The sequence below is a fragment of the Polypterus senegalus genome, chromosome 3, assembly GCF_016835505.1.
Source record: "Polypterus senegalus isolate Bchr_013 chromosome 3, ASM1683550v1, whole genome shotgun sequence".
Lineage (NCBI taxonomy): Eukaryota > Metazoa > Chordata > Cladistia > Polypteriformes > Polypteridae > Polypterus > Polypterus senegalus.
In genome coordinates this window covers 25,785,486-25,857,574 of record NC_053156.1, presented here as the reverse complement: position 1 = coordinate 25,857,574, position 72,089 = coordinate 25,785,486, and the positions used below count along the sequence as shown (strand labels likewise).

Sequence of the window (72,089 nt, the reverse complement as noted above, 5' to 3'; positions counted from 1 at the left end):
AGAGTACTATGATCCAGGAGGAAGTTCAAGACTTTGAGAAGGAAAGAGGAAGAGCTAAATCCATCAAGCTTGGACCTCAAGGTGCCTGGATAACATGGGGAACCGACACATCAAGTGAACTGAGGAAGCTGGAGCTTCTTCACATTTCCCTTTTATTCAGAGTAGTACGACACTCTCTCAACTCCTGTCAACTTATACAGGACCCTCTCTGCAAGCTCTGTGATGGTGGAGAAACCATGTCACCCATCCTCTCCATGTACAAAACAGCATTGACCTAAAGGAGATATAATGCAGGTGGCATCATGACAAGGTGTTGACAACACATGCAGATATCTTAGAGTGGGAAAGGAAGAAGAAGCATCACCACCTTTGGAAAGGAGGGTCAGAGGTCAGTTGTCCAGGGTTAACCCAGGCAAATCAACCCAGAAATATGAAATGAAGGTTGACCAGGAGAGAAAACCCCAGTTTTCTGGAGGTGGTATTGTCCACAATTCTGAGACCAGATGTTGTCACGTGGTTTCTTGAGGGAAAGAAAATCATCTTAGTGGAATTAACAGTCCAATGGTAGGAGGGCTCTGAAGGAGCAGCAGTAAAGAAAGTAAAACAAGTACCAACAACTTGTCCAGGACTGTCGGGACAAAGGATGGACAATAGGGCTGTTTACAGTCGAAGTGGGATGTCAAGAATTTCCAACCCAATCTCTGCAAAACCTGCTGACACACTTTGATATGAGAGGCCATGAGAGGAAAACAGCTGGCCGAAGGCTGAGAGAAGTGGGAAAAAGGGCATCCTGTTGCCTCTGGCATAAGGGGGAGGATGCTAGGTGGACACTTGGAGGAGAGGGGCAGTGATTTGGCAAAGATAGCTGACCCGCCAGCTGGAGAGGGTTAAGGGTTGAAACACTCTAAGAGGGTTCATCACCACCCGATGACACAGCTACATCCATACTAATGGTTGTAAGAAGGCATCTATTGATGCAATGAACCAGCCAGAGCATGATGGTGTCAGTGTTTTCAGAAATCCACATTTTTGCCCTTCCACATTAGTAGCAGAGTGTTGCACCGTGTTAACCATTATGGGTGCAATGAGAAATTTATTGGCTAACTGAACCGATTACAATACGCAAGCTTTTGAGACAACTGAGGCCCCTTATTCAGGCAGGTAAAGTTAGCGCATCCACATTGAAATGCCACGCTGGCATTTCCTTAAAGTATCTGGCTCTGGAGAGCATGCTCAGAAGTATTGGTTTCTATCATTTGAAAACACCAGTGAAGTGTGAATGAAAGAAAAAAATGAGACAGAACACAAAACCATAGTAGTGTGGAAGAAGCCATAGCCTTAGTCTCAGGCAATTGCTAGGTGGGCACCCTATAGTGTCACGGAAGAGCATTGTAGGTTTCCCCTCCCAGCGGCTTCTCTCTGTTGATGTTTGTGCCCAGCACTCAATGCAGATGCAGGGCTGAGTGACCACTTGAACCCTAATATATTGGAGGAGCTCACAGGTCCTGTCCTGGAGACCGATTGAGATACTAACTCTTGCCCTGTGCCAAGCTGATGGTGCCCTGTCTCTTTGCAATGGCACACAAGAGATTAGAACAGAAGAACTGGAGAGGTAAAACAATAAACTTGTAGTGCTACATGGTGAGAGAACGAAAGAGTTAAGAAGCAAAGATTTCAGTGCGATAGAAAAAGAGAGTTCAGGAAGTAAGAATAGGAAACATGGTACCACAAATCACAGAAAATGACAAGGGTAGAAAGAATAGGATATTCCAGTGCATCCCAGCCTCTGAATTACAGACCATAGAAACGGAGATTCCAGCACCGCATAATCATGGAATTAAAAAGGTAAGAATTGGAGGCACAATCATGGATTTAAGAATGGGAGACGCGGAGTTAAAAGGGTGAAATTAGAGAGAGCCCTCTGTATGACCCATGAATGGGTCATTTGAAAACGTTTATGGGTGTCTATTATAATTTAACATTATAACTTGTTTTTTATAAACTTAAATATACAAAATTAAGCATAATAAAAGCTATTTTTCTCCCAAATTCTTGGAAGCATCTCAGTTCATAGATTTTCAGTGTTGTTAACTGCTAGTGGTCAGCCATAAACCTTCAACTCCTGATTCAGAAGTATTTTACTTACAGTGTGAGCTAATAGGAGTACTCTTGGTCTCATCTATGCAGAGACTACTTCTGAATATTGCAAATGGAGCACATCCTGGTGACGTCAGCTGAGCTCTCTCTTACTCAGACCCCACCTTTTGAGCAGCACCACCACTACACTCTAACTGACCATTGTGCAAATCCTGCCGACTATGCCAAAGTGCAAATCCTCTTTCGGCCCACACCTTTTCTGCCACTCCATATGCTTACCTGTGTTCTTCTCCACAGCTGTGTAATGCATGCAATCTGTCACATAACACTAAAATGAATTCTATTTATGATGCGTCTCGTTTGCATTACCATGGAGGGGCACTTCTGTTTTCCCTCCAGATACTCTTATGGCATGTCTCCAAGACATAAAGTCATGGATGACTCTCAGTTTTTTCCAACTAAACAGCAATAACAATCCACACTTGCTAAGGTTAACCATTCTTCTATTTTAATTAACAATATTAACACAAACATCTCTTCCCAGTTGAAGAGCCTGGGTGTCATTCTTGACAGTACCTTCTCTTTTTCTTCCAATATAAGTAATGTTTCTCGGGCTGCCTTCTTCTTCCATCTCCGAAACATTTCTAGACTTGTTCCTGTTCTTACGCAACACAGCACTGAAGTATTGGTTAATGCCTGAGTCACCTTTATGTATAGATTACTGTAATGCTATTCTATCTGGCATCCCACAAAAACGTATCCATCACTTACAATTTATTCAAAATTCTGATGCCAGGATAATAACTTGTTCTGAGTCCACTGAACATATTACACCTATTCTCTCTCAACTTCACTGGCTCCCTGTTAACCACCGAATACAATATTCAGTACCGCTCTGAACATTTAAAGCTCTCCACAACCTCACTGATCTCCTACAGACTTTCACTCCTCTCACTCACTCAAATCCTCATCTGCAGCTCAACGTTCTGTACCTCACATGGAGCTCGAGCGTCTTTCATTGTGCTCCTCAACTCGGGAATTCTCTTCCCTCTAATATACGTCAGCTCGATTCAATAACACATTTTAAAACTGCCCTCAAAACTTATCTTTACAAACTGGCATACTAATTGTGAATTTTGCACTGTTACTGCCAATTATCTTTGTTTGTTTGCTAATTATAGCTTTTTGATTTATCATTCTCCTTGTTTTTATTTTGCTAATGTTGTTTAATTTCATTGTAAGGTGACCATGAGTGTTAAGAAAGGCACCTTTTAAATAAAATGTATTATCCATCCATCCATCCATCCTCTTACGCTTATCCAAGATCGGGTCGCAGGGGCACCAGCTTGAGCAGAGAAACCCAGACTTCCTTCTCCCCGGCCACTTCTTCTAGCTCTTCCAGGGGAATCCTGAGGTGTTCCCAGACCAGCCGGGAGACATAGTCCCTCCAGCATGTCCTGGGTCTTCCCCGGGGCCTCCTCCCAGTTGGACGTGCCCAGAACACCTCGCCAGGGAGGCATCCAGGAGGCATCCTGATCAGATGCCCAAGCCACCTCATCTGACTCCTCTCGATCCGGAGAAGCAGTGGCTCTACTCTGAGCCCCTCCCGGATGACTGAGCTTCTCACCCTATCTTTAAGGAAAAGCCCAGACACCCTGCAGAGGAAACTCATTTCAGCCGCTTGTATTCGCGATCTCGTTCTTTCGATCACTACCCACAGCTCATGACCATAGGTGAGGGTAAAAACGTAGATCGACTGGTAAATTGAGAGCTTTGCCTTACGGCTGAGCTCCTTTTTCACCACGACTGACCGATGCAGAGCCCGCATCACTGTGGACGTCGCACCAATCCACCTGTCAATCTCATGCTCCATTCTTCCTTCACTCGTGAATAAGACCCTGAGATACTTGAACTCCTCCACTTGGGACAGGATCTCGCTCCCAAACCTGAGAGGACACTCCACCCTTTACTGGCTAAGGACCATGGTCTCGGACTTGGAGGTGCTGATTCCCATCCCAGCCGATTCACTCTCGGCTGCGAACTGATCCAGAGAGAGCTGAAGATCATGGCCTGATGAAGCAAACAGGACAACATCATCTGCAAAAAGCAGTGACCCAATCCTGAGTCCACCAAACCGGACCCCCTCAATGCCCTGGCTGCGCCTAGAAATTCTGTCCATAAAAGTTATGAACAGAATGGGTGACAAAGGGCAGCCCTAGAGGATTCCAACTCTCACTGAAAACGGGCTCGACTTACAGGGACCGAACAGCCCTTATCAGGGCCTCTATTGTTGAGGTGGCTGACAGAGCTGTATCCATAAGGTGGTCGGTGCCTATCGTGGCGGCAATCCCCGAACCCGCTGGTGGACACCGGTGGTGAGAGATGCCATCAAGCTGAAGAAGGAGTCCTACCGGACACTTTTGTCCTGTGGGACTCTGCAGGCAGCTAATAGATATCGGCAGGCCAAGTGGAATGCGGCTTTGGTGGTTGCTGAGGCAAAAACTTGGGCATGGGAGGAGGCCATGGAGAATGACTTTCGGACGGCTTCGAGGCAATTCTGGTCCACCATCTGGCATCTCAGGAGGGGGAAGCAGTGCAGTGTCAACACTGTATATGATGGGGATGGTGTGCTACTGACTTCAACTCAGGACGTTGTGGGTCAGTGGGGGGAGTACTTCGAAGACCTACTCAATCCCACTAACATGCCTTCCAACAAGGAAGCAGAGCCTGAGGAGTCAGAGGTGGGCTCCCTCATCTCTGGGACTGAGGGCACCGAGGTGGTCAAAAAACTCCATGGTGGCAGGGCCCTGGGGGTGGAAGAGATACGCCCTGAGTTCCTCAAGGCTCTGGATGTTGTAGGACTATCTTTGTTGACAAGCCTCTGCAAACATCGCATGTACATCAGGGACAGTGCCTCTGGATTGGCAGATCGGGGTGGTGGTCCCCCTCTTTTAGAAGGGGGACCGGAGGGTGTGTGCCAACTATAGAGGGATCACACTCCTCAGCCTCCCTGGAAAAGTCTATTTGGGGGTCCTGAAGAGGAGGGTCCGTCAGATAGTCAAACCTCAGATTCAGGAGGAATAGTGTGGTTTTTGTCCTGGTCGTGGAACAGTGGACCAGCTCTACACCCTTATCAGGGTCCTGGAGGGTGCATGGGAGTTTGCCCAACCAGTCTACATGTGTTTTGTGGACTTGGAAAAGGCATTTGACCGTGTCCCTCGGGGAATCCTGTGTGGGGTGGGAGTATGGGGTACCGGAGCCCCTGATAAGGCCTGTTCGGTCCCTGTACAACCGGTGTCAGAGCTTGGTCCACATTGCCAGCAGTAAGTCGAACCCGTTTCCAGTAAGAGTTGGACTCCGCCAGGGCTGCCCTTTGTCACCGATTAAAATGTATTATTATTATTATTTATTTTTAATTGTGATATGCTGCATGTTTTGCATTTGGAGACATAATAAAACACTCCGTCGTGCACATTACTGTGTTTTCTCCACAAGAAAATCTCACTACACATTAGAACAGCATTTATCAACCTTTAAGTATTTGCGAGTTTTCATAAGTTTTAATCGCCCCCCCTAACATTTTTTTGAAATGTAGATCCATATTTTATTATACCTACTTAACTTTTATCGACATTTATCTAACTCTATGTTTATTGTTCTAGTATCAGAATGTAGTTTAAGTTAATTTGTTTTGGTTTCAACAGATGTATTTTTCATATTTTTGATTCTTGCTTTCTTTTATTCACATCTTTGCGCCCCCTTTTTGTTAGTTTGCGCCCCCCTAGGGGGTCTGCCCCACAGGTTGAGAATCACTGCATTAAAACATCAAACCCCCCACCCCATATTACCTAGCAACAGCCTGCCCCTCTGTCTGGAGTCTTGCACCAGAGGTTGAGGATATGCACTCTCCAACTACTGTGAAGTTTCCTTCTGTCTCCAATGAATCGCATCTTTAAGATTGCAATTGCCAGGACTGCCATGTCATCATAAATGACAAAGTGGAAATTGAGCCATGGGTCCAGAAAATGTCAATATGTGACACGAAATGGGTCTGGTGATTTCTTTTTCTTTCCGATTGTGGAAAGATCAGCCCAGCTACAGACAGACATGCAGACCCAAAATGTCCAGAACATGCACTCTTTATTTTTCTCTTCTCCTACACACAGCACAATGCACAAATCACCCCCAATTAGGTTCAGTCCTCCTTTCTTTCTCTTCCACTCTTCTTATTCTTCTGCCACCTTCACTCCTCCACACTCAAGCTCCGTTTTCTTCCACCCGACTTCGGCTCTTCTAATGAAATGAGGCGGCCCCTTTCATAATGCCCCAGATGTGCTCCAGGTGCTCCATGATGATCTTCCGGCAGCATGTCCTGGTGTGGCGGAATTGCTGCAATCCAGGGCTCCACAATCCTCCGGGCACCCCCTGGCAGTGGCCACGGGTCCCAACAGAGTTGATCTTTTACTCTGATCCCGTGGCCCCCATGCCCTCTCGTGGTCCAGGGGAGGTATTGTTCCTCTCCTGGTCCTTCCAAGTGTCCCCCCCGCTGTCCGCCACACTATCTAGTCTCAACTTTATTTAAATACTTAATGACAGGAAGACACATACAACATTAATGCAATCGTGAAATGTAAAACTCACTAAAATTAGGTTTTTCAAGGTTTTTATGCTATTTGTACTTGAAAGCAAAGAATATTGTTCCCTGAGGTTATTTGCTGTCTTCCCCTGCCGCTGTTTTGTTGTGGAATCACACCGTAGTCCATTCCAGTTTGGACATTTGTACTTTAGTAACCAGCCACGGGCGGCACGGTGGCGCAGTGGGTAGCACTGACTGCCTCGCTGTTAGGAGACCTGGGTTCGCTTCCCGGGTCCTCCCTGCGTGGAGTTTGCATGTTCTCCCCATGTCTGTTTCCTCACACAGTCCAAAGACATGCAGGTTAGGTGCATTGGTGGTCCTAAATTGTCCCTGGTGTGTGTGTGGGCTGGCTCCCTGCCTGGAGATTTGTTCCTGACTTGCGCCCTGTGCTGACTGGGATTGGCTCCAGCAGAACCCCGTGATCCTGTGTTAGGATATAGCAGGTTGGAGGATGACTGACTGACTAACCAGCCATGATCATGTTCGGTAAACCTCCATGAACCTGCAACCTTGTATGGATTACAAAGGCCCTCCGAATCCACTCCCTTTATTATGTCTGCCTATAAGCAATGCAAGCAGAACATTACTTTATGACATCAGCCGATCTCTCTGTCTCTCTCTGTCTCTCACACTCAGCCCTCACCTTTAACACACCGCAATCATTCCCAGTTCAGACCTTTAAACAACACTTAACTGCTGGTGGCTGGCGATGAACCCACGACATGTGGATTACAAAGGATCTTGGAAGAAGTTCCCTTTTCTCTGCAATGAGACATAGGAGTTCTCCATGTGCAGGGATCGGCTTTAAGGACTACAAGTGTGGCACTTTCTGGTGACATCAGAATTTAGCCTTTTGTTCTGTACCGCCACTACATACATGTATGCCCTCCAACAGCACCGTGATCTTCCATGGTTTCTTCCATGCCACTCCATCCTAATGAGGGGGTTAAAGACTATTAAACAACATTCTGGTACCTCCTCATATAAAGCCTAATAAGTAATACAGTGATACCTTAAGATACGAGTTTAATTTGTTCCGTGACTGATCTCGTAAGTCAAAATGCTTGTATCTCAAATCAATTTTCCCCATTGAAATTAATTGAAATGAGATTAATTCATGCCAGCCCTCAAAAAACCACCCCGAATTTTTTGTTAATGTTTTCAACATAAGAAAAATGTATTTATAATGAACAAATATTGTATACAAACAAAATAAAACCTAATACATAAAACAGAATCGAAAGAAATAAACAGGTGTTGGCGAAGCCGATTAGCGTATTGTAATGTTGTTTTACTTAATTTAATTTTCTTCTTCACTAGTTTTTTTTTTTCATTTCATTTCAATAGAAACCTGTCCAAGGAGCTTTGTTTAGTCCTCCCCTTTAGAATGTGTCTGAAATGAGTTAGGCAAGTGTCATTAAATAGCGCCGCTGCGCGATCAGTTGAAACTTTTTCAGGGTGTTTCTTTTCTTTAAAGTCATAGCGCAGCTGCGCGATCAGTTGCACATTTTTCAGGGTGTTTCTTTTCTTTAAAGTTTGAAACTTTTTCCCACATTGCAAACACTTCCTTTATCTCACTTTAAGAGATAACCTCCTCCGCGATATCGATCTCCTGCAGAACCTCCGTATTTTGCTGCGTCTGTAGTTCCGTCACCTCTTTTGTCGTCAGTTCCTCGGAATGTGTGGCAACAAGCTCTTTGATGGCTCGTATTTCAAATTTTGGCTCGTAACTCAAGGCAAAAAATCGACTTATCTCAAAAAACTCATACGTTGGGGCACTCGTATCTCAAGGTACCACCGCATATACACTGATGAGTCAAATCCTTTTGACCACCTGCCTAACAACTGTTGCTCCTCCGTGTCGTGTGCTGTGTGGCATGAGCACAGCAAGACCCCTGAGGGTGCCCTGTGGTATCTGGCACCAGTAGATCTTCTAACACCTGTGTGTGGTGAATTGGAGCCGCCTCTGATCGGACATGTTCTTCCAACACATCTCACAGATGCTCGATTGGACTGAGTTCCAGCGACTAGTGGGAAACAAGCCAATAACAATAACAGGACAAGGTGCAAGTCCATGGCAGGGTGAAGACACACACAAACACACACACACACGCACACACATTAGGGCCGGTTTTCCAGCAGGCATACCACATGGACTTCAGAAGAGGTCATCCACCGGAAGCTAAGCATGGTCAGTACTTGGAATGGAGACCATCTAGGAAAAATTTGGGTTGTTACTGGACGAGGTGTTTGTAAGGCCAGCAGGGGGTGCTTACCCTGGGGATTGAATGCGGACCCCAATGCCCCACTGCAGTGACAGGGTCATTGTGCTGTAAAAATGGTGCCATCCTTTGGATGAGATATAAAGCTGTGGTTGTGACTCTTTGTGGTCATAAAAGATCCCTGAACAACCTTCATAAACTGCAGGATGTATTCCAATGTCCAGGCTAAATTGCCCTCCATGGTGTAGTCATTTTGACCTCCTAATCACCCCCTGTCTCTAACTGGCTATCTCTCACACACCTAACAGCTAATGTGTGGTAAACATATCGGTGCATAAATGGCTGCCAACGCATCATCTGGGTGGATTCTACACATCGGTGGTAGTTGAAGTGGCTCCCCACTCAAAGTGTAAAGTCGTGAGAAAAGAATTATTATTATTATTATCACCACTCCGCCTAAACTGTTGACGGAGGAGGAAAACCAGAGCATCTGGAGGAAACCCACATGGACAAAGGGTATTCAGCACAAGAGTATTTTTAGATATTAAATTATAATACTGTCTCAGATCCTGTGGTGGGCTGGCGCCCTGCCCGGGGTTTGTTTCCTGCCTTGTGCCCTGTGCTGGCTGGGATTGGCTCCAGCAAACCTGTGTTAGAATATAGTGAATTGGAGAATGACTGACTGTCTCAGATCTATCATTGCAGCTGATTACCCTAAAAATAGGCGGAGCAGGATGCCTGATTGACAGCGACTTGTCACATGGACACATTGAGCATTGCACTCCAGAAGTCTTGGGAAGGGTCGTGCCCCATTCTGTTAGAAAAGGAAGATTCTAGAATGTAGGCAGAGACTTTCAGAAGAGAGAATAAATAGCAGCACCATACAAAAAAATGAGTACAGTTTATGGTGGACCACAGGGCAGGAGGTAACTGGAAATCCCAAAGGTGCTATACAATGAAGAAGAGCCCAGCAGTAGCTGTATGTAGTGACAAGGGTGCATGTGCTGCTTTATGAGGTGCCTACTGTAGAAAGATGTGACTAGTGATGTTAGGCCGTCAGTTTGTCATTGTTAAACAAATGAGCCTGTTGTTATGCTGCTATGTCTCCATCTCTTCATCTTGGTATTCATTACTGTATATTTATTTAGCTGGTTAAATTCACACGCAATGTGACGAGTAAGTGTCTGCTATTATATACATTTAAAAATAATAAACTGTCTTTTGTTATTGAAGTCAGTCAGTATCCAACCCGCTATATCCTAACACAGGGGTCTGCTGGAGCCAATCCCAGCCAACATAGGTAGAAACCCGGGGCAGGGCACAAACACACACCCAGCACACACTAGGGACAATTTAGAATCAGCAATGCACCTAACCTGCATGTCTTTGGACTGTGGGAGGAAATCCATGTAGACACGGGGAGAACATGCAAACTCCACACCGGGAGGACCTGGGAAGCAAACCCAGGTTTCCTTACTGCAAGGCAGCAGCGCTACCACTGCGCCACCGTGCCGCGCTGCAGGGTGATGCGCTCCCTAATAAATGGGACTTCTGACGTACCCCCAGGTCCTTAATAAAAACTCCTTTATCCAGGCGAGTCAAAGCTGGGAGGAAGAAGAGCAACACTCGACGGGAGGAAGGCAGTGTCATGGTGAGAGATATTACAAGGAGAGAGGAGGTTGTGCTTGTGCTTTTGTTACTTGTAGAATTGTGTTTAATAAACACTTCTTTATTTGAACCCAGGACTCTTGGTGTGATTGTGTTTGGGGGTTTGAGGCTCACTGAAGCTCTGGTTTCCATCATTCTGCTTATACTCTGATCTTTTAGTAATTGTTAAATAAACCTCTTTCTGCAACCACTTTATTGTTCTGCTGCACCTTCTTCACAAACCATACTGGATATACATATGTGACGTAGAACATGCAAGGACTGCTCATTTTCTGAAAGACCCTCTTTAATGTTTGTTTCCTATAATGCTACACTGTGGGAAGAACTGGAATGGCTGTTCAAAATGACTCAATAAGAAAAGGTGACACGCCATACACAGCCATAGAGAGGTTGAGTGTTTTTGCATGATGACAAAGATGTGACAGGTGCCACTGCATGGTGTCATGGCTGGCCACCCTGACTGCTACCGATGCTTTTGTGGAGAGAAAATGCCTTTGCCATTTGTACTCGTATTAAGAGTGGCTGTCACTGCTGGAAATGCTAAATCCAGAGGATAATGAAGTAGCTTCTGTAATTAAATTATATGACAAATGTCTGCAATAATAAATTCTGCATTTAAAAAATTACTTTTGATTTTTTCTTAATTTTCAGAAATATATAATAACTATTAGGCATAATTTAAGAGAAACACTTAAGCCAAATGGGTACTGAACAGCTTTTGTTATCAAAAACCTCTGCAGTGACAAATTATGTATTTGGTTATTATTGTTTTTTATTTATCCTTAAAATGCTGCATTATTTTTTTATGATGAAGAAATTCTGGTTCAATATAATATAATATAATTAAAGGTTTAGTGTCTGTGTGCCTGTTTATCTGTGTGTCTGTCAGATTGCTATGTCTCTGTCATTCCAACAGATGGCGCATAAAAGCAATTGCAATGTGTCATGTCTGAGCCAGGCACCCCCCATGTTTAATGTCGATTTTCTTTGTTTTGATTCTTTGATTTATGTTGATTATGTGCTTTATTCTATATTTCTGTAAATGTATTTAACCTGCCTGAGTTCTGTTCCACGTTTTCTGTGTCCTTACAGGTGGTGCAGTGGTAGTGCTGCTGCTTTGCAGTAAGGAGACTGTGGAAGATTGTGGGTTTGCTTCCTGGTTTCTCCCTGTGTGGATAGTGCTTTGAGTACTGAGAAAAAGCGCTATATAAATGTAATGAATTATTATTATTAATCACCTCCAGCAAATGCCCTCCACCCTATAAATCTGGAGGTCTTCCACAGTCCCTGGTGGTTCATTTTGAATTTATTTGGGAGTTTGGTAAGTGTTTCTTAGTTTAGTTCTGTCTTTGGTATGATTCATAAATTGTGTTCATAATTTAAAAGTAATACTTTTAAGCCATTTTGTTATCAAAAATGTCTGCAGCTGCTAATTCTGTAGTTTGGATATTATTAACTTGCTCTTTTGGTTATAAACAGTGGTTTTATGAATCCCATACCAAATGGCATAACAGAGACCTATGCATTACATTTGTCATTCCAACAGATGGCGCATCACACATATCAATAATGCAGTTACAAATCCCATACCAAATGACATAGCAGAGAGATATGCATGACATTTGCCATTCCAACAGATGGCACATCACAAACAGTAACACTGCTTTTGCAAATCCCATGCCATATAGAATACAATAGAGACATATTCATGGCATTTGCAATCCCAGCAGATGGTACATCACAAACATTAGCACTGTATTTAAAAATCCAATAGCAAATGGTATAACAGAGAGATATGCGTAGCATTTGCTATTCCAACAGGTGGCACATCACAAACATTATCATCGCTTTTATAAATCCTATACCAAATGGAGTATAATGTGTTGCATTTGTCATTCCAATAGACTAAGCATCACAAATATTAACACTGCTTTAATGAATCCCATACCAAATGGCATATAACAGGGACATATGCATTGCTTTTGTCATTCCAACCAATGATGCATTGCAAACATTTGTGGTAATGTATTTAATTACTACAAATGTTTGTGATGCACCATCTGTTGGAATACCAAATGCAATGCAATTCATTACAAAATGCATTCTAATACATGGTGCTTTGCAAACTTAAATTCTTTATACGCTAAGATCTATATAGATTATTTAGATTTCAATCCATCAGAGAATACCAGCAGAGCCAATATTGATAAAAACATGTGGAACTGGAAGTGGCTTTTTTATTTTGCATTTTGTATTATGCTTTAAATATACAAGCAGTGTAATTGAACTAGCAGCAAATATGAATTTATTAATAATTGTAACACAGAAAAACAAGTACTGTACTTATGTCAAGACAGCAGCAAAATACAAAATAGTAAATATCATTTAGGGGGCCATCACATTTATGTGTGTGGTACACTGGGGGGACCTTGGTGGGATAAAGGCTGAGAAGCACTGCCCTAGAGTGACTGCGGTCTCAGTCGGTTTTAATTTTCTGGCCTTCAGGTTTGTCAGCACATATACACCTACTATATATACTGCATATATATTTATATATATATATATATATATATATATATATATATATATATATATATGTTGCATAGTTTATTGTCAAATAATGTAAAGAGTATGGTAACCACCCACACAATTCAGGTCGGGACTCAGACTATAAATGTATATATAAATATATATATATATATATATATATATATATATATATATATATATATATATATATATATATATATATATATATATATATATATTGTGGACGATCAGTGCCCGTACAACACTTCACACCTGTGGATGCCTCAAGGTGCCCAGTGACATTCTTCCAGCAGCACTTCTGGGTGCAGTGGACGAACTGCCAAACAAAGCTCATTAAATATTGAGACGCCTCCTAGCACAGGCCATGGGCCCCATCAGAATTGAGCTTCCATAGTCCAAACCCATGGCCCAGCCAAGGGGGCTGCCCTCTATTGGACCAGGGGGAGATAATGTCCTGATAAAGTGCTCTCCCCTGGTCCTTCCATTGTTGAGGCCTCTCTGCCGGGTAAGGACCGCCCACCAATATATATATATATATATATATATATATATATATATATATATATATATATATATATTGTCACAAGAACGAGACATGGACAGATAAAGGGTTGGGGCAGCCACCCGTATAATGTGGTATCCTGGCTGCAAAAAGTCATTTTTATCAAATAATCAGCACTGAAGTGCATTCAACTGAGTCCAGAACAAAACTGAGGAAACAAAGGAAAAGGGGCAGGTTTTAAAGGGGGAGACAGGAAGTGAGGTCATATGGATCCGGCACATGGTCTTCCACCATTGGTTCCTAGCCACACGTGACATCAGAGGGACTGGAGCTGGTGTGGCCGACTTCCATTGGCTCAGTCCCGGAAGTGATGTCAGGAGAGCCAGGTGAAATCCCCCGGGGATGGTCTACAGGCAAGGGAGAAAATGAGTCAGTGCACTCACCCCGGCATGCCTCCGAACTGCCTTCACTCAAGCCCTTTAGCTGCCTCCCATGTGCACGTGTGTGACAATATATATGTATATATATATATATATATATATATATATATATATATATACTATATATATATATATATATATATATATACTGTATATATATATATATATATGTGTGTGTATATTTCTTCTTGATCCCTTCATTTTTGTCTTGCCTGTCCCATCCAAGCCCACTGAGCGTCTCTCCACCAGATTTCTTTTCCCCACAGTGTCATCTTTTCCATTGCAACCTGAAAAAGTGGCACCAAAGTCGACTGCATTTTTGCAGAGCTAGTCAGTCTCCTTTTTTGCCAAGATGGGCAATTTTCAAAGCACAGACATTTTTTTCATACAAAAGTTGATTTTCTTTGAACCCCTTCCCCCCACCCCACCTCTTCAATCTTTGCGGATTTTCGTTCTTTTTCTTTCTTTTTTTTTTTTTTTTTGTTTGGTTTATGATGTCCTTCAGATTAGCTTTAAATTTAGGTCATTTTGAGAACAGACTCCTAAATATAGTGCCTGTTTCCTTTTGGGCTAGACTCTAACCGACACGGCTTCTCCTCTGCCTTGTAATTGGGGGAAGAAAACGGCAACCAAATTACGTGTTTTATTTTTGACAACAATTTTAGCTTTTTCCCTCCTCTTGTTGTGTGACGCCTTCAAGCCACTGGAGTCGAGTTCAATCCGCAGCATGAAAGCCCGACTTTTAACCTTTAAAAGCCTGCAGACAGCCAGCCAGGGACCAGGAGATAAGAAAGTAACAAATGAGTGGGCACTGTCATTTATTTTAGGCTGTTCAAACAAACGCATTTATGTCCTTCCAATGAATCTCGAGAGTTGGGCACTTACTTTTAAGAAATGCAAAAAGTAAGGGATGGCGGCCGCACCACACCCTTCACAGTGTGGAGTCCCGCAGTTCTGGGGATTTAAGGGTCGGCTGGGTCGTTTGTCACTTGCTGCCAGGCATTGGGGCGGGTGCACAGAGTTGGGGAGGTGCAAGCGGGCGTTCACTGGGTGTCCCATTGGGTCCTTTGAAAAGCCTCCCACGGGTGGGAATCATTTGACATGGCTTTTTGGAAAAGGCGCCTTCTGCATTTTGGCTTGAGCTTTGAGAGCTTTCATTCCAGGCTCAGCCCCTCTGTCAAGAGCAACCAACTGGGCTGGCAGAGCAACACACTCCATGGGCCAGGCGTTGGGAAACTCCTCACAAACAGGGAGCCTGCACTGGCCAGTCTACTCCTAAATTACTCAGCAGAAGGAACACACTGAAGAGAAGGTCCTCAGGTCTGGATGGACTCTACTGTATGTGCCCACCAAATATCTGATTGGCTTTCAGCACTTTAAGAAGTAGGGGGGCGCCCTGGTACATGTGTGACAAGCAGAATCCCAGCGACTTCACTTCTGTCCAGTGGTGGGATCTGCCCAAGGAAGGAGTCCATGACTGCACCTCCAGGTTTGTCTCATCAATCTCCAAAATGTCTGCCTCTACTGACCTGAAGATACGGTTAGATGTGTGGAAATGGCAAAGTGATGGACCTGATGAGTGTGTATGTGTGAGTGTGTGTGTGTGTGTGTGTGTGTGTGTGTGTGTGTGTGTGTGTGTGTGTGTGTGAGACAGAGAGAGAGGCTGAGACATTGAAGGGAAGACTGCAGATAGATGGTGGTGTACAACTGAAAAAACAGGGGAAAGGGAACTCCACATACAAATGGACAGCCATAGCTACATATACAGTAGCTACACACGTGCAGGCAGGATCAGGGGATGAGCACACAGAAGGAGAAGAAATAAGAATAGAAGGTTAGAGACACAGCCTTTATCTATATAACAATGTGGCTATAACATTAACTTTGGCATAATGCCATTATGTCTGTATATGTGTTTGTTTGTGCATATACTGTACATATTTACATTCACATGTATAATATAGTAAATATTTATAAATAAATTAAAATACACATTTGCTTAGACACAATCATATGTTATATAAGGTGTATACTAATACATATGACTGAATGTATGTTTCCATTTGTGTGTAATGTAGGTCTGTATATATATATATACTGTATATATTTATGTTTAAAAATATATGCATATAATATGTGGAATATATGTCTATATATATATAAATATATCTATAGTATATATATATATATATGTGCATGTATAATATGTGCAATATATGTACATATATATGCAGTATATATTTATGTTTATAAAGCTATATGGATACTTATATACTAGGTGTAATACAGTATATGTCTATATATATATATATATAAAGCATATATTCATGTTTATATATATATGTATGTGTGTGCATGTAGAATATGTGCAATATATGTCTATATATATACATTATATATTTATATTTATAAAGATATATGCATGCATATAATATGTGCAATATATGTCTATATATACAGTATATATTTATGTTTTTATATATTTATGTTAATATATATTTATGTTAATATATATAGTATATATGTTTATAATTATATATATGTAGGTGTATACACCTTATATTCCATATATTTATGTATATGAATATATGTATTTTAATTTATTTATGTAGATACTGTGTGCAAGTGTTTATGTTATGCGCATTATTTTATATATATATTCTATATACTTTAATACAAATGGAATGATGCGCATTCACACAAACATGTGTACCTGTATATGCATTTATATGTATCTCATTGTTATACATTTGTGTAGATATATATTTATATATATGAGCAGCATGAGTGTCTATGCGCTGTACATGAGGGCCTGAGTCTATATTGTATATATCCAAACATAAAGTATTCTATATATTCACTGCCTATACAGTATAAATGTACCTACATCAGTATATATATATATCTAAATTCAATATTCTCACAGTTACTTTAATTCATACACACACTATATTTATCAGTGGTGCCTCACACTAAAGAGACATGGGTTCACAGGTTCACGTCCCCGGCTCCTCCCTGTGTGGAGTTTGCATGTTCTCCCCGTGTCTGTGTGGGTTTCCTCCTGGTGCTCCAGTTTCCTCCCACAGTCCAGGTTAGGTGAATTGGTGACACTAAATTGGCCCTGGTGTGTAATTGTGTGTGTGTGTGTGTGTGTGTGTGTGTGCCCTGTGATGGACTGGCGCCCTGTCCAGGGTTTATTCCTGCCTTGCACCCTTGACTGACTGGGATTGGCTCCTGTTCAGGAACTAGCAGGTTATAAAATTACTGACAGACTATTACGTGTTTATAAATGTTTGATTATATGAATATGTATGTTGAATTGTATATATACATACAGTATACAGACATTTTTATTTCCTGGATGGATGGATATTTATGTGTGGGTTTATCTCAGTTTATACAGCTCTACCTGTCTGTGTTAACTTTCTATCAAAGTACTGACAGAGCCTGGTTCCTCTTTGGTTTCCACATTGTTTCCTAAGATTACTGAAAGTGCCAATGAAACCATCTCAGCAATGTCGTGGTGAGGTTGTGATCATTGACTGGCTCATCAGTTCAGACCCTAAAGCTGATATCAAACTTTGTGACTTCTGGTCATAGGGAATGTCAGACTTCACATGCTGATCATGTTGCTGGACTATGTCAGATTACATGACTAAAAATCACTGGCCATGTCTAATTTAGCATCTGAGTTGTGCCAGCCAATAGCGTGCTTCCGGATAGGACTGGTGCTATGAAAAGGGTTAACAGGTATGGCAAATTCACCAGTAATCTCTTCTGTCAAAGTACACAAAGCATGAGATGTCAGCGTCTATTCACTTTCTAAAGTCCAAAACCCCTGTGTCTCTTACTCGTCTTGACTGCTTTGGAGGAGAACTCATCGATTGTCAGCTCTTGTGCACACAGAGCAACCTCTATGACTAAAAAACAGAAACAGCCCTGCATGGGGGACGACTTGTGGACTAATTTGACTGAATGGCTGGGCATGTCACACTACACAACTGTCAGTCATGATAGGACGCCACCAACTAAAGTTATGTAAATGGAAAAGCCATCAGATGTGGCATGGCCTTCGGTTGTTCTGCTCTGAGGGACTTTTTGAGAGTTTGCTTTAGTTGTTTGGAAGGCGCAGATGAAGCACCAGCAGGATTCAATGGAATGTGTAACATAAAATAGTGATGTGCTTAGATAGATAGATAGATAGATAGATAGATAGATAGATAGATAGATAGATAGATAGATAGATAGATAGATAGATAGATAGATAGATAGATATGAAAGGCACTATATGATAGATAGATAGATAGATAGATAGATAGATAGATAGATAGATAGATAGATAGATAGATATGAAAGGCATGATAGATAGATAGATAGATAGATAGATAGATAGATAGATAGATAGATAGATAGATAGATATGAAAGGCACTATATAATAGATAGATAGATAGATAGATAGATAGATAGATAGATAGATGTGAAAGGCACTATATAATAGATAGATAGATAGATAGATAGATAGATAGATAGATAGATAGATATTTTTTTTTTATTTTAAACAGACCTTTATTAACAATTATAACTTAATTGCAGTAAATTAACAGTCAAAATTAAACAACACTTAATAACAAAGTTTTCCTACTCATACTTTAATACTAGACATTAATTTTCCATGGAGCATAAAACATCATTTACAGCCCAGATATCTCTAAATACATCTAATTGATTAATTAATTTTAAAAAATTGCAAATTCGATCTTCACTCTACTTTTAAGGAGGACCTTAAATATTAATTGAGCATCAGTAGATTTCAGATCTTTATCTCTTTTTCTTCTCATTTTTAATGTTGCCATCTTGGCCTGGCCTAACAAAAAATTGCCAAGTAAACATTGTCTTTTACAAACGTTTGACACTGACATTCCAAAAATATAAATGAGTTTATTAAATACAATTCCTGAATCCATCAATAATAAATCAAGAAAATGCAGCAATGGTTGTAATCTGGTACAATACTGAAATAAATGATAAACTGTTTCTTTCTGAAGGCAAAATGGACACTGATCTGTTGTGCTGGCACCAATGGTTTTTAAGAATGAACTGGTGCCCACTGCTCCATGCAGAATCCTCCACTGCAGGTCCTCAACTCTCTTCTCAAATGATGGTTTATATAAAGTCCTCCATGCTGGAGATGTCATGTCATGCAGACACAGAGTGTTCCTCCAGAGGATATCAGTCATGTCTTTCAAATACATAAAATGGGACACTTTAAGACACCAGTATTAAGACTTTATATAAAGACATGACAGATAGATAGATAGATAGATAGATAGATAGATAGATAGATAGATAGATAGATAGATAGATAGATAGATAGATAGATAGATAGATAGATAGATAGAAGTTTATTTTGGGAAAATTTGGCTTTTTACCGAAGCTTTTTAAATAAACAAAAAAATAGATAGATAAGTCAGTAAATAAATAAATATGCAATATCACAAGGAATGGCATAAACATATTCAATGGTGCTGAACAGATACATAAAGAAGAGTAAACAGCAGCCAAACAGGACAGCAGTCTGTGAGAATGATAAGACAGATACCTCTGCTGTGTGCAGCGCCTCCTGTTGACATGTTGGCCTAGTTCTTGTTCTTGATGTTAGTGGAAAAGCAGCATGCCGTTTCTAGCTATATGTCCACATATGTATGCGAGAGTGTCTGTTAATGTATACACAAAGGTGAATGTACAAACTGTATTTGCGTATATTGACGTGTGCATCCATATATAGTATGTTGATGTATCTGTCATGGGCTGCCATCCTCTCCACTGTTGGCTCTTGTCTTCTGCCCAGTGCTTTAAAAATTTTTGCTTTCAAAAAGTAGAAACCCACAAGCCATGCAACCATGCAGGTCACATAGTGAATTAACACAGATAACAAATCCAGACCATGGATGGTCGAGTCTGCACCAGCCCAAACGAGTACCTCTTCTAGGTGGGATTCTAGTTGTTTGCAGGATGCACTCGCTCAGATAAGGCTAATTTGGAGTCCCCAACTCCTCATGTAAAAGAAGATACAACAACATGAGAGGGCTGGGGCACCACCATGGTATGAATAAAGGTTAGCACAAAACAAAAGGGGCAGTATGGTGGCACAGTGGTAGCGCTGCTGCCTCGCAGTAAGGAGATTCAGGTTTGCCTCCCCAGTCCTTCCTGTGTGGAGTTTGTATGTTCTCCCCGTGTCTGTGTGGGTTTCCTCTGGGTACTCTGGTTTCCTCCCACAGTCCAAAAACATGCAGGTTAGGTGCATTGGTGATCCTAAATTGTCCCTAGTGTGTGTGTGCCCTGCAGTGGCCTGGTGCCCTGCCCGGTCCAGCAGACCCCCATGACCCTGTGTTAGGAGTGGCGGGACACCCCTGCTGGATATGTTCCAAGGGAGCAATGATGGGCAACTCAATACCTCCCCCGGGACACTTGGTGGCAGGATCCCTGGCCGGCGGTGATGCCTCAACCTCCTGCAGGGCTCCATGAGAGAAGGAGTCCTCAACAACTTGGTTGGAAACTGGGGTGGCTGCCAGGAGGTGCTGCATGGATTCCACAGCCCAGCTGGACAATTCTTCAGCACCACCCAAAAGTTCAATTGGAACCAAGTGGTCAAGCACCTGGAATGCTTCTGGGTGGGCTATAAAAGGGGCCAGCCACCACCACTCAGTGGCCAGAGTCGGGAGTAGAGGAAGAAGCTTCAAGGGAGGAGTGGTGGTGCCAGAAGGGCGTGTGTTGGTTTGATTAGTCTGTGCTTACTGGGACTGTGTTGTGGGTGATGGGGTTCACGGGGAAGTCATGGCGTCCAGCTGAAGAAAATAAAGAAAGTCTTTTTTGTGTTTTTTACACGTGCCTCAGTGTGAATCTGTGTCGGGTTGGGTGCTATACTGTGTCCTTATCACATAGGATAAAGCGGGTTGGATAATGATTGACTGACAAAATAACAGAAAACAAAAACGTCTTTTCTCGCTTGAGTACAGAACAGAACTAACTCCAAGTTGGCTGAACTGCTGGTCACATGTCTTCCAGACAGGAAGGGGCGTGTCCAGAAGAACGAACAGCAGAAGTGACGTAAGAGGTGGAATGGCCGTCAGTCTTCCGTTGCACAGAGGAAGACAGAGGGCTTTAGTAAACAGCGCCAACCCCTGGTTTGGTGAGTAACTGCCATCAGCAGAGCCCTTAGGCTGTCTCTGAATCTGAGTGTGGCAGTCGACTGGCGCTTCTGGAGACCTCAGCAGAGACACAGTATTTATGAGGCTATAGATAAAAACTGCATAAGGTCATGTTTTCATTTTAAATACCTGTAAATGTGAAGATCCTCAGTTCTCCAGTCAGTTGTAGTCTGCTTGTATTTCTTCATATTTTCTCGATGCTTGCTGGGATAGGCTGCAGCTTATCTGTGACCTCACTCAGGATAAGTGGGTTTGAATATGGATGGATAGACTCCAGCATAAGAATATCAGAAGATTAAAAGTGACACTAGAAAGATGTGCCTTAGATTACGAGTCAACTCCATAATTCACTATCTTAACCTAAAACTTACCAAAATGCATTTCATGAGCAATCAGCAACGCCATTCTGAGTTTTATGAATTAAATTAACATGCTGCTGTCTTATGAAGCCACCATCCTGGGCTCAAATCCCCCACCTTGGTCTCTGTCTGTATGTAGTCTGCACAACCACATCATGACTCTTCAATGGAATATGTAACATAATATAGTGACGTGCTTAGATAGATAGATAGATAGATAGATAGATAGATAGATAGATAGATAGATAGATAGACAGACAGATGGACAACAACCAGATTAGAAGCTAGGATAATGAATCCATGAAGCTGCATTGTTTTCTACTGCACCTCACTGGCACCCTCTTCTTTTTTCTTATGCTTCATATGTATATTTCTCTTTTACCATTTTTGAAGTATCCTTAAGTTGCTTTCTATACCATAAGCAAAGTTTAGGCTATAAGAACTCGTCATGCTTCATCTCCCAGTGAAATGTATATCCATTGACGGGTTTCACCATCTCAGTCAAAGAGAGCAGTTGAATTTCAGAGGAAGGAAGGAAGGGGCCATCATTGCATAGGGGGCCAGATCATCCCAGTCCTTTAGCCTACTTCTAATATTTACTTTTTAAATTCTTCACATTTGTGTGCAATTGAATCCAAAAGTTATCTATCTATCTATCTATCTATCTATCTATCTATCTATCTATCTATCTAAAATAGTGTCTGTCATATCTATCTATTATATAGTGCCTTTCATATCTATCTATCTATCTAAAATAGTGTCTGTCATATCTATCTATTATATAGTGCCTTTCATATCTATCTATCTATCTATCTATCTATCTATCTATCTATCTATCTATCTATCTGATATAGTGTCTGTCATATCTATCTTTCATATCTTTTTAGTGCCTGTTTTATATACAGTATCTACAATATCTGACTGTCTTAAACAGTAAAATTAATTTATATCAAATATACATACGTTCCTTTCATACGTATCTGTTCATTATGTGGTGCTTTTAATGTCTATACATATTTTAGCTATTGATAGTATTATTTTCTAAACTGTGAAATTAATAATAGATCGATTCTGTACTCCCCATGACCCAAATCACTAACAAAACCCATTGTAACCTACTTATTTTATTCTCAGGGGGGACTTGATTGTATACCGAAGATTCAGGCGCAATGCGGGGACTCCTGGAAGGATGTCGGTTCAAATAAGAAATCTCCGATTCACCTATTATGCATGTCTTTGGGATGTAGGGAGGAAAATCGGGGTGTCCAAAATAACTTAATGAATAAATGCAGGCAAATGTAACGGTCCACTTAGCTAGTGACCTAAAGACGACATACTGCAGATTCGAACTCAGGACTCCATTAAACAACACCGCTAGGCTTTGCGCCGCCGGGCCTCTCTGAAATTCATAAATCAATGAAACTTAGATGCACTGAGCTGAGCTGAGGTAGATATTTGGTTAAAATGTGAGACTCTGTTGCGAAAATGTAATTTAACTCCCACACGTTGTCCAGGCTAACATTAGTCTATTACAAAATGTGTGCGTTGTCTCTCACGATTTATTAATGAAATACATTTCAAAAGTTAAACAGAAGTAACACGGTCAAAGTTTCCAATTTTAGCCGTTGATGTAGAAAACGGTTTTTTTGCTTACGTTACGTTTTTTATGTATTATGAAAAAGTTACGTAGGCGCCGTTAAGAAATTATCGTAACTTGGAGCTTACAGCCTGTTGAATATCTGGCAGCCCAGGATACTAAGAAAGCAAACACTTTTCTATCGGTACTTGTATGTATGTATGTATGTATGTATGTATGTATGTATGTATGTATGTATTCTTTTTTGTTTTCTAGTGTTTTTCGTAAACTGTACGAGCAGTTGCCGCTGGGCTCTATGACCTGACCGCAGTCAGAGGCGCACTGCCTGACAGTCACTGACACAATAAACAGTAGCATCTCGGAAGCTTGGACTCACTGAAGCTGCGAGCTGCTAGTGTTCCTTTTTTTTGTTTTAATCTCTTCTATTTTAAACGGCCACTCTTCGTAGCTCCCCCGCATGAATTAAGCTGTAAATCTAAGCTGCCGAGTTTCTGTGCGCCTCTCATTACTGGCTCCTGGCGGCTCTTCAAAGAGTCCAAACCCTGCAATTAGGAGGCGGTTCCTGCGCGTCTCCTGAAGGGTCCCTCTGTGCGCCCCGCTGCCTTTCCAGATTCGCGACAGCACTGTGCGCACTTCGCTGTCCGCGGCAGCCGCTCACTTTGCAGTTGGGACTTTACTCAGGGATGGCAGCTTCAATTTTGGAGGTAAAGATGATCACTTCTAGTGTATTTGGAGCTCCGCGATTCCTTCACCTTCGTCTCTTATTTATTAGAAATACAATAGGCGAATGGCTATGATTGATTCAGTTCGTGGTTTTGTGTTCGGTTTCAGTTTGTGGAATACCAAAGCATCCACTGACAATTCTCCGTGCTTGGGCATCGTGGGCCTGAAGGGCGTTATAGATAATGCGCATTCACAGAGTCGCTCTTTAGAGAAGCGCGGTTCATAACCATGGTTTATTGAACGGCCAGCAGAGTTACCTGTCACCTTATGAACAATCAGTGAGGTGTCGTTTTGGAACTCTTACAATAATGTTTAATCTTAAATGTCTCTGGAATAAATCGCGTTGTATGAAGAGTACGGGCAGTTCAGAAATTAACAGAGGTTGAAGAAGCGACCGTCAGCCGTGATTAATTCCATAGGGTTATGGATTCTGGTTCATCTGTGCAGTTGCAAGTTTAAGGAATGAAATGCTTAATTAGCAAGACACGATTCCGTACTGCTTTTGTCGTCTGAAAAAAAAAAAATTTTAGAAAAGTTTGACCTCACCACAATTCTTTACTCATTCAGATGATTCAGTCCAATTACCTTGGTGGTAAAACATTTCGGCGTTGAGATTCAACAAAAAGTAAAGACGTGATTCAGCTCGTTGTCAAACTTCCATCCATCCGTCCATGTCCAAGTCAGTCTATCATGGTCGCTGCCAAAAATTTCCCTTAAACAATTTCTGCACTGTATTAAATTGGAATCATTAAATAACTTACCTGAATTGACAGAAATGTTAAATGATTAATATAGTATTTAATTGTAATGCATGCCTGCTTATGCATTCGTTTTACTCATACTGGATGGATCTGATTGGACAAATGGTGTTGCTGATGGTGATGATGATGATGATGATGATGATGGTGATAGGAGTTGTGTGTGTGTGCGGTTTAATAAGTGTTTCTCATATGTGCAGTGGTTTGATTGAAAAAGGAGATGTCAAGTCAAACGAGTGGACCGAATAATTTAATTATAGTGTGTCTTTTCCGTTGGCTGGGTATTAATGAACTGTATGCGGAAGTAGGTGGCAGGATCCCCATGTAAAGACGGCAAGACAGTCCAAACATTCCTAATTAAAATATCGTCGGTAAGATAAATATCGGGAGCGCTCTTTGTGATGCTGACGTGTTCTTACGGTTCCTATGTGTTTTTTCTGGTCACTCCAGTCTTATTACCGTGCATTTTATTTCGTCCCACGGTCCATTGACCCAGATGGATACGGCTAAAGAAGACGACTGTGAGTGTGTATGCCCCTCACATTGAACCAGTGTTCAGCAGGTTTTAGTGCATGTCCAGGTCCCCTTTGGCATGTTGATCAAAAAGTTTACAATCTATAGACAGATATTCAATACTATTGACTTTGCAGATGTTCACAAATTTTGACTCGCACTTGTTGGTGATAATGAAATGCACACCTAATGGAATCAAATGGCTCAGATCTTCCGCTCGTCTTCATTTGTGGGTTAGGGCTGATTGCACCTCACCGTCCAGGGTCGGTTCCTGGGCCCGGAATCCGTTATTACGTACATTACGACAATGGACAGCCTGAGAGCTTGTGGCAAGTGTGATGTACAGAGATCGTGATTGTCCGAAAGAAAGAAAAAAAAGAAAGAAAGAAAGAAAATGTAAACTATTTTTTAGTAAACAAGACCGATAAATATATTTATGGTACTGCAATACCCGTAATTTTAGAGAGAATTATACATAAAAGTTAATTATACTGCAGCACTTTGAAAAGCTCAAAAAGATAAATACCTGCAAATACGTGTCTTGTGTACGTTTCTATTCATCGCATAATTATCTGATAAATAGAAACGATTAGACGGATAAGACGGTACTGTACTGTATATAAGAATGGTACTATATGAGACACACCACAGTACAGTAATGTGTCTTATATAGTGCCATTCCTATATACAGTACGGTATCGGCCTTGAAAAGTGAAATTCCTGCCTCTCAATATTGCGCCTTTCATATTTATTTATTTATTTTAGAGTGCCTTTAATATCTATGTATCTTTTCAGTAATGTATTTTTCTATATTTACCTAAATTGTTTGCTAAAGTAAAGGCAGTATATAGCTAATCTTCTATAACTAAAGGCACTATATATAACAACACGATCCTGTGCTCTCCGAGGCTTAAATCTCTAACATAGCCCACTCAAACCTGCTTAATTCAATTCATTGTATTTTTTGGGGGGAGGCTGGTCTTATCCTGGCAGATTCAATTGCATGGTGGGCACCCCTGGAATAATGTCGGTTCATGACAGACCCCTCTGAAACGGGTCCAAATTAGAAATCGCAAATTCGCCTATTCTGCACGTGGGAAAGAATGAATGAAAAAATAAATAAAAATATTAAAATAAAATAAACGTAGGCACTTCTAATAGTTCACGCAGTTGTTGACCCAAAAACTGCGCACTGGATTCGAACTCAGGCCGCCATTAGACATCAGTGATATTCGTTCATGTGATGACCCCATATTTCATTTATCTCTCTTTCCGATTTAATTAACATTTTCAGTGATAACGCAATCGCGTGACGTTGTTTTTTTGAGCAGAACTCAGCCACCCCAAATTCTCTTCTCTTGACCTGCGAGGCACGAGCCTGTGTGGTCAGGCGAGTTTTCTTCTAAGCCCCTGGCCGCAGGTTCCCAGGGGGAGCCTCTCGTTTAATTTGGACAGCAGCGCAGGACGGTCTTCTCTCCACACGAGAAGAGGAGGTTTTGAAGTAAATGTTTCTTGGCAGGTTAATCTGGATAATTGGCCTTTAAATTAAATAAACGCTGCACGGACGGGACCCCCGGGACTGCAGACATTTATGGCCTCTTAAGCGGGAACTGGTTTGGGCTTCCTTTTTCGGTTTTTGAAAGGTGCCAAACAAGCTAAACCAACCAAACAAAGTGGGGTCTTAAGGAAGCGCGCTGTATACGAGCGGGTCAGAGCACCTGAGCCTCAGGTGAATGAGGCCGCCTAAGGCGAGGAGCTCTTTGAGCGGCAGTCCATTGTTTGGCTTCAGCGTGTCTTTAAAAGCTGAATAGGAAACACTTGAATTGGTTTGTAATGGAAATGAAAGGCGACGCAAATAAAAAGAGGCTAATTAATTCTGAATGCCTAGTGCACGTTTCACCTCGAAATGTACCTGCAGGCAAAACGATTACAAAAAAAAAGAAAGAAAGAAAAAGAAACTCGGTTAGCTCCAACCCCCTTTCGTTTGAATTTAACATTCTTAGAAAGAGACAAACTGGCGGCTTCGGGCAGCAGTGACAAGTTACCGGTTACCGGAGTAACGCGCAACAGTGCGATCGGCCACCAGAACACATAACGGCCAGTGGGTGAGGGGTCACTGAAAAGTAGACAAGAAGAAGCGCAGTAATACCAACAAAGCAGCGAAGATAACATTCATCTGTCACAAGGATCATCTTAACTAGCACAAACGGGACTGTCCGGTCAGGACGCATAACTGACAGTCGCATACTCGAGCGCGCACCTGTCATCTTTCAACAAAATGATCACATAAAGAAGATCCTAATCTTATTCTTCTAAAGACTCTGCTTCCACGTGTATGAATAGGCCAAAGTATTTTACATGCATTCTCAAACGTGCAAACTCCAAATTCAGGGACTGTGGTGTCGGAGGAAACCCCAGCAGCGCGGGACTGGAGGCCTAGGAGTAGTGCCGGTCCATCGCAGGGAGGATAAGTTTAGGCCACTGGGAACAAAATACAAAATATTATTTTTTCAGTTATTCCTAAAGCGAAGAGAATGACAGTGTAACCTATAAAACTGAATTACGCCACACTGACAATTTTCATTACCTTTGTGGGTATAAACATTGATGCGGACACTCATTACTGTAAATATAGCATTATTTTTAAAATTAAGTGCAAATTACTCTACATCAGGCTCTTTAATAAATTTTGCATTGGAAGCTGCTCAGTGCAAGGCATTAACACGTTTAGTATTTCAATCAGCTTTGTTATTATAGGATTAGTCCATGCATAGATAGATAGATAGATAGATAGATAGATAGATAGATAGATAGATAGATAGATAGATAGATAGATAGATAGATAGATAGATAGATAGATTCGTCACAAGAGGGGATTTTAGGTTTTATTAAAAGCTCATTATACAAATATTATAACTAAACAACAAAAACCTTTTCATATTCACACCAGAATTATAGAAAGAAACTCTTGTGACATGACCAAAGATGAAAGAGAAGTCACAGTTATAATAAGGCATTAGAAATTTATATTGCCGTCTTATGAAGAAGCCCCCACTCTTAACAATAAAAGTCCAGAGTGGTTCTTCACAGCGTTGACATAGTGTAAGTGGACAATTTTTGGTTCACAAAAAACACCCATCCACATGAAGATTCCAGAATAAAAAAGTATTTATTTCTATCCATAACAGGCTTCATATACGGTTAATAATTATAAATACTGTAGATGTTAACTGATTCGCGAAATACCAGTGGGTCACAATTTTAAAAGGATTCTTTCTGCGTGCGTCCAGTATTTCTTTCTTTTTAAAAAAATCTGTTAGTGTTCTGTCATTCAAGATTTTTTTTTCTACATATATAGACGTTTAATAAGCACAAAGATCCAGTTTCATAGGCAAAGACGCCTTCCCAGAATGAAGTGGTGCCTGCTTTGTCAAGCAATGGTTCCACGGGGAAGCACACAACCCAATGAAGAACCATAAGGTGCCACTAAAGAACCAGTATATTAAGAGTGAGTAGCGTTTAGTATATATATATATATATATATATCGCATTTTGAGGTGAAGAAAATCAAAATAAGTAGAAATAAATTATTATCTTCTGATGAAACTCCTATCGAAAAAGCCAGGACTGACTTCATCAGGTGAGTAGCATCTCAATAAACCCGAATTAGGGCGGCGGGTTCACTTTGGATTTTACTGAAAATGATCAACGTGCCATAAACGGCGTGCATGTTTATTCAGTAAAATTTTTATGGCCTTATTGTCTGCGCTTTAGTTTAATATAAAGAAGTCTTCCTACAGCGTTTTCAATGCCTGTTTGTGATTTAAATGTCGATTGATCTTTTAAGAAGTTTCGCAATTCTTGGTTTCTGTTAAGTTCTTTATGAAGTTTTGTTGCTGCTTTGGTTGCTATGGAGGTCGTGTTGTTCCCAATTCGCCCGCAGTGCTGTAGATTTCGTATTAGACTAAGCCAGCTTTATCAGTAGATGTTTCTTAAAAGAGCACACTAGTTACAGTTTATTTATTGTATTGTTCAATTGCTTTTATATTCATGCAGCTTTAACTTGTTCTGATTAAAACTAGTACATGTAAATGTTTTGTAATTAATATTAATACACTGTATATGTATATGTATATGTATATATATATATATATATATATATATATATATATATATATATATATATATATATGTGTGTGTGTGTGTGTATATGTATGAATATATTTTATATGTATTTAATAAATATAAAATATTATTATTATTATTATTATTATTATTATTATTATTATTATTATTATGTAATGCTAAGTGATTGTACTTCACATCTCACAACTCCTCCCAACGTCTCGATTCGTGTCACTTTTAATCTTTCATTTACACAGAAATCTTCAGCATTGGGTCAGCTTTCACTATAGAAAAGACGTAGAAAATCAAGATTTCTGTTATTCTAATGTCTGTATTTGAGTTAAGTGTCATTTGAAATTAATTTGGCTCCTCATCCAGGGTTGTTTCCTGCCTCCCGCCGGTGCTTTATTTCAGTAAGCTGTAATGTTTTATGCTGATGATGAAGATTCATTTGTGTTTATCATCTAACCTGATTCTGGTCGGGTTGAGTCAGCATAGGACCCACGGCGGACTGTCGCAGGGTCCACTCGCGCACATGAGCCCGATTAACCGTACACGCGAGTCTTCCGCCACGCATGTACGGGTGCAGACTCCGCACTGACCCGAGTGGGAACTGTCATGCAGTAGCATGTCGACGGACATTTCATTGCTGGTATTTTTTAGATAGATAGATAGATAGATAGATAGATAGATAGATAGATAGATAGATAGATAGATAGATAGATACTTTATTAATCCCAAGGGGAAATTCACAATTTGTACTTCAGTTTCCTAACGTTCCGCGTGGATTAAACTGTACGTTTCTGTTATTTACAAGTAAATGATCTATACATAAATAAATACTGTATGCAGGTGACATTTTGAGGCGCGCCTTGTCGGTTGCTGGTTCACGCACGCAGTGTATCGACAGTGCATTGACTTGAGTGTATGGAGTCTCCAGTCCCCCGTAGTGATGTCGAGGGGGCTCTGCTCTTTAATTAGACATCTGGGCTACTACGGCACGCTTGGCTGACTGCAGAGTACTTAAAAGTCTTCTTGTCATTCACTGTTTTTTCTGCTGTGAATATAATAAAGAAAGATCGCGCCGGATTAAATGTGCTCATATAATTTTTAATTCAGTAGTTCAATTAAAATCGACATTGACTACACATACTGTATCTTAGAGCATTTACTTCACATCAGAAAATATGGTGCTATGAAAAATAACATTTCTAAATTAATAAACTTTGCTGTTAGAAAATTAAGAATGTCCCATTCAGTTACATGTGTTTTAACCAATCGATAACTTCGAAATGCGGAACATAAAATTAGCGAAGTAGTAGTAGGAAATGCCGTTAGTGAGGTGAGGGAAAATGTCCTCAGAGGTAAGCTAATTATCCATGCGAAGCGATCAATCGAGCTATTAAACGCTTTAACATAGCTGCTTGGGGGAATGTAGTAAGCCTTTTGTTGTCTGGACTAGTCGGCTGATCTCTTTCTGTTATCTGCTGTTTGTGAGCGCCATGCAATTGTGTGACCGCGTAAGTGCCATCGCATATTCACGTTATAAGGCGCTTTGTCGTGACATATAGGAAGGCGCTATAGACAGCACGTATTTGAGCGCGGGTAAAGTGGCGAAAATGCCTTCGGTCCCTCGTCTCCTGTTCGGATATAAAATCGCAATACACATGTGCAGTAAAGCTGTTATAATGAAAAGGGGAGCTTCATGTTCTCTAGTTAGGTCTATATATATAGACTTAATATATCATATATATATATATATGATAACGGATACGAGCAACTGCGTTTTTTTCTTTTAACGATAATAGAGACACACGCCGGACCCACCACACACATTGTATGTTGGGGGTCTCTCCAGCATAGTTAGTGAAAATGCGTTTAAGCTGTTATCTATCTATCTATCTATCTATCTATCTATCTATCTATCTATCTATCTATCTATCTATCTATCTATCTATCTATCTATCTATTATATATAGATATTATATCTATCTATTATATAATGCCTTTTTATAACTGCCTACTTTATATAGTATATATTTAATCTATTATTCTGTGTCATTTAATATGCAGCTCTCTATCATATAATGCCTTTTCATACTTATCTTTCTTTCTGTTATATAGTGTCTTTTTATTTCCATCTATCAGATATAGTAACCTATTTTTGAACTATTATATATTGTCATTTTATATCTCTCTATCTAATGTATATGTATATTTTATGTTAAATTTGTATGTGGGCAGCACAGTGACGCAGTGGTTAGTACCGCCGCCTAACAGATTCCTCTCCAATCCCCAAACACATACAGAGTTCATTAATTGGCGGTCTCAGACTGGCCCCGAGTGCCTGAGTGGGCCCTGTGATGGTCTGGCGCCCTTTCCGGGGTTTCTCCCGCATTTCACCCAGTGCTGCTAAGGAGGTCTCCGGCCCCCTGCGGCCCTGAATTGGGTTTCACGGTGGTGACTGAGAATGTATGTGTAGTTTTTACATTTGTAATTATTTTTCAAATGAAAAAAAAAATTGTGGTGTAAATACTACAAATTACAAATGGCAGAAGTAAATTCAACATTATGCAAAATTTGTATTGGGATACATTTTTTTAAATTTCGAATCACCTCGAAAACAGCTAACAAGTAATATCTGACTTTGAATAATATTCACTGTCAAGATTCACATTCCCCGCGGCCCTGTTGTTAGGATAGCGGGTTGGATAAAGGATGGATGGAAGATTCACATTGGTTATGAGAAAACAGAGTGATACGTCAGATAATATTACAAAAACTCCTTGTTTTTAATATTTTTTTTTTTTGTGGTATTTTTCTAATATATAGCGTGTATGTGCATTATGTATGCACATAACCCTACCTTATATATATATATAATTACATTCATATATATATATATATATATATATATATATATATATATATATATATATATATATATATATATATATATATATATATATATATATATATTTGATATATGAATGTAAAAATATATTCTGTTTTGTGTACAAGTAAAATTGTTCATAAGAGAATGTGCACCGATGTAACTCGTCGTGTGAGATCCTGCCTGAATAAGCCCCCTAATGGTCTCAGTACCCCACACACTTACCAAAATACAGAAATTTGAGATTCCTGTGGGCGAAATGGGCTGCTGATTGAAACTCGTGGGGCCTTCGAGCACTGAAGTGTTTTATTACATATTTAATGCTTTGTAACTATGTATTGTTTTGTTGCTGGGGAAAGGCGCTATATTAAGTGATGTCTCCCCAGTTTTCATTTATATAATTTCTCAAATAAGCCTCGTTCTAATGCTGTTGAAGATGGTTCATTTGAAGAAGATTTTAAAAAATAGTTTAAAATCTGAATGTATGTCAGGATACTTTTAACCAGTGAACCTCCGTCCGTTTAATTTAAAAGTAAAATAGGTGATTCGTCTTTGTCTTTAGTGTTTTCATTGGTTTCATTGATTGTTCTTCATTCCTTTGTATTCCCTGTCCATTGCACATCTCCTATCACCTCTGATTTCTCTTTTTCAGTATATGATGTCGACTTGTGCAGATGTTCTTCCTTGTTCTGCATCCCCTTATGTAGAATTACCCGTATCTCTTTGTTGTTATATTGTTCTGTTTATTGTCGGAATGTTGCACTATGGCCTTGGGAAACGCACTGTATAATGGACAAATGTGTATAGATGACATGACAGTAAAGCCCACTTCACTTGACTTGATTTAATTATTTTTATTTATTTATTTATTTATTTTTGAGTACAGTGTCGTCTAAGTGCGTTCATAATACTCTCTATGGCTTCTACAGCATGGAGTCTCGACCCCCACTACCCCCAACTGTACACTGAGGGTCCCGTTTGATCCAGCTGAATAGTCGGAAGCTGAGATTTAACACGCAGCTCAGTTCCAGAGAGACTCATCCGAAAGGATTGTGTGAGAAGACATGTTTAGCATATCACCATCAAAGATCTGCGGCAGTTTTTCTTGTGGAATGTGGCAGCCGTTTAAGTTTTACGAGATTGCATCTCTGGCTACTCCCGGAGCGCGTGTGGTGTTGGAAACTGTTTTTAATTACTTGTGGAAACAGTGCCGGGTTCTGAGTGATTTGTGTGCTGGAAGGGGTTAATACGAACTGTCTCTGATCTTTACGAAGTAATTTATAAGATGGAACGCAGAAGAAAAAAAAAACGCAAAGTGGCAATCTGTTTTTCATTTTTGGGGCCATGTAGGGCAAGTATAGGATTCTTTCTGGGTAATGGTCGTATTTTTTATTAAACGAAATTATGGATGTACTCAATCCATAAGCAGGCTGGCTCTGGAGCTTTATTTTATTAAGTTAAAGACGCCAAGGTACCCTTAGCCCGGCTATACGCAGACTTGAGGATCGCATGGAGTCCATGGAAGGCTGTTATTATAGTGTGCCGTTAGAAGGCTGAAATGCGGTGCCCATTCTGAGTGCGTGCATATCATCAAAGTGTATATGAGTTAATCTTTTACATCATGCTGTTTGAAACTTTCACGATAACACAGTTTCGTTTATAAAACGTGCAACAGAAACGAGACGCTGGAATAAAAATAACGAAATAAATGAAAAGTTTCGAAAAAATGGATGGACGGGTGGAATTTACCTTTTCGTCTCCGTTATTTCGAGAGTCAACTGATGTATCTTATGTTACTACTACTACTACTACTACTACTACTACTACTACTACTACTACTAATAATAATAATAATAATAATAATAATAATAATAATAATAATAATAATAATAATGTATTTAAATAGCGCCTTTCCGATGCTCAAGACGCTATGTTGTTCCTGCAATATGCCAATACAATGCCAAGTATCTTTCTATGCTTTTTGCATGGTGTCTTTGTGTTTTACTGAACTTATTACTGGAATTGGAGATTCAACAAGGCTCCACACACGGGTCAGTTCACCTAACCTCCATGTCTTGACTGTGTTGGGCAGCTCACGCGATCACGGGGATAACGTGTAAACTCCACACTAGGAGCACCAGGACGCGAACCCCAGCCTGTTTACTGAGATGAAGCAGCGCCAGCGTGCCTCATGAATGTCAAATTATAACTGCTAAACTGATACCTCTGACTTGGCATTTTTCCCACTGCCAGAAGTGTTCAATCTTTATTTAAGCGAAGACCACAGCGATAAACTAATGAGCTTAAGGGACACGCAGGTAGACGACATCAAAACTGAAAGACATGCACAAACACGCAAAAAAGAAAGAAAAAATGCAATGAGATGATGGAAAATAACAACAACAAAAAAGATCCGAGTAAATAAAACTGCGGGAGATTATTAAAACACATCTTGTTCCTGTCTGGAATGGCCTAAGAAGCGGCTGCGCTGTTGTCTGGCCGCCCGCGGCATGCAGGAGCGCTCCGGCACACCTGTTAGTGCGCACTTTGATGGGATTCGGAGGGGCTTTGGGCGGAATAATAAGATAAAGCATGCACTTACCAGCAGAAGTCCGTCCGTCCATCCATTCATTAACAAGCCCGCTTATTATTGGTCAGCTTCCCGAGGGTGGGGGTTTCGGGATTGGGCTCATCCAACATGCACACCTTTGGGATGTGAGGGGGAAACACAAAAGACTCGGGGAAAGCATCAACTCCGCATAGCGAGTGAAGCATAAGGCAGCAGCGCTAACTACTGCGTCACCCAAAATGAATGATCAGTTCATTATAGTCAGTTAAATCAGCATATGGCCCTGTACTATACTGGCATCTTGTACAGGACTGGTTTGTGTCCTGTGTCCAATGAGGATGGGATAGACTTAAAGTTGTTCAGTCCGTAAAGTGAATCAGGTAATTCTGAGAATAATATTGTATGGAAAGTAAAAAAAAAAAAAATAATTAATCTGTATAGTAGGACAGCACTAGCATAGCGATTAGTGCTCTTACCTCTAACAGATAGCATTCAAATCCTTTGTGGTTGTCTGTATGGATTCTGCACATTTGCCTTGTGACTGTGTCAATTCCCAAATCAACACACACATGAATATTGAAGCTAAACTGGTCATATGGGTCCGGTGATGGACTGGTGCCAAAGTGCAGGGCTGGTTCTCCCTTTGCTCCCAAGATAGACCCCCAGTTTTGTGACCCAGAACTGGATTAAACAGGTCTGAGGATGTTATATTACATATGCCACCAAACACACTACTTGATGCTTATTCGTTATTGAACATCATTCAAGCACACTTTACCAGGCAGATCATTATAGTTTTACAACTCACATATTCTGATGCAGGGTGACACATATTTGTTACATTAATAATGAAATATTTATATTTTTTATTTGACTCAGTGCATGTGCTTTCCTTTTCTGAACTTCCTGTATTTCCCATATGTGGATGTCAAATTCTATTCTAGCATCAGCTGATGCTATTATAGCTATATATATTGGGCAACCATAACACGCACCAAACACACACTAGAGCCAATTTAGCATCCTCAGTTCACCTGTCCTGCATGTCTCTGGGCAGTGGTAGGAAACCAGAGCACCCAGAGGAAACCCACACAGACACCGGGAGAACATGCAAACTCCACAAAGAGAGAACAGGGAGCACAAGCCCTGGTCTCATTACTGCGAGGCAGCAGCACCACCACGCCACACTATATGTATATGGTGGACACAATAGGATAGCCCCAGACAGACTCATCACACAGCTGTAGACAAGAGAAGTTCTAAGCTCCAGGTTAAAGAAACCATTTATTCTAAGCATTACCTTAGAAATGTCTTTTCTCTACAATTAACAGTTCTTTTCTTTCTCCTCCACTCCTCTCATGGTGAGGTTTGTCTTTTCCTCCACCCCTGACTCTGACTCCTAAAGCTCCTTTTAAATAGAAGCCTCTCAAAATAGGGACATCTAGTCTCAGCAGCTCTGTCTGGATGTACCCAGCAGAGTTACACAATGGAACTACAATTCCCAGGTTGCCCCACAGGTGTGCACACAGGTGATCCAGTAAAGGGATGCTGCCACCTAGCATAATGGAGGAGTACACAGCCCTGATAGGCAGTCTCTAACTGTCCTTCTAACTTCACTGTCTGATTCAGGAAAGGGAGCACCAACCATCCCAGTCAGGACATCCATCCACCTAGAATTTCCATCCACTATATACGGCCTTCTGGCAAGGTATGAGTCTGTCCATTGCTTTGTGGGAAAGCCAATCCATACTTGCCTTCCATTACAATAGATAGATAGATAGATAGATAGATAGATAGATAGATAGATAGATAGATAGATTTTAATAACTCTTAAAGAAAAATAGGGGATAACCAAATTAGAAAAGTACATTAAAAAGAAAAGAAAATATTTAGCCCGCCATTGCCCACTACACTACATTTAAAGTAGCCCTTGTTATATTTTGAGGTGATTTTCTTACTCTTCAGTCGATTATTATTATTATTATTATTATTATTATTATTATTATTATTATTATTATTATTATTAATGGCATGTGCCTTCTCCACTAAGCTACACTCTCAAATGGAAAGGAGTCTCGTTAAATCGAATAAAGCCATGAAATTGTGCACGGAGCTATAGGATGTCCAGTGATCGTTTTCAAAATATGGTTTAAAAGAGACAAATTCCCAGCTTCCCCGTTGCCGTAAACATATCCACGTTTTAAGGAGTCACCGGTGTGAACAGAACTCGCTAGACGAAGCTCAAACTAACAAAACGGACTTCCTCTTTCTCTGTAGGCATCCCATCTATCCGTTCGGTTAGCATGTCCGAAACGCTTGCACAGACCACCCTTCTACTGCTAGCGAGTCCAAAGCCCTAAAGCCATCTCCTCGCCCATCCATTTTTAGAATTGAGGGAAGCTGAATCCCACCTCAGCTAGATAAGACAGAAGGCACAAATCAACAGGTGCCATCCACTCCAGGGTGCCGTCGTGTCTAATCGCGCACGCTGAATCAAGCGCAGGTTGAAGGTTAATCGTGCTTTCGCCCTCTAGTGGTTAGGGCGCTGCATTGTGCACAATTCCCACAGACTAACCCAAAGGAAATCACTAAGGGATTGTAGAAACACAGAAACAGCTGTAGCATTGTGATATGGAAGCTGTTTTCAATAAAACCGTCCTCTACATAAATAAAATAATGGACCTGATTGACGTACCTTTGTTTAATTTGGAAATGTGTTAAGGCTCGCTGGCCTCTTCCACGTCATCCTGCTTCTGTCACATAGTTCAAAATCTTCCTTAAACAAAAAAGTCTTTATCATAGCCTCTGATCCATTGTGCCACCAGAGTGCAGAAGTGTTTAAATGTCCTCGGGTGTTGTCCCAGATGATTAAAAAAAAAATTGTGATGACTTAAAGCCACCACACACTCTGCCTACTGGGCTCCTGATTTATCTTTTTATCAGAATAGAAAAGTCGTCCCTCAGAGTTTCATCTTTCAGTCAGTGCTTTAGCAAACTGCACATTTTTGGGGAGGTTAACTGGAAGTGCAGCCATCTTGGAGGGCTGCCAGTCACATTTTGTACAGACCCCATCATGTTGCTTCAATCCAGAAATCAAATCAATCTGATGATGTCTTCAATTCTTAGTATTTGTTTTAATCTCAACCTAAGCACAATATTTTTTAAATTTGATTATTGACATAGCACAAAATGCCATCAGTTTCCTAAGCCCGCCTAATCCAGTTCAGGGTGATGTGGATTACAGCCTATCCCAGCAGCACGGCATAGATAGAGACAGGGTGACATTCATTGGCATCGTAAGGCACCCCACTATATCACATTAGGCCATCTTAAAAATCACCAGCTATCCAGACCTCCATATCTTTGAGGATGTGGGATTAAAAAATGCCATGTGGACATGGGGAGAACATTGAAACTGCACACAGACATAAGAACAAACAAGAGGAGGCCACTCGGTCCATTTGTCACTCGTTTGTTTAGCTAATAGCTAAGCTGTCCCCGTATCTCACCAAGGTTCTTCTTAAAGGTGGTCAAAGCCTCAGCTTCAACTCCGTGTATCTGTAGTTTGTTTCAGAGTTCGACAACTCTTTGTGTAACAAAGTGCTTCCCACTCTTAAAAATCAAAGTGTAACAGCGCTTCTTCAGAGTGATGTCATAGGGAACCATATGAAGGTTCTAGAAAGATCCTTTACTTATTGAGATCCATAACCTGCTCCATACAGCAAAATATCCAAGACTGAATGGGAGCGGATCTGTGAAATACAAATGACTCCTGACTTTAAGAGGACTCTTCCTGCATACAAGCACACAGGTCAAGTTCAGGTTTCTTAATCTGTTATTGTTCTACTAGGTAGCTACCATACATTCACATATGGGAAGATACCCAGAATGAAATGGTGCTCAGTCAAGTAATGGAGCTATGAGGAACCACACTGCCCAGTAAAGAACCATAGAGTGCCGTTAAAGAACCATCATATTGAAGAGTGCTCAGTCCTCATTTAGTTAATTTCCACTGGTGTCCCCCAGTACGTGTTTCACCGATTAGCTGAAATCAATTCTGCTGGATCTACAGACACATGTCACTTGTGGCCGGCTTGTCAAGCTATTCATATGACTTTTATTTACTTTGATAGACGTATTGTGGGCACCAGGAGGCGCTCCAGTTCCACAAACAACCTAACACAAGCAGGATTGGACACAAGTATTAAAGCAAAGAGTCTTTTATTGTGGGAAACTCTTCTCCAAGCATTTCCCACCACAGCTATGCACAATTATCAGCATCATAAGGCACTCGTTTCCTTCATCTTCCTCTCTCTGTCTCTCACTGCCTCCTCCACTCCTTCTCACAAGCTTCGTCCACCTTCCACCCAAATCTGGCTCGTCAATGTGAGACATAGGCAGCTCTTTTTATCTTCCACCCAAGATTCTTCTGGTCTTCCATACTCGTGGTCCAAAGGCACTTCTGGGTGAGGTTGGAGTGCCATGAAATAAGGCTCCCCAGTCCCTGCAGCACTCCTTGGCACCACCTATGAAACCCAACAGGGCTGAGCCGAACTATTCCATATCCCATGATGCCCTGTGGGAGTCTTGGGGGGGCTGCCATCTAACGATCCAGGAGAGATAATGCCCTGAGCACACTCTCTCCCTCAGCCCTTCCAATCTGAGGGCATCTAAGGATGCTGGCCGTCCCTGACAATATACACTGTGTTGTTTATTTATATTACAGATGTCACATGTGGGCGATGTGTTGGTGAAGTGACAGCATTGGTGCCTCTCTGTAAGAGACCAGGGTTCCTCTACCTGCATGTTCTCCCTGTATCTGTGTGACGCTTCCCCTCACAGTCCAAAGGCATGAACGTTAGGTGGATTGGCATTGTGGGTGTGCATGGTAAGTGTGTGTGTTTCACCATGATGGACTGGCGCCTTGTCTCTGGGCTGTTCCTGCCTTGCACCCTATGTTTCGTCTGAGAGGCTTCAGCCCCTCTGCATCACTGCTAAGGAGTAAGCAGACTTAGAAAATGGTACAGTACTTATCAGGCTAACGACTTTATCCAAGGTGACATACGATACGTGAGATATAACTGGTTACATTTCTTTTGCGTTTTACTGTTGGACCATCAGCAGGTGAAATGACTTGCTCATGGCGACATGGTGTCAGTAGTGGGATTTGAGGGATTGAAATCCAAAGCCTTAATCACTGTGCCGCACTGCCTATCATTATGTGTATGCATGCTTGGTATATGTATGCATAGATATAGATGATATGATTTTCAAACATTACTTCCCATCCCTCCATACATCTCTTTTCAAGTTCAAAATCAAATTCATAGAATTCAGATTACGTGTCACATGAGCTCGGGCACCTGCCCTGACAGAAGCAGAAAGAAAAACGCAACTGTGCCCATGGCTGAATTCTGATAGACAGTAGTGTGCCATTAGTCTGCCTTACGCTGGAAGAATTTAAAGATTTTAAACGTTTAAATTGTTAGTCTTTATACTGAAAAGGGGATGTTATTGAGTGCAAAGGGTGGATTACCAGAATGTAACAGAAATCTTATCCATATATTTTCTGACCTGTTTATCCAATTTTGGGTCAGAAGGTGTTGATGCCAAACCTAGAAGCATGGTGTGCAAGCCAATTTTGTTAACTATTTATTATTATTATTATTATTATTATTATTATTATTATTATTATTATTATTATTATTAACATCTGAGATGCAGTTGGTTCCATTTCTTTTGTTTTTTCCAACTGGGGCACTGGATTGGTCACGGTCACATAGTCTGATCCCACAACCTCAGAGCTTGAAGTCCAAAGCCTTAATTTCTATGCCATACTGAAATTAGCTGTGCTGTCCATCTAAGATGGGGTGAAATCTAAACAATCAATATAGACCTCAGTGTTAACGCTTGCAGTGCACTATGCAATACATATGTCTCTGCCTCATGCCATTTGGTTTGGGATTCAGAAAAGAAGTTTTGATGTTTGGGATGTGCCACATTTTGTGATGACAAATTCAGTAGTTATGTCTCTGTTAAGTGCCTTTTGCTATAGGATTTGTGAAAGCAGCATTATTGTTTGTGATGCGCCATCTGTTGGAATTGAAAATGCAACACATATGTCTCTGTTAAGTGCCATTTGCTGGATTTGTAAAAGCAGTGTTAATGTGTGTGATAGGCCATCTGTTGGAAAGGAAAACACAATGCGTATGTTTATGCTAAGTGCCAGTTGCTAATTAATTTGTAAAAGCATCTTTAATATTTGTGATCTCTTGGAAAGAGAAATGCAATGCATTCTATTAATACAAATGTATGTGATGCACCATCTGCTGAAATGACAAATGCAATGCATTTGTTTGTGATATGCCATCTTTTGAAATTACAGAGACGTAGCAACCTAACAGACACACACTGACACGTATCCTTTTATTAAGGTGGATGAGGATAGTAGGGAAATATAACTAGCGCACAAAAAAATCTTTTATTGGCTCATTTTATTAACTCATATCCACTGAAGGATCACAAAGAGCTGGGACAAATTCTGAAAGAATGGGGTGCAAGCCCACCCTGGACCAGGTGCTTTTATTTTTTAGTATTTTTTATTGACTAGCAGTCAGATTTGATGTAACTAATTTGAGGCTCCTCTGGTTATGGATACTTTGAAATGTACAAAGGATTGAATCAAAAAGCCAAGTGGTCGTGCCCACTGGTGACCTTCTTTACCTTTGACTTTTCAACTTGCCGGCTCGTCTCCCACCGAGGTCCTTGGGTTGGGCCGACGGCAGTGTAATTACGAGGCTAGACGAGTCTAAGGTCTGGAACATTAACTGTTTAATTATAGGGCCAGTTTTCCTTTCATGTCCAATTGTTGGACTGTTGACCACATAATTCAAACTCCCGTCCTCCCAGCCTACCACAAAAGCGCTACACCGATTTTATTTTTTCTTTCTTTCTTTTTTCTGTTCTTCTTTTTTAAGACTATTGGTCTATCCAGTCTAAACTTAACTTTCTTGTTCAATGTATTTTTTTTTTTTTGCTCCCCGCCTCTGCGCCATATCCGAGATCGACTTCATTAGCGATACGTTTATTTGTCCCGTGCGACATTCATGGAGCTGTCACCGTCGCCCGTTTTTCGCTCTCATTTTCTCCGCCGCACATATTAGACAGGCTCCTGCAGATCTGGATACGCGATGGCTTTAATTTATTTAACGATGTACAATTCCTGTTCTGCACTTTATAAGAACTTTAAGCTGATTGTGGCGGGGCACTAAATTAAAACGCGCTGTTAGCAATTTTTATTATAATGACGGTAATTATAGACTGGCAGTCAGAAACAACATCTCAAAAACAGCTTTAGTGGGCAAGCCATAAACATTTCTTTTGGCAGAGGGGGTAATGTGTGGAAGCGACCAACAATCTGAAGAAATCCATTCATCAGAAGAGTCTTTCTTCCTCGAATTACACATCCACATACTACTGTGTAGCTTTCGGCTTCTCTTCACCCGAAATAAAAATGTAGAATGATATTAATAATGAGCGTCATCGCCGCTGCTCTGTGCTTATCAGTCAAGCATGCGACACGTGTCACGATATGGACTGGAAAAAAACATCCTCCATTCGTGTGGAAGCTGTCGTCTTAAATTGGTGGTTTTCAAAATATGGATTAATTTGAACTTGTTGCCGACAGAGACGCCAGGCGCTCTTTCTAGACTGGCTGTATGTGGTCAAGCTGAGCTGCGGGTTTCGAACAGCCGAACTCCATGAGATTTCAGTTCCTCAATAGACGTGCCAACTGAAATATTCGGCAGTTGACGATGTACTGATTTGGATTTGTTTTTTAATCTGACTTCGAGTTATTTATGTTACTTCACGACTTGTGTAGGGTGAAAACTTTACCGCAACTGACTTAATTAAAAAGGCTCATATATGTATATATATAGAAAGAGAGAGAGAGAGAGACAGAGAGTGTCATGGCCAGGCCTGGCTTATCCGTTCCTACAGCCGGCGCCGCCTAACTGAAGCCTTACAGTTCTGCCCTCGATGCCAGTTCCGTTTAAAGTGTCAGTTTAGAGGAGGTAGACAACATTTGGAAAGGAAGTCTGTAAAAAAAAAAAAATGAGACACAGCGATGCTCAAAACTAGGCAAACGTCCGCCAAGTGGAAGGACGCACATTGGGGTAAAGATTAATATGTAAATCTTAGAAAATCACTTTGGCTGTCCATTTGGTCTTCAATAGGTGCAAGATGCAAGGTCATTGGGGGTTTCAGGTCTTTCATCATCAGACCCCCCCTTATCAAATGTGGCACTTGGTGCCACGGCCCACCTGCCAAGTTGTTTTGCCTGCCTAAGGTAAAGTCATCCCTTATGGAGGACCGCAGGAATCGTCAGGTAGAGGGGTCCTTTCATCGGATTGGCTGTCACAGTTATGGAATGGCCAATTGGGGGAGGCACCTTGATGGCTGAGGTCTCCAGGATTCTAAACAAATCCAAATCATATTAGGGATTTCATCTATTGCTAAATTTTGCTCCATATTTTTATTTTTATACTGTATTAAGGATTACTTGTGTTATGTTCTTGTGTGTATTGTATTGTATCGACCCCATTCTTTTTGACACCCACTGCACACCCAACCTACCTGGAAAGGGGTCTCTTTTTGAACTGCCTTTCCCAAGGTTTCTTCCATTTTCTTCCTACAAAGGTTTTTTTGGGAGTTTTTCGTTGTCTTCTTAGAGAGTCAAGGCTAGGGGGCTGTCAAGAGGCAGGGCCTGTTAAAGCCCATTGTGGCACTTCTTGTGTGATTCTGGGCTATACAAAAATAAATTGTATTGTATTGTATTATATTTATATCTAGGTGACCCAGCCAGGGGTGATTAGACCCCAGTTTGTGTCAAAGCAGCAGCCACCACTTAATCTGTTGATATCTATTGACTTTGTCCATTACGGCCTTCCTTGTGCCAGCCTTCTTGATGGCCAGCACGATAAATGCTATGAGGACTTAACGTCTTACAAAGTCCCGACAGCCCACTTCAGTTGGATCACAGAGATTCTTCAATCCACAAAGCTCTTCCTGGCAGTTTCATTAGCGTCATCCATATACTGTACTCTTCCCATGACACTATGAGCCCTACCATTATGGGCATTATAGTGGATTGTGGAAGTGTAATGATTGCCCAGGGCCCACCTTGGGGAGCCTGGAATGAAAAGTTTGTTTTCGAGAGGAAGAAGCTCACAGAGACTGCTTATGTAAAGGGCCCAGAGTTCTGCACTACACCCCTGCCTACCATGATCTGCTGCTTGGTGGAATGTGAAAAGTTAACCATGTCTAGCCAAAGAGCTCCAGGATACTATGTGGTCTGGAAATGTCTGCTGTCCACCCAGGTCTACTCTCAGCTGTCCGTCAGAAGCTGTGGGAAGAATACAAGAGGTTGTCTATAGCCGTTGGCTTGAATGGAATCTGCCTCTGGTTTTTCATGAAGGAGATGGACATCTTTGCAGGATTCAGGCACTTATTGCTTTGGGAATGCTATCAGTCGCTGCTTTCCGAAACTGGTCACAGAGACACCGGTTATGACCTTCAAGCAAGGTCTCTGGGCAGCTACTGAGCAGATGTTCTTCTTCAAGAGCACAGCCCACATGATGGAGGGTCACTCTTCCCCCAAATATGGAGGTTTTGTGGGGCTTGGTAGAACATCGTAAGCAGCTTGAATGAGGAACCAGGGTTCAGAGTGTTCTCCTATCTTGTGCATCTTCCTTGTTGTCTCAACTCACCAATCCTGCTCATTCTTTGCTCTTCCATGTCGGCTCAGTCCTCTTCCAATATCAGTCAAGCCATCTCTTTGAGACTTAGCAGAGATGCTTTGGAAGTTGGTGAGTGCACACCCAGTGATGCATTCAGCTGCCCACACCATTCCCTGCAGAGCCTTGAGGTGTTGTTTCTAAACCAGACGGTGATACTTCCTGTCAGGATACTTTTAATGGTGGATGGTGTTGTTGCCACACGGGATGGATGGGCATCCCAACCAGGAGAGGAGAAGATTCCTTGCCCAGATTGGAGACCATAGTAGGATAGAAGGACATCCCAGCCAAGAGAGAAGTAGGTTCCTTGCCCAGTTGGGAGGCCCCAGGTGGATGGGCAGGTGTTCCAATCAGATGTACTTACAATACTTTCCCTGGCCGGAACTAAAGGGAAATCAGGAACAGATTGTCTGTAAGGGCTGTTTAATCCTCCAGGAATCTGAATGGCAGCATCTCTGGATATTGATGCCCATTCAGACACCAGAAGGAAATGTTGGGAATTATAGTCCAGTAGCACAACCTTCCTGGGACCCGTGGGTGCCACAAGAAGGCCCTGCAGGGAGTTACACTCCCTACTAATTGGGACTTCCATACGACCCAGAAGTGCTTCCAATGGGCAAAGCCCTGGCACCGGTAGTACTCCGGGGTCCTCAATAACAGGAGCCACACTGCCTTGCTCAGGCGAGTCGGAGCTGGGAGGGAGGAAGGCAACACTCGACTGGAGGGTTGGCAGTATGGAGGTAGAAAGAGAGAGAGAGAGAGGCACCATATGCATTCCTTGTACAAAGCTATTTATTAATAAACACCCGTTGATTTGAACCCAGGGATGGTTTGTGTGTTCGTGTTTGGGGCTCTATGGTGCCCCCTAACCTACACACTGTGTACAAGCTCTTCAGTGTCTGGGACGGCAGTCTGAAATCCCTGAGGCATCTGTGGTGGTCAAAATGTTGCCATGCAGTGTTTGGAGCAGGTTAGGACTTCAGTATTGCGGACACGGAGGTATTTGAAAGTGTCCACTCACCCCACCTGAGCGTTTGTGAATACGTAGGGGGTGCCAGTGCCATTGCTGTTTCTCCCAAAGTGCACAATCATCGTCTTTGTCTTCCCACCATTCAGGAGAAGACTGTTGTCCTGTCACCCCTTTGTGAGACTCTCCTCTTCATCCTGGTAAGCCTGTTCATTGTTGTTAGAGACCAAGCCCAGCCTAGCTATGTCATCAGCTTGAAATTTAGCACACAGGTACTTCTCACCATAAGCCCGGTATCTAACATTGCACTTTTGTCCTTACCCCTGGTGGAACATGTGGGGACATCAGCGTTGTAGTGGTAATAAATTTTACCGTTGGAAAGTCAAAGTAGCCATCTTCTTTATGTGCTGGATCTCTTTGAAAAAGCAGTAATGAAAAGTAGTGACCTGAGATAAAGACTGGACTCCTTCGGTCCTGTGTCTCTTTGGAGAGTCCTTGGGTGCCGCTGGTTTGACTTTATGTTTAATAGGTGGTTGCTCACGGAGTCCCGAATGAGTCACATTACTTGCATTGTGAGGGAGCGTAAGTTATGGCACTACGACCACGTGGTGTGATTCCCAGAGGGTGATTTGGCTCGCAGGGTCAATGCAGATGGACCAGGCCAAGGGGACACCTGGCTAAAGGCAGATAGAGGATCATCTCCGGAGGTTGGGACTGAACCACGTGTCTGCCTTTGGGGGTGTTGACAGCTGGGATCCCAAGCTGTTTTGTTGTGTGGTGGGAGTAGCAACAAGCTGTATCGGTGCCTGCTCCCCAACCTGACCTGACCTGAACAGTGACTTTATTCGACTTTGTGATTGGTCTCTATTTTGGCCAATAAGAGGAGGATGCTTTGGAGGTGTCTCAGTAGCAGATTATTTCTAAAATTATTTGTAAAACCATACCTTCATGTTTCTATAACTTTGGAAGGGGTTAATAGATTTTTGACATCTTCATCCATCTCAGATCTGATGTCTATAGTGGTGGCAACTAAACTCTTCAGAAACACTACATTTCATTTACCAGCAGAACTAGGGTGTTGTACCGTGTTAGCCATTATGGATGTGGTGACAAGAAGTCAAGCAAAATTGCACCTTAAATTGGCTTTTTAGTTTTAGTTTTCTTAGTTAGCCAATAAAAGGTGTAATTTCGCTTGACTTCTCGCTATTTCCCAGCAGAAAAACAGTACCACACTCTTTGTGACGACGAGCACGCTTGAGATTCTACCAAGTAACCTCAGTTCAATTCCAGCTTATTAAACTATTTTATTTTGCCTCATTATCTGTGTCATGGCCCAAGGCATGTCCCAGTTTGGCCAAATTTATATATTGTACCAGAAGTAAGAACCAAGAATATCTTATGCAAAGAAGATTTACTAAGCATAACAAGTTTAAGGTGAATAAAGTTGACCACCCCAGTTCATTCAGCTAGTGAAAGAAAAAGGCAAGACTGGCGACGCTGACCTACAAATGCAGTGAGAGCTTCATGTCAACGTTCCCATTGATTTGCCCCTAAGCCATAACAATGCAATTAGTACTGAAGTACCTTTTAAAAATCAACATCCTATAATTACAACATACAAACCTCTCATATACGGCATGTGCATAACTACATGAACAGGTCCTGTTTGACCTGTTAAGTCTGGTGGATATATATATATATATATATATATATATATATATATATATATATATATATATATATATATAACAGTATATGTACAGTGTACATAATGTGTGTATGTGTATAATATTTATATACACAGGTATTATACCCCTGTGACCTGGGGTTTCGATAAGATCACCATCCATTTTTTATGTCCTGAATGAGGTTGGTGTCAGAACGGGTATCTGGCCTTCAAAACTTCTGCTTCCATACCCACAAAATCTGGGGGGCAACCTGCCAACCTGAGGGAGCCTAAGAAATGACCTTTCAACGGAAAGAGAGTTATATTCATATACTAGGGGGCTTCGCTCGCCAACCCCCTTCCCCTCCCGCCATTATGAAGAAGGGGGCTGAACGCACCCCAAGGAGACACGGCCGATCCTCCGATATCCCCTCTTAAGTGTGATACAATGGGAAAAATTACATTTTTTTTTACCTCCTCTTTGCTCGATCAGCTGCTGGATTGCTGCTGCCGTACCGCGTGATCTGCATCTCGCACAGTGCTTCAAACGTTTAAAAGCCTGTTTGTACAGCAACTGTCCTTTGTCTCACTGCATTGTCTATCTTCTCCCCCAGACATCCTCAAACACTATTCGTTCTCTTTTCGCTGTTCAGTTATTTCACAGAATAATATTTCCCATTTGTTTGCACTAATGCGATCTTGACTCTCATTTTTTGAGACTTTCAAATTTTCCTACTTTCCTATTATCTCTAACCTGCTCTGCATGTGTATCACGGGACTTGCTTCCAAAGGTTGTAAGTGTGACGTGACTTGACTGTCTCGCCGGACGTGAAAGTGTCTCCCCGTTTCTCTTCCAAAGATCACGTCTCGTCGCAGGAAAAAAGTTTTGTATCGTAGCAAGATTTTTTTTTACAATAGGGAGATATGTCCATCCATCTATACATACACTGTATATCTATCCATCCATCCGGCCATTCTTGTTTAAAAGATCTTTGTGCAGTTTTCTTGGGGGAATAAAAAATTCAGGCATGGATGAGGTGGCAGTTTGTTGCTGGGCACTCTGACACACTCAGCCACAGAATGTATATATGTATACTGTATATTGTGACCAGTAGGGGGCCCAACAGCACCCGCCAAACCCCAAGTACAACCTCACCAACACAGTCCCAGGTTCAAATGTGTATTTGATTTAACAAGTTATCTTTAATAGTCTTTAAAGGGCTTCTTCTATTCAAAATATGGCAGAGCACAGCAAACTCCTTCTCTCTTCCTCCTCAACTTCTCCCAGAACAATGTCATCCAACTCCTCTCCCAACTCCAACTCGCCTGGATGAGATCGAGTGTCTTGTTTTATCTGTGACCCGGGAGTACTTCTGGTGCTAGGACACAGCCTTCTGGAAGCATCTCTGGATTGAGCAGAAATCCCTGAAAGCAGGGACTGTGAATTTTGGCTGCTCCTACTGGCAGCCTGCTATGGAACCCAGAAAGGGCTTCGTCACGAGACTACAGGTCCCAGCATGCCCTACAACTATTCGTGTGGGACTCCTAACCTAGGAATGTTGCCATCTAGTCTAATAGGTCAAAAAATATTCACCAGCGTTCATCTTCTCCGGGTCCTTCCTGGCTGGGTAAACATATCCCTGTTCAGTCCTGTGTGCCATCCATTACAATATACACACTCTCACACGCTTATTTAGTTAACTGGGAATGCTTCATAAGAGTACCATCTATTCTGATAAGATCTTTTGTTAGATTGAGCTCATGCTGGTGCGTTTAGGACATGCTGTAAATCCCCACGTGTCACGTCACTACAGACCTCCAGTGTATTTCTGAACCTCTAAATGTGAACACACAGCCTTATAAAATTAATTTGTGTTTTGATTGGAATGTTTGCGACTGCACCCTGGAATGACAGGGCGTCTTATCCTTAATTGTTATCCGCTTGTCATTTATTGCAGCCTAAAAAAACATTTCGGCTCCATTTTTTTTTTTTTGTTTTTCCTGAATTTGATAAACTGGTGAGACAAATCAACTTGTGGGTTGTTGTTTAAGAAGGACATGGCTGTCTGGAAATGCTTTGGCACACTCTGTCCAATTCAGCAGTTTGTCATAAATGGAGCCACTTAATTAGGTGACAATGATCTGTTTGTGATGTGGAGAACAGCTGTTGGAAAGGCAAGAGGGGCTTGAACGAGGTTTATCATCTGCAGTTTAAGAGCAGTTGAGGGGAATTCTGTGATAATCCTGAAATCAGAAAGGTAATTGAATGAATTGCGCCAATCGAATCATCTGTCATTAAGCTGCTGAGAGTACCAGGGGGCACAACTCATGGGCCTGAGCAGAGGGCCACCAATACGTTGCTTCATCCAATGCCTTCCACTCATCTAACTGATGCCTGGTTGGCAGCCTAGTGATCTTCAAGGCATTGGGCTCTAAACCACAGGGTCACAAGTGCAGTTCACCTCACAGTGTGTCAAAGAGGGAGGTGCACCACCTGTTAGAGTTCAAAATCCATTTGTCCATTTTCTAACTCATTTCTGTGTTTCATTGTTGCAGTGCATAGGGCAGGAAACAACCTTAGGCATGGTGCCAGTCCTTTACAGGACACATGCACACACCTGCAGTTGATATTTATAATTTTCCTAAGATAAAAGCTGCAGTTGAATGAAAAAAGGAAATGCTAAGGGCCCTATGGTTAAATATTCCTAGTGCTTGTTCCACTCAATAAACACAGATATAAATACATGTCACCAACTACACTGGTTGATTTTGGCTGTATTTTACCCTTGTGGCTTGCCTGTTTCATCGAGATAGTAGTGACAAAGTAAAGCTGCTATATTACAGTGGTTGAGAAAAATTAACAAAACTAAACAAATTCTAGTCTATGTACAGTACCATTTTCGAATTCAGATGATCAAGAATGTGCAACTAATGCTTTGTGTTTAATTCCTAAGATGAATTCCCAAAACCTTATAATGGCAGGAGATATTAATTGTGTATTAGTTTTTAAATTAGAGAGGTCTTTCGCTTGTTGGTATCTGTTATGTTGATATTATTATTTTTTTAAGTAGTATGCCATTTTAATGTTCTCCTTTTTGAAAATAATATATATATATATATATACTGTATATATATACATATATATATATATATATAGTAAACCCTCGTTTATCGCAGTTAATCCATTCTAGACTCTACCGCGATAAATGCCTTTCCGCGAAGTAGGATTCTTTATTTATAAATTGAAAATTTTCACAGTTAGAGCATAAAAAACCAATTTATGACCTTCTAAATATGTTTCTTAACATTATTAGAGCCCTCTAGAGATGAAATAACACCCTTTAGTCAAACGTTTAAACTGTGCTCCATGACAAGACAGAGATGACAGTTCCCTCTCACAATTAAAAGAATGAAAACATATCTTCCTCTTCAAAGGAGTGTGCATCAGGAGCAGAGAATATCAGAGAGAGAGAGAAAAGCAAATAATCAAAAATCAATAGGGCTGTTCGGGCTTTTAAGTATGCGAAACACCGCCAGAAAAAGCAGCTGCAAGGAAGGGAGCAATGTGAAGGTAGTCTTTCATCATTTTTTAGAGGAGCGTCCGTATCTTCTAGGCCAGTGTGCGGACAGCCCCTCTGCTCACACCCCCTCCGTCAGGAGCAGAGAATGTCAGAGAGAGTGAGAGAGACAGAGAAAAGCAAACAATCAAAAATAAATACATGCTGTTCGGGCTTTCAAGTATGCGAAGCATATCATTGAGGAGTCTTATTTAATATGTAATACGTGCTCTGATTGGGTAGCTTCTCGGCCATCTGTCAAAAGCGTCCCTTGTATGAAATCAACTGGGCAAACAAACTGAGGAAGCATGTACCATAAATTAAAAGACCCATTGTCCGCAGAAATCAGCGAACCAGCGAAAAATCTGTGATATATATTTAGATATGCCTAAATTTAAAATCTGCGATGGAGTGAAGCCATGAAAGTCGAAGCGCGATATAGCGAGGGATCACTGTATATATGTACATACATTCATACATACATACATACAGTACATACATACAGACATACATACATACATACATACAAATATATATATATATATATATATATATATATATATATATATATATATATATATATATATATTAATATATATAAGGGACATTCAAAAAGTTTTATGTTGGAAATGGTGAAGGCGGGAGGAGTAGTAATTGGGCACTAAAAAGTTGGTACGAGGCTGGGAAAAATGCATTACAAAGAAAGATGATTATGTAGAAAGAAATGTGAGTTGTTTTTGTAATTCTTAATAAATAGAGTTAAAAAAAGTGCGGAAACTTTTTAAACGTCCTTCATATATATATATATATAATATATATATATATATATATATATAAATAAAGATAAGTCAGTGAGTTAATTAGTCTTATCTACTAAGTATATAATAAAACACTAAGGTCTGTGTGTGTGTCCAATCCCTGCAAGCAATCTGATTGGTCAGTTTGGCTTTGTTGTGCTCGATCAGTTTGGCATTGGTGATGCAATCAAAAGAGGAAGTGAGAGTGTGTGACACACAAGAAAAAGTAAAAGAGTAGGAGGCATGCTGAGAGTCACCTTAAAGAAGGGCAGTATGAAAGGGGACAGGAAGTGGTAAATAGTGGTGGAGTCTGAGAAGCAGCCATAATGGGATTGCACTTTCTACTGAAGCAACAGAGTTTCAAACACATGAGGATACAGAGGAAGGTGCTGATGGTACACATAGGGCAGGGGGTAGTAAATATTTTTAAATTTATTTAATTACCTGTCTGCATTGGTAACGTGGCTAGTATTTTATAAAGCAGGGGTCCTCATTCACAGTCCTGGAGTGCCGCAGTGACTGCAGGTTTTCATTCTAGCCAGTTTCCTAATTAGAACTCAGTCCTTGCTGAGCCACCTTTGGCTGATATAACAGTCAAACTATATTAACCATTTTGATTCAGAATGCCAGTCACTCTGTGCAAATCACCAACTCTGCCTCCAGCCCAAGAACCCGACCATCACACTTCCTCCTCCATGTCTGACGGTTGGTGTCGCATCCTTTCACCAACTTGACGGGGACAAACACCCTGTGTGATGAAACAAAGATTTCAAATTTGGATTCATCGGTCCGTGAGACTTTGTCCAGTCTGCAGTCATCCACAGCTGGTATTTCAAGTCCCTGTTTTGTCCTTTAAGGAATGGCTTTCTTGCTGCCACCCAGCCTGTTAAACCTGCAGCACAAAGTCTCCTCTTCACAGTAGAAACTGACACTTGTTTTACTCCACCACATCTGTGATCACGCAAGCAGGTGACCCTCAGAAACTTGTCTTCTGATTTCTGATTGGCTTGTGACTTTGGCTCTGCTAGATCTCTTCCTATCAGAGCTTCTTTCATTTTCCAGCTGCCTTTGGATTGTTGGGACACCACTGGACTCCCTGACACTTTGATGTTGTTTACAGTTCCTCTAAATGAATGGCCTACACTTCTAAGGCTAATAATGCTCTGACTCATTTCATTTGTTCATTGCCGTTTTCTTGCCATTGTCCAAGTAGTACTTCAGAGGGTGTAGTAACACAGTCTGCTCTAACTCTGCTTTAAGACACTACAAGGGTTTTTTTAAGTAATTGACAGAAGTTGGGCCACCTGTGCAAATTGTTTGCTTCAACTTGTAAGACTTCATTTACTTGAACTGATGCAGCACATCTGTAGGTTGTAATCTATTAGTTGGTCTCTGAAGAAGGCTCATTTAGAATATTCTGATATTTCCTTTTTTTCAGTTTTTGCCAACCTAAACTTTAAATTTAAACCTCTGGTAGTTTACTGCATAGCTTTTCACCATTTTAGGTCATCCATTGCATTTCAACTGAATACATTTTAAGAAAAACTGAGGTGTTCCAAAACTTTTAACCGATAGTGTATATAGCACCACGAAGCTAGAGAGGTTGCAGCACTCTGTCCAATTTATTATTGAGGAATAAGCAAGAGAATAGCCATCTGAGTGACGCCTGTTGTCTCTGAGGGCTGATTTCTCTTTTCATTAGAAGCAAATGGTCCATTGCTTAATCTGTATCACTGTCAAAGATTATTTTATTATCATTACTTATTTGGATGACGCTACTATCCAAGGCGACTTACACCATTTATGATACAATTGCTTCCATTTCATTTGCATTTCCAATTGGAGCACAGGCAGGATCACACAGTGTCAAATTTGAACCCACAGCCTCAGAGCTTGAAGGTTTTAAGTTCAAAACCTTAATCCGTACACCACACTGCTTGCCCTAGGATTGTATTATTCTCTTTAAATTACCTCATTGAATCAATCATTAAATCACTATTGTATACGGCGCTATTAACCGCATGCACCTTGCCAAGGAGCTTTATGAAGCCAATGGGGTTACAATGCACTATCAATTTTAACAAATGAACGTGCAAAATTAGGAATAAACGAAAGTGATGAAGAAATTGAGAACAGCTGGCAGCAACGCGACCCTGCTTCCATGCTTGTACCCGATCGACACAGACGCCCCTTCACTTGAAGCTGGTAAGCGGCGGCGTGTTGCGCGTCGGTTCTCCGCTTTAATAAAAGATTTTCACTGTCAGCTGTGCACGTTGACAATGATGACCTGGGAAAACCGACAAAGCTTTGCAGTCACTGGGGTCCCTGGACTGGTTGGAGTGGGTTCTGTAATGAAGCGGCTTGGTGGTAGCGCTTCTGCTACGGAGTAAGAAGATCGCGGTTATCGTCACGGGTGCTCCTTGCGTGGAGTTTCCTCCCACAGTCCGAGGACGTGCAGGTTAGGTGGATTGGCGATGATAAATTGACCCCTCGTGTATGTGTGTGTGTGTGTGTGTGTGTGTGTTCATCCTGCGGTTACCTTGAGCCCTAGTTGTTGGGATTTTCTCCAGATGCACCACGATCCTGTCTTCTAATTCGGGGTCAAGCTCATTAGTGGTTCCCCCTTAACCACCTCCTGACATATTAATTCACGCACAAAGCTCACGCATTCTAAGGACTTATGAGCCGTTATGACATGGGGGGGGTCTCTGATTTTTGGAGTTTGCTTTCTTGACTGTTAAGCCTGAACGAGACTCCATTGTCAGCAGTGGCCCATGGTGGTGGGCTATTGACGTGTTGTTGTCGTCACCTACTGTAAGTCTATCTTGTTCTCTTGTTACTTAAGTCTTCATCTGCATGTGCCGCACAGCTTTCCGTGTTATTTGCTCGGTCACTTTTTTCATCTCTCCGATTTTTGTCTCTTTGGTCTTCTCCGTGCACTTTGTCTTTGCAGCTTTGACCAGATGTAGATGTAGTTGTAAGTTGGCTCTATGGTTCTTTAGTGGGCTGTGTGGTTCATCGTTGCTCCATTGCTTGACAAAGCACCGCTTCATTCTGGAAGGGTTCTCTGCTTATGAAGTTGCTTTGAAAAACTTCCTAATATGTAGAAAATAAAAATAAACAATAAACTGCAATCTTTAATGTATGGTATGCTACCTTGTAGAACGCTAACAGATTAAGAAAACCAGCCTGTGTGATTGCATGCAGCGAGTCTCTATAATGACGAGCCTTTGGTATTTCACAGATCTGTTACCATCTAGTCATAGAGATTTACAGTAAGAAGCTAAAAAAAATAATTGGGTCTTATGGCATCGTTGTGAAGAACCACACTGGCACCTTTATTTTTAAGAGATAGTAAATAATGGGCGGCACGGTGGCGCAGTGCATGTTCTCCTCGTGTCTGCGTGGGTTTCCTCCCACAGTCCAAAGACATGCAGGTTAGGTGCATTGGCGATTCTAAATTGTGCTTGGTGTGTGTGTGTGTGTGCGCGTCCTGCCCGGATTTTCTAAACTGTCCCGCGTGTGTGCACCCTGCCTGGGGTTTGTTTCCTGTGTTGGCTGGGATTGGCTCCAGCAGACCCCCGTGACCCTGTAGTTAGGATATAGCTGGATGGATAGTAAATAATCACAAATATATTTAAACAGATTTTTGGAAAACCAAGAAGCCAGGATTTTCAAAGGACTCTTTCAGGGCAGAGCGCAGGCTAAACTCAGGTTTTCTTATTCTGTTAGTGTCCTGCAAAGTACAGGACGTAGCAGAAGTTTTTCAAAGCAAAAGGAACCAACTTCACATGCAAAGAAGACTTCCCAGAATGAAATATAGTGCTTTGTCAAGCAATGGGAACCACACAATCCAATAAAGAACCATAAAGTGCCATTAAAGAACCAGCGCTTTTAGGATTGTCGTGGGATACATCAGATCAAGAAAATGTGAACTAAGCCTGTGGTAGTGCTTCACTCAAAAAAAAAAAAAAACTTTGGAAATGTTAATATGTTAATAAACACTTTACATATTTTAAAATGCTCAACTTTTACAGAGTATACACCTGTAAAATTAATTTAATTAATTCAAAGAAAATGTGTGCGCTTTAACCCTTATAAATTCAGATAATTTAAATTAATGTGGGTCCCCGTGCAAGGCACTTTGCAAGCCAATCGCTCGTCTTGGGTATTGCTCCTCCAATTTACAGGGAAAACGCGGGGGTTAGTGGCAGGATTGGCACTCATGCCACTGTAAAAAAACAAAAAAAAAAACCTCAAAGTGGTCCAGTGTGGCGCTTAGGTGTCACCTGCAGTACGTCTGTACTCGGGTTCCAATCCGGGTGATTCGTCGTGTGGTGAGTGTGGCAACGCGCTGTATCAGCGCATGCTCCCACCTGCTCTCTCTCCCTCTCTCTCTCTCTCTCTCTCTCTCTCTCTCTCTCTCTCTCTCTCTCTCTCTCTCTCTCTTAAACTAATAAGACCAGTTCACCACTTTTTTTAATACATTCAGAATTTTCATTCAGTTTTGTTAGGTTCTCTTCATTCTTTCTATGCTTTGCAATTAAATAGTATATGCAAATCTACTGTACGTGTATGGAAGTACATTAATTTGTAGAGAATTTAATAGACAATTATTGCATAAATGAAAAGAAATTTTACTGTTAAAAATGAAGCGGTGAAGTGCTGCCATAGTGCGTCCGCCTGCACCTTGTGACGTTGAAGTGTTTTAGGTTAACAAATGAAACATAACAGTACATAACAAACAGGGTTGTTGACTTTATTTATCTCTTTTAAGATTCATAAAAGTTACAATAATCGTGTTTGTCGATATTACGTCGCTATTTCTAGTTTTGTTGATATAATTCTCTCAGATGTCACATTAACATAGTTAAATCACGTTGAAGCTCAACCATTTTTTTTTTTTTTTCTTTTAATAGAAGCGTAATCAGCCCGGTTGTCATTGTCTTTACTCATATCTTACATTACTCTTGCTCAAAATTGACACATTTTTAATACTGAGAATACAGTATGTCTAATTTTGCTACACACATAACTTAAAATGATTTAAACAACTTTAATGTTTCCGACTATCCTGTATTTGCATAAAGAATAGCCAGTGGGTCCGTGGATCTGCACCTACGTACTGCATGTGGAGACCCTTGGGAGGTCCTGTGCTCGACCACTCAGGTCTGCTGACACACAGGTGTGTGTCGCATCAAATCTCAGTCCAGACTCTAGCCATGTGTCACTGGTGGAACTCTGCCTCCCTTAAAGCGCTCAAGAATCTTCTGAGGATTCCCCTGTTTGGTGAAGTTCTGCCTAACTGATAGCTTTTATAAATCTGGGGAGTGTTAACTCGCTTAGATTTTATTCTGCACTCCTCACTTGTGATGATTCATTTTGTTCCCAAACACTCAACAGACTGGAGCAACTTCATTAGGCTGACCTCCTTTTCTGAGTCACTTTGGACAGAAGAACCCACCACACAAATAAATGGAAACAGAAATTGCATTTGTGGTGCAAGAGACCCCCACATCTGTATAAATGTTGAAACAAAGTTAAAATACTTTCAGTGAGTTGACTTTGTCCTGAATTCTGTGGATTTTGAGTGGTTGTGGATGCTATTATATAACACTTGTTTTAAACATTGACAAATATGTTGGCTACCCTACATCAGAAAAGTATTTTTTCTTTGCCTCATGTATTACAGAATTAGCATGATAAAAAAAGACAGAAAACACTATTATCCAAAATAAATGGGAAATGAAATGGCCTTTTGTATTGTTAAAAATTTATATTGATTTAGTATAAATAATCATATTAATATTCGTGATTGATTGGATAAGTGTGACATACTTGATCTAAGTTCATTCAATCATATATTTTATTGAATGTATCATTATTATTATTATTGTTATTATTATTATTATTTCTTTAGCAGAAGCCTTTATCCAAAGTGACTTACAAGGCAAGTAAAATAAGTACAGGAAGGAAGGTGCAAGCATCCAAAGCAACAGACAACAAGATAAGAAGCAAACACAATGGTATTAGAATAATGACGTAATCACACCTGAAGCTAATGTACTCCAACAAGTCGCATCCTGAACTCTTATTATTATATAAATCATTGTCTTAAACTAATGTACCTAAAGAAGTTCAATTATATAAATAAGAAAAAAATACATATAAAATTCCATTATAAATTGAAATGGATATTTGTCATGAGATTGAAATTTGAAAGTTTTTAACTTTATTTTGCAATTTCTGCACAATATACATTATTGATTGATTGATTGGGTGGCATGGCGGCGCAGTGGGTAGCGCTGCTGCCTTGCAGTTAGGAGACCTGGGTGTGCTTCCCAGGTCCTCCCTGCGTGGAGTTTGCATGTTCTCCCCGTGTCTGTGTGGTTTTCCTCCCACAGTCCAAAGACATGCAGGTTAGGTGGATTGGCGATTCTAAATTGTCCCCAGTGTGTGCTTGGTGTGTGTGTGTTTGGTGTGTGTGTGCCCTGCCCAGGGTTTGTTCCTGCCTTGCACCCTGTGCTGGCTGGGATTGGCTCCATCAGACCCCCGTGACCCTGTGTTAGGATACAGCGGGTCGGACAATGACTGATTGATTGATTCGCTGTATTATTTGTCCTGTGTGTCTGCATTCTTGTTTTGATGTTTCTGCTGCTGTATGCATCTGAATTTTGACCTGAGATTCATTATGATGGGAATTTGTCATACAACTGAAATGTGTAAATCTTATTAATTGGGCCTACGCAATGTCCTTTTTTCATTATCTGTATAGCTTGTGGTGTTTCACAAATCTGTGAGCACCTACTCCAGTGATTTATGATTCTAACTAAATAACTCTTCTCTCTCTTTCTCTCTTTTGGGTGTCCTTATGGCATCACTCGGAAGTTACCGTTCATTTTAAGAGTGTAAGGCAGGGCCCCAGGATGCTCACCAGTGACAGGCCTATATTTTTTGGGGCCCTGATATATAAACAGTTATGGGGGTCCCTTTTCAACCAGCAATGAGGTCTGGGTACCCAGTGCTATCTTTTCCAATGGGGTTGCCCCATGATAGGTCACCATTTTTTTTTTTTTTTGTAAATCTAAGCACTACTTCTTAGATTTTGATTAAAATTGCTGTATTGGATTATCTCGCATGTCAAAGTCACTCGTGAAAATATCAATTTCCTATGCCTTCTAATTTTTGAGTTATGGGGGAACAAAAATTAAAGTCACTTCTGGGGCCTCTCTGTGATTAGGGGCCTTGAAGCTTAAGCTTCATTCATTTCATAGTAGAAGATCCGCCATTGGTGCTCATGGGGTTGTGGTTGGGGGGATGCTTAGTTTATGATATTTGTAATTTTGAATTTCAAACTGAGCCTCGGTCTTGAAAGCCCCCCTTTTTTTTTTATTCCCCTCTTCTCTGCAGGATGAGGCACGCTATGGTTCAAGCCCTCTGGCTATGCTGACAGCAACCTGCAATAAATTTGGAGGCTCCAGTCCAGTGAGGGATTCAGCAACTCCCAGCAAAACAGGAAACGGCAACTCTGTGAAGAAAGTCTACGGCCTGAGCTCCGAGCTCCAGACACCCAAAAGCAGCAGGAGTCCAGAGGGAATGGGGGACCCGTATCCTGGATCGTTCGCCGGAGGAAATGGACTCATGACCCAATCTGGAAGCCCACAGGCTTCCACCACCTATGGTGCTGACTATAACCCCTTCCCGCATTCTTTCCCACCTTCGTCCACTTCTCAGGACCCCTCGCTCTTAGTGTCCAAGACCCATGCCTCCGCAGACTGTCTGACGAGTGTCTACACCTCCTTAGACATGCCTCACCCATACGGTTCTTGGTATAAAGCTAGCATCCATCCTGGCATCTCTGCGGCTTCTACAAATCCAACATCGTCCTGGTGGGACGTTCATTCCAACACCAACTGGCTGAGTGCTGCGCAGACACAGCCTGACAGCCTACAAGCTTCTCTGCAGCCCGTGCCCCCTCAGGCTTCTCTGAGCCCCCAGCTGCCTAGTTACAGCTCTGAGTTCACCTCCTTGAGTCCAACTCCTTATTCCACAGTAGGACTTGGCTCTTCCTCCCATCTGCTTCCCTCCAGCCAACACATGCTAACCCAGGATATGTACAAGCCCAAGCCAGTTGCCAACAGCCCACTGATGGAAAGCCCAATTGGTCTGAAACCATCGAGAAGTTCTGGCTATGGGGGGTCCACGCCCGGCCGCTCATCTTGTGATTGCCCCAACTGCCAGGAACTAGAGAGGCTGGGAGCTTCAGCCGCTAGTCTCAGAAAGAAGCCTGTCCACAGCTGCCATATTCCAGGCTGTGGGAAGGTTTACGGCAAGGCGTCCCACCTGAAAGCCCACCTGCGCTGGCACACGGGGGAAAGGCCCTTCGTGTGCAACTGGCTCTTCTGCGGCAAGCGTTTCACACGCTCGGACGAGCTGGAGAGACACGTGCGCACGCACACCCGAGAGAAGAAGTTCACCTGCCTGCTGTGCAACAAGCGCTTCACGCGCAGTGACCACCTGAGCAAGCACCAGAAGACACACGCCGAGGGGGTGGTGCCAGGAAAGCCGGGAACTGAAGGGGTGGACGGGGAACGGGAGGGCACTCCAGAAACGAGCCCCCCAGCTGGTAACGGGATATCCGACGCCACGGCCAACGATGAAGAGAAGGCGACAAACGCCACCAGCCCGGAGCACGCCGGAGGGCTTCTGGAGATCTGATTGCCAAGAAGAAGGACTGTTGGAAGAAATGGGGAGGGGCGGGGTGGATGGGTGGGCGTGGTTTGTGTGCTAGGATTGACAGGACCGTAATATTTGGACAAATAACGGAGCCAAAGACAAGTTGTGAGAGGAGAACACCGGTTTGCCATATCGGACCTTTATACAGTGGAAGAACGTGAGAGGTTTCCTTGTTGTGTCACCAGAATCATCAGACTTTGATTGGCCGCCTCCAATCAGAAATCAGTCGGCATTTCCAAAATCACGATGGACACTTCCGGGCCGTTCTTGTCTTGTATTCAGGACTGAAGAGCGAACTGCAAGCTGCTACCATAACCTCAGGCTGTACAACGGAAAATGGGCGGCTGAGCGCCGGTGACGTCAGAGAAAGGAACTATATACAGTATATAATCTGTACGAAAAAAGGAGGGGGCAATGGCCACACCGGAATCCAGACTCGACGAACTGGACGGAATCCGACTGCCCCGTCATCTGGAGGACTTCAAACGTTCTGACTGGCTACGTGAGGGCGAGTGTTAACGGACATATTGTGTTGGAAATGAATGAGCGATATGACGAAGTGAATTACTAGTATTAATAATAATCGGGGATTTTAATTTAAGACAAACTAAAATTATACACATATTTATATATTAAGTTATGACCTAAAGTGCTGTAACTAACCACTTTTCTCCCCCACAACCCGAAAGACTTGACGCCCTTCTTATAATTACAGCACCTGACAGGTCGAGAAAGCCAAATGAATAAACCGCTAAATTGGGGGGTGTTGTTCGCGTGTGACCTGTGACGTGTAAAGTTTTACCTTTAAAAATGCTTTCTTTCTTTCTTTCTTTGTTTTTTTATTATTATGATTATTATTATTATTCGCTGTTTTAGAATAACGTGGCCGATGGATTAAGCTGTTTTAAAAGCAAGTGCCTTTTCACACACCAAAGAAAAAAAACGTTTTAATGCAACTTCTTGCTTCAGTAGTAAATGCGATAATCAAAGTAGGCTTCTTTGTATTTTTTATATTTGAATTTATCTTCTTTTTTAATTTTAACTTATTTATTTCATCCTGTGTGACAGAGTACAGTTTATCACTCAAGCCGCAATGATTCACACTTTCTAGTTGAAATGTCCGAGGGGCGTTTTGAGATGTTAGTCGTATTTATAAAGTTTGGGTATACGTTTCTGCTATTTCTGCTACTATATTAATAACTAGATGGTCAATGCATGGCAACCACATGATTTCTTTTTTCCACAGAAGATTAGAACGGATTGAGTCAACTCCTGGTGAGTCCTCCAGACCACCAAGAAGGGTGGTTTGTACATCCCCCCAAATTCACCGCAGCCTAATTGATCCTTATGTTCTGACGGGTAACAAGATCTTCCGACAGCCGCGCGAGCTTAGCTGGGCAGTCTTGCTGCGGGCTGTGGAGATGAAGATGAGGACGGTGTGTCTGCGCTGTCAAGGGGGGGGCATATGCAGTCTTCCCATACTTCACCTTAAAATACAGCCCACCCATTTGTCTCTTCGGTTTACACCCCAATTCCGTTATCCCGAACATTACGGACAGCCCCCTCGATGTTCTCCCCATTAAACCGCATCACAAGGGAGGAACTGACCGACCCTGGGTGACATTAGCTCATAATTCCTAATACTTCTGCTAAAAGTTCTTCACTCAATGTTTAACACTCAAAAGTAAAAATACCAAAGTGCTTCTTCAGAGCAATGGAATTGGGGAACCATTCTTGCTTACCAAAAGTACCATCCACGTGAAAGTTACAGAAAGATTCTTGATTTATTTAGTGCAACGTACCCGTCATGAGCAGACTGTAACAGATCTGTGAAATTTGAAAAAGACTCTCGTCACATATCCCACGATCTGAGTTAATTAGGTAGCCCCTAAAAAGATTTCTGTTTTGTCTGCATAGCACAAAGAAACAACACCATATGCTAAGAAGCCTTCCGGGAATTAAATAGGACTTCATCAAGCAATGGTTCAACGGGGAAACCACACGGTCAAGTAAAGTGCCATTACAGAACCAGCAACCATTACAGAATCGTGATGTGAATAAAAAGAAACCACATGGAGGCTGTGAAGCAGCGAGTGAGCATCGCTGAGTACTGCGTCACCAGGCTTCCTCTGTATTTTCTGCATTCCCTAGATAAGAACCAGGATTTTTAAGAGTGGAGTTCGCAGATCATCTGCGGTGAAAAAGAAATTTTACATTTACAAGAAGAGAAGAGGACAGCAGATTGGACAGTCGATTCATTTTGTTTTGCTTCCGCAATGCTTGCCACGTTCTCTCTGTGTGACCAAACTGATGCAAATGACATTGACCTGAACGCAAAATGAAATTCACAGGCTTCAATGTCATGTATAAGCAGTAGAGAGAGAGAACAGTATATATATATATATATATATATATATATATATATATACAATTATATATATATACAATTTATATACTGTATAGTAGTACTTCAGTATTGTACACACTACAACCGTCACAAAAAATCTATCAGTAGGAGTTTATTCTTAGCGATTCAGCAAATCTATCGATACATGCTATATAGCGCCTTTCAAAATTTTCACTCAAACCATTTTGTTTAAATGAACAGTCAATTACACTGCAATAAAGAAAGAAAACATCTGGGCTGTTTGTGCTTCATATGTTAAAAACAAATAAAAAAATAATACATTCTTGCACGTTTCATACGTCATTTTTGCCTTCAAATTCAGAAAGGATTTGCTGGTTTTCACTTTGTCACTTGTGCCGTAAATTGCTGTCTCCGCTTAATCTGATCGATGGGCCTCTCATCAGGGCCCTTCAAATTGGTTTAAGAAGTCGGTCACACACACTCCCACACACGCAGGCACACACACACACACACATATATATACAGTATATATATATATATATATATATATATATATATATATATATATATACAGGGGGTCCTCGGGTTACGACTCAGTTCCGTTCCTACAACAGTGATGTTACCCGAATTTTGGTGTAAGTCGAAACACACCCTATCCTAAGTCACTTACATATCCTAACAAATTTACAAAATCATAATGTAGAACATAAAAACACAACTAAGCCAAAGAAAAAGGAAAAGGACATAAATATACTATACTGTAGGAACCGAAAAAATAAGTGTAAAACAAATCCTTACCTTTATTCCTTCTCACATCTCAATTTTTTAAAGTTTTTTGGGAGTGAGCGTTGTAAACTCGAAATGTTGTATGACGAGACGTTGTAACCTGAGGACCTCCTGTATATATATATATATATATATATATATATATATATATATATAATTTTGTCGATTTTCATTTACTTGAATTTGAGAAATTGTTTTCACATAACCATTGGGGTTAGAGCACAGGGTCAGCCATTGTAAAGCACCCCAGCACAATTTTCAAATTGTATATATATATATATATATATATATATATATATATATATATATATATATACAGGAGTGAGTAAAAGTAGGTTTACAGTTCTTCTGATGGACAAAATATGCAGTTTAAGATTTTTACAATAGTTCTTTTACTCAATAGTAATAACACTCAATTATTGTAAATAATATATAATATAATAATTAATAAATAAAAAATAATGCAAGAATAAACTCTGTTCCTTGTACTCACAGCCACAAACATACTTTTCTCCACTCCCATATATATATATATATATATATATATATATATATATATATATATATATATATATATATATATATATATATATATATGTATATGTAATGTGTGCGCATTTATGTGTTTAAAATTCAGGATGATGTTTTAGTTTTATTAAATTATTAACTATTTTCATCTCATCCTTAATTTTATTTCTTGTCAATGTAACAGAAATGATTTTAGGAAAATGGAAAGGCTCATTTTTCACATGTGGTTCTTTAGTATTCTCCAATTTTCGAGGAGCTTGAAGGCTCTGCTATGTATAACCACTTTCTGACTAAGTCTGATGTAAAATGATGCACTTAATCAGCTTGCCGCATTTGGGGCATGGTGGCACAGTGAATAACTCTGCTGCATCACAGCTCCACTGCCCTGGGCTTGCATCGGGTTTCGCTCTTAAAAGTCCTAGTTCTTTAACAGCATCTTCTGGTTCTTTACTGGGTTGTGTGGTTCCTCTTAGAGTCATTACTTAACAAAACATCATTTAATTCTCAGCAGGTTGCTTTGCATATGAAGTTGGTTCTTTGAGCTTTGAATAACTTCCTAAAATGTAGAAAAAATAAACTTTAACAGATTAAGAAAAATCCGACATATCCTGTGTAATTGGATGGCACGAGAGTCGTTCTAAAATCAGGACCCATTGGTATTTCATGGTCATTTACTGTATGCAGCAGGTTACGGGTCTTTCTGGACCCTACATGTGGATGGGTCTTTTAGGGACCAAACATGATTCCCAACGGCATGTCTCTGAAGGACCACAGTGGCACCTTCTGATTTTTAAGAGTGTCCTTGACCACTTGTTTCACGTGTTTCAGTGCGGGTGATTCTCTCACACCAGTTCAAGTTAAGGTAACTGAGCACCCTAAATGAGTAGGGCTGACTGTGAGGACGTCCAGTTCAGAGTTGGTTACAACCTTCCACCCGATGCTGCCAAGATAGATGTGGGTTGCCAGAAATCCCGGACTGGATAAGCAGGTTAGGAGTAGAATGGATGGACAGTTGGGCTTCTGCTGCCATTCTCCTTCTTCATTTTTCTGTCTGAATAACATTTGAGAGGTCGCCGTGCTGTGGAAGGAACTGATGGATAACTGAATTACTTCTGATGCCATTTTTTTATTCGTCATTGAATGCTTTTCTCTTATGGCTTCTTGTTTTAATTGCTAATAGCTTCTTTAAAAGAATAACAGTTAATGAACAACAGACAACGGCTTCATGAAGTGCAAAAAATTCAATATGATGTGTTCATTTAGTCCCATATTTAGCTGCCTGTTTATCATTAACTCTCCACCAGAATCCTAATGAGCGAGTTTTAATAAGACGGTTTGAAATGTACCACATTCGCGTAGTTTCCACTGCAACATTAATTCTGTGCCTCTTGAAAGTAGTGGTTCTTTAGCGGGACTTTACCGGGTGGTGCGGTTCCTCGTTGCTTTTTCATGCCGTGAAGGCTTCTTTCTCTGGATATGAAGTTGGGACTTTGGGCTTTAAAAAAGATTCCTAATATATGGACAAAACTTTAAAGTGTAGTAGGTGATCAGGAAGGATCTGACAGATCAAGAGAGCCTATGGTTGAGTGCAGCAAGGGTCCTGTTAAAATCAGAAAGCCATTGGGATTTCACCACTCAGTTACCATCCATTCAAAGCTGTTTGTAGGACCTGCTATGGTGCTACTCAATAAATAAAGGTGCTTTCACATGTGGGAGGTTCATTTGCCGTACGGCGGTGGATCTCAACCTGTGGGGTGCAAAGTAACAAAAAAGGGGGCGCGAAGATGTGAAAAAAAGAAAACAAGAATTGAAAATATGAAAATACATCTATTGAAACCAAAACAAATGAACTTAAACTACATTCTGATACTACAAAAATAAATATAGAGTTAAATAAATAAATGTCAATAAAAGTTAAGTAGGTATAATAAAACTTGTAGCGGCAAAAAATATAGGAATACGTTTTATTAGGGTTTCAAAAAAACGTTAAGGGGGCGAGATTAAAACTGTTCTTATGAAAACTGGGGTCGCAAATACTTAAAGGCAGAGAAACGCTGCCCTATGGTATCTTTCTAAGGATCAGCTCTGGCGCTTTTATATTTAACAACTGCAATTTAAAGAGAAAAGCAACTACCGACAAGAATCAAACGAGACAAAGCATGATCTCGCTCCCCGAGTACAATATGCTCTCCAAAATGTTCAGTTGTTGAGCCGAGGGCTTCATTTTAGGTGGAATCAAATTCGTGTAATGACAAATGTAAGGAGAAGACCGAAGTGCATTACTGTCATTTGTTTAAAGATGCAGCACAGTTTTGGACAGGGGTCTGTAACTCCGAACCTGGAGAGCAACAGTGGCTGCAGGTTTTCATTCTAACCCTTTTCTTAATTAGTGACCTGTTTTTGCTGCTAATTAACTTCTTTTCAACTGATTCAAGAGTTGTTGCCTTGAATTTCTTTATCGTTCCTCTGAGTTTCTTCATTTCTTTCCTTAAATGGCACCCAAACAGAAATGAAATGTGAAGTGAGAGAGCCAGCAGAAGACCAACTAAGTCAGGGCTTCAAACTCCAACCAATTTCACTCCCACCAGTTGCTTAATTAGGCGCTGATTCTTGTCGTTAATTAAACCTGTTCTTTAATTCCGTGGTTTGCTGCTGCTCTCGTTGTGTAATAGCAGACATTTCCAAAATTGTTGGTTTTCTCTTTTCTAAGAGCACTGGTCAAATGTTCTGGGGACCTGAGCGGATCCTAAGAGCTTCATCTCTCTTCATTTTCAGATATTATATGATGGTCACAGTGTGCTAGTCATGTTTTGGCTCATTTTGTATCTCATTATTGTTGGGTTGCTAATTAAGGAAAAAGAAACCATTAAGGGATTTGAATCGTCAAGAACAAGTCACTTACAATTCATTCAAAGAAAGTTCATTAGCAGCAAAAAAAGGTCACTAATTAAGAAAAGGGTCAGAGAATGAAAACCTGCTGCCACTGGGGCCCACCAGGCCCAGAGTTGGGGGACCCCCGATTTAGGATTCTCAAACCCCTTTAATCTGATTGGGTTGGGGGGGAAGGAAGGCCAAACCTATCCCAGTAGCAGCAGTAAATGCCAGAGAAAATAAAAGTCCTTGAGGGGGTGCTGGACCATCACAGGGTCCACTTACCTATTAACCCAAATTTGGAATCGGCAATTAGATGAATTTTGGAGATGTGAGAAGAGTTTGCGAGTGCCTGAAAGAACACATGGGGAAAACATGTAAACGGCATTTGTCCTTTGCTCATCTTATTTCACTTTGTCGTCAGAGTTTGCCTCTTCATTTTAAGAAGTCGTTTAACGAAGATGAGATAGAGGAACACATGACGGAGGTTCTGATTCCACATCTTTAACATCTGCAAGTGCACAGCATTAACAGATCATCTACATGGTCTTAATTAAAAGAGATCATGCCTTGTACTCAGCATCCAATCCCTCCAACTGAACAACATACCGGGCCTGGCCCCACACAACATTAGGAGTGAGTGACAGTAGCAGCGTTGGGGGACAAAGTGAGAATGTAGTCCTGTCCAGGGCTGATCCTTTAAGTGCATCCAACTCTACAAGGCTAGGCCTTGGCCCACCATGACCCCAAACATGGACTAAATGAGTTGCAAAATGGCTTAATATATACATTTTAAAATTGTAATTAGACGATTCCCATTGCTTTAAATGTAAATCGTTTTATTTTGACTAGTTAACACCATCTAGAGCCAGCCATTTGCCACCGACATATACACTTAAATGGACTGATTGATTGTGTTCTAAAGGTTCTTCAGAGCAATGCCAGAGGGAAGCCATTTTTGGTTACCAAAATATCCATCCAGCAAGAACATTATTTATTTCGATCCCTAACAGGCCCCATGAGTATGAATAGATTATAACAGATTTATGAAATCCCAAAGGGTTCCTGATTTTAAAAGGACCCTCGCCACATACAATAACACGGTATAAGTTCAAGTTGTCTCGATCTCTTGTAGCCTGCTTGGTCACCTACTAGACATTAAAGATTTCTGTTTTGTCCACATATGAGGAACCTTTTCATATCCTAAAGATCCCACTTAATGTGCAGAGAACTCTTCCCAGAATGAAAAGCTTCTTTGTCAAGCAAGGGAGCCACACAGCCCAGTAACGTGCCATTCCAGATCTGGTATTTTTAAGAGTTTTTGAGACCCCCATGGTGTTCAATGCTGGCCAGACTCCAATTAGCCTATGATTTGACCCTGCACTCTGACTCCTAAAGGTCATACAAAAAGACAGTTTCCCCTTGTAGATTAATAAAGTATATCAAATCAAATTTTTGAAATGATATATGACGCCTTGCACATACCATAGCAGGACACAAAGCTCACACCAGTACTATGGATACAGCACATCACATGAAGCCACTGCACGGTTTTGTCAATGAGATTTAAGGTTATATTGCTTATCGTTTCTGACTTCTGCTGCATCTTCCATGTCTTTATTTCCATAGGGACAACAGGAACCAATAGGGTGGAATTAACCATTAAGCAAAATAAGCTCGTGCTTAGGGCATCAAGGGAAGGGGGGCACCACAGATACTTTCCATTGCTGGGTTTACCTTGGACCATATGGTGCAAAGCTGAACCAGGTGTCACAAAAAGGGGCGCCCACATTACATGAAAAAATTACATACGTATATATATATATAATTTAATAAAAATAATAATAATAGCAGCTAATAATATATGTCAATCTTGGAAAAGCAACAAAATTAGAGTCTGATAACTGCCATACGGCCCAACGAGGCTCACATGCTCATTCTTGTCTTGCTCATGTCGATTGTCCCGTTCTGTCATCCACTGTGAGTGAGTGCAGCTCATATATTTGGGGGGCACCAAAATCTTTTAAGTGCTCAGGGCCTCTTAACCCTAAAACCTAACCCTAACCCTAACACTAAGCCTTCCATCTGCTGTCCAGTATTCTTTATCCCCTCATACACTTCTTTAAAGTGGTCCCTCTGCCATCTTTAGTGATCACTCACAACTCGGGGAGCCTTCTGAGGACAGACCTTCAGAATCAAGCATGGCATCCCAGAGCTTTTCTGCCCATCCCGTCACAACCCCATCCTCCTGCCCTCCTTAGAGTCGTCTGAGTTTAGCTAAGTGACATTTTTGACACAGCAGATGCCACCCATTGCACCAATTTGGGACAGCTTAGTGAAACTGGTCTGAATGGTCTCCTCTCGTTTGTCTCAATCTTCTATTCAACAACAGGTTCATCTAGAAGTTCACTTTGCACACCTTTTTGCTTCATTTTCTTAGCAGCTCATTTTATTTTTGCTTGTTTTACAGATCTCTTCTGCCTTTCTTTAATGCCTGTTTAATGCTGATGTAATTATTAAAAACCACTGTTTTATTCTTTCAAAATGTTGATCTCCACTTTGGTCGCCCTGTGTCCAGATGCTCCCTCGGTGTGTGCCCAAGTGTGTGCCGTGTATGCTGACTTTGCCGTAGTGCCTTCTGATTTACACTCGATTCAAATTCTTTTAGCATGTTTTTATTTTTGCTTGGTTTATCAAATGAAATGTCTGAATGAAGTGTTTTGGGGGGCGGGGAAGGTTTGGGTTGGGGGTATCAAGGAGGAAATGTAAAGTAGACCATTCTGTTCTTTTATTTTGCACTAAATCTTTCCAGCAGAGCAAACGTCTTAAATAAATCCACATACAGAGATGCCTTCCAATGGAAAAAGTGCAGTGTTTTTTTTTTTTTACTATTATTTTTAATTAATGAGTTTAAAATATGACTTTAACACACTCAGTAGGTTTTTGGCTTTGGATGTGGAACCTGTACTCATTTTTTTTCCTCAAGTCAGCACGTTCAAATGATCCAAACCAATTTAAGAACACAATACATCAGCCTGCTAAGTCCATTTTAAAACAGACTTTTCCACAGATCCTGACCTTAAATCTCCCACACCACAATCCCCTCTAATGTTTTCCTTTGGATTAAGAGCAAGTAATAAAAATCTGAATCCAGAAATGCGACTTCAATAGGTGGATTGCGCCAGAGTGGCATTAGAGGGAACTGGTGAAATCGAGTGCTGCCCTTGGAGGAGTTTGCTTTACAAAAAAGCTTCTTAAAGGAATACGCCACCCAGAAAGGGGGAGAAACCATCGTGAAAAAGAAAGAAGGTTAAAGAGACAACGTTTCAGCTGAACAGCCTTCATCATGGGGGAGCCACCGGAGAGAAAGAATATTAAGACTTTAGAACAATCTGGACAAGAACAGGCCACTGACGTAGCTCGAGTTCATGCCACTCGGGGCGGGATGATGCTTCAATTTGCCGCCCTCCAACATATCTGAATATGTTAACCTATTTAAATGGAAAATTAAAATGACATATAGAGAAAAATTGAGATAAATTTTGCACAGATTTATTCATATATAGATAAACAGCAATAATTCTTCACAAATAATTATTTATAAGCATCAACATGACAAGAATATAGTGATAAGCCGTGTTCTCATTATTAGTTTAATATAATTACGCTGCGAAAACCAGAATCAGTGTAGTGTACAAGTGATTGGTGCGAATGTTTTCTGTGCAGAGCAAGAACGCATTTGGATTGATAACGAAATGAAATTATAAATTGTAAATTAGTTGTTTATCTTCCTAGAAATTATTATCGGAGTAATGTTTATGTTTATTTTTGTTATTGTCTCATAAATTTCAACTGCTGTGTCTGATGCTGTCACAGAAGTACAGTCAGAAGATTATTTTTGAAGCATTTCTGGATAAAAATCAGAGAATGTTACTATTTTCATTCATGACTGATATTTTTCCAAACCCTGCTGCTGACACACGAATTGTACTGAGTCTTCTGGCCAATGATGCCGCCCCCAAAAATGTGCCACCGAGGGCAGGCCGTCCCTTCCGTCCACCACTAGCTACGCCACTAGTCCTGTCCACTTATTTCTTTCAAAATCACATCAAGTTGAGTTTTGAAAGTCCCTAAAGTCTTACTGTCCACCACACTACTTCGTCTCTTATTCCAAGTGTCTATCGTTCTTTGTGTAAAGAAAAACTTCCTAATGTTTGTGTGAAATTGACCCTTCACAAGTTTCTGCATCCCCGTGTTCTTAATGAACTCATTTTAAAGTCACTGTCTCGATCAACTGGACTAATTCACTTCATAATTTTAAACTCTTCAATTATGTCATCATAAACTGTAAAGGCTCAACTCTTTTAATCTTTCCTCATAACTCATCCTCTGTAGCCCTCAATCAGCCCAGTCGCTCTTCTCTGGACCTTTTCTTGTGCTGCTATGTCCTTTTTGTAGCCTGGAGACCAAAACTGTACACAGGACTCCAGATGAGGCCTCACCAGTGTGTTATGAAGCTTTAGCAGAACCTCCTGTGACTTGTACTCCACACATCAAGGCGCTATATATCCTGACATTCTGTTAGCCATCTTAAAGGCTTCTGAACACTGTCGGGAAGTCGATAGCTTAGAGTCCACTATGACTTTTAAATCCTTCTCATAAGATGGAGTCTCGATTTTCCGACCGCCCATTGTGTATTCGAAGCAGAAGCAGACAACAAATAGTGGAGAGAAATAATTCAGAGTAGATGAAAGGAATAGATGAGAGTAGAAGAACTGCAATTAGAGAAGGTGAATGGAGAGACCTAAGAAGTTAGATGGCCATTAAGACTTGGAGAAATATGTGATCACAGGCTGAGAATTAGCTTAGCTTCTTCTGATTTTCACTGAAAAGTGTCTTTGAAGACCTGTGAAAGAATACAAACCAAGAGATCCATGTGGCTATGATCAAGGGATGTGATGTGTTCTACAACAGGCATGATTTTAATGGCTCCCTGAAAAGGTCAGCTAGCCACCTCCCTGCTTTACCTGTGTAGATGGCTGGATATGTCCTACAAGATTTTTAGATGGATAAGAGGCCCATTGTTTAATGTTGAATTTACCAGAAGGAACTTTTACAGAGGCTGACATATTTGTTACAGCTCAAAGTTCCTGGT

General features: G+C 41.1%; 1 protein-coding gene across 3 annotated transcripts; it reads left to right on the top strand.

The window, feature by feature from the left end:
- Positions 1-15,277: 15,277 nt before the first annotated feature.
- Positions 15,278-60,483, top strand: sp7 (Sp7 transcription factor). Of its 3 annotated transcripts, none has more exons than XM_039746826.1 (2): positions 15,278-15,604; positions 59,056-60,483. In XM_039746826.1, the coding sequence occupies exon 2, from the start codon at positions 59,089-59,091 to the stop codon at positions 60,361-60,363; it is 1,275 nt and encodes a 424-aa protein (XP_039602760.1). In that variant the 5' UTR covers positions 15,278-15,604; positions 59,056-59,088; the 3' UTR covers positions 60,364-60,483. The 3 variants fall into 3 exon arrangements, with proteins under 3 accessions (XP_039602760.1, XP_039602759.1, XP_039602761.1); XM_039746825.1 differs by lacking the exon at positions 15,278-15,604 and adding an exon at positions 23,902-23,984; XM_039746827.1 differs by lacking the exon at positions 15,278-15,604 and adding an exon at positions 53,741-53,850.
- The last annotated feature ends 11,606 nt before the right edge of the window (positions 60,484-72,089 follow it).

Excerpts from the sequence above, each read along its gene's own strand:
- sp7 (XM_039746825.1), top strand. The coding sequence starts at position 23,964 with ATGGCAGCTTCAATTTTGGAG. Across the intron at positions 23,985-59,055 it reads TGGCAGCTTCAATTTTGGAG|GATGAGGCACGCTATGGTTC; the intron begins GTAAAGATGATC and ends TCTTCTCTGCAG.